Source organism: Musa acuminata, chromosome BXJ1-2 (genome assembly GCF_036884655.1).
Source record: "Musa acuminata AAA Group cultivar baxijiao chromosome BXJ1-2, Cavendish_Baxijiao_AAA, whole genome shotgun sequence".
In the NCBI taxonomy this organism is placed as follows: domain Eukaryota; kingdom Viridiplantae; phylum Streptophyta; class Magnoliopsida; order Zingiberales; family Musaceae; genus Musa; species Musa acuminata.
The window spans coordinates 15,820,785-15,892,873 of NC_088328.1; the positions used below are offsets into that span (position 1 = coordinate 15,820,785).

At 35.6% G+C, this 72,089-nt stretch overlaps 1 protein-coding gene and 1 pseudogene across 1 annotated transcript; both read right to left on the reverse strand.

Annotated features, from left to right (window-relative positions):
* Positions 1-30,887: 30,887 nt before the first annotated feature.
* LOC103968966 (uncharacterized) lies at positions 30,888-31,908 on the reverse strand. The gene is made up of 2 exons (XM_009382349.3): positions 31,682-31,908; positions 30,888-31,594 (listed from the first exon to the last, which is right to left on the reverse strand). The coding sequence occupies exons 1-2, from the start codon at positions 31,829-31,831 to the stop codon at positions 30,959-30,961; spliced, it is 786 nt and encodes a 261-aa protein (XP_009380624.2). The 5' UTR covers positions 31,832-31,908; the 3' UTR covers positions 30,888-30,958.
* Positions 31,909-50,409: 18,501 nt separating this feature from the next.
* LOC103968959 (chalcone isomerase-like protein 1) lies at positions 50,410-51,400 on the reverse strand (annotated as a pseudogene).
* Positions 51,401-72,089: the final 20,689 nt, after the last annotated feature.

Sequence of the window (72,089 nt, forward strand, 5' to 3'; positions counted from 1 at the left end):
TCCGATATGCCCTCGGATTTCTTCCGACGGACTCCCAGCAGGCTCCCGATCTTGTGACGACTTCAACGAGTAGCCGAGCTTTCTCGGTGATCTCCGCAAACCTCCGACGATCTCTTCGGCGAACTTTCGAAAATTCCGACAAGTTCCTGATTTCTTCTCGGTTGGTTCCGGCAGCATCTCCGACGATTCTTCGGACTCTTAAACGTCCATCGAACTTGACTCCGGTATTCTTGCTTTATGTTTTCTGGTTATCATAGTTAATCCCGCACACTTAACTCAATAATATGGATTAGATCAATTAACCCATCAATTGATTTTATCATCAAAATCCGAGATTCAACAATCTCCCCCTTTTTTATGATGACAATCAATTGATGATGGAGTTAAACATAACTCCCCATATCTATATGTCATATTATGAGAAGATAAAAATACTTGAATTTCATCCCATTGAATTCAAGCATAAACCGATAAGTTCTAACCGTTGAACTTATCGTTATTCTCATTAAGCATAAGTAAATACGAAACTTTTATGAAAATCATTTTCAAGTCGAATGATAAGGGACGATTTTTACTATGACAGGAGATAAAGATTTTCAACATGAATTTCATGATATAGATGTAAGGCATGCTTTCAATATGATCAATCAATCTTGCGATATTCTCAAAGATTTTGCAAGGCATATAAGACATTCGTATCACACAAGCTTTTGCAATTCATATAAGTCATCCTATCAAAATGGTACAAGTCATCACTTTTCTCCCCCTTTGTCATCAACAAAAAGGAGATGAGACTTTGAAGCACATAATTTGTGATCATAAAATCATTAGAGAAATAATTCAACATTAAGATTAATCATTCAAATTTGCCAAAAATATTTATCTAGAATTCATCTTAAAAAAAAATCAGCATTCATCCAGAAAAAAAAATCAGCATTCATTAAAAAAAATCAGCATATATCTAGAATTTTAAAAATACATCTAAAAAGAAGGTTCAGTTTTCGTTCAAAAGATGATAAGCTTCGAACTTGATATTAAGAGTAAACAGAACAGAATAAAAAGATACATCAATTAATCCTTAGGAGGTAATCCATAGTGCTGATACATAACATCTATTTTTTGATTCATTTATCGTAGTTCCTTCAAAATTTCAATTTGCTAGAGTTGAATTTGTTCTTGCTGCGATTTGAGTTGGTCTTGTTGGAATTTGATCTGAGATAGTTCTGCCATAATGAGTTCTTCAGAGGATGAAACAGGAGCTGAAGGTGCTGCGTCAAAGGGACTAGGAGGAGGTGATTCATTTCCCCTAAGAATTGGTGTTTCTAGGTATTCTACTGGTGGAGGAATAGGATCAGTCCTTCTAGGTTGCCTTACCCATATTCCATTGTTAAATGTGCACCTAAGTCTTTTCAGTAGATTTTTATTGATGATGTTATATCTATCACTTTGAATTATTTCTTCATCGGGTGGGATACAAATGTCATGGGCAAGAAGAAATCTAGTGATTAACCCCCCATATGGCAACATAGTATCTTTAGCTATAATATCCTGCATGTGTTGCCGGATTGAGTATCCAAAACAGTTATGTTGACCAGTCATAATCCAATACATGGTGCTTATCTCTATTTGACTCATTTCATCAAGATGAAATTGATTAGGGAATAGTATGCTTGTTATGATATGATGAAGAATTTTAGAGTTAAAAGGTAATAAGTGTTCGCAACTCTTGGGCATTATTTCGAGGTCCGAGTTTGCAAAAATAGTTTTGACAGCTTCGGTGTAAGTTGCTCTGATTATATTAACATCTCATTTACCTCTAAAATAGCAGCCCCTATCTTTTTCAGTGATTCCAATTAGTTCATAAATAGTACTATCAAAAATCCTAATTTGTGTTCCTAAAAGGTAAGTATTTAGGCTATCGTTATCTACCCATAAGTTTGCATAAAAGAGCCTAACTAACCTAGGATAAATTGGTTCATCTATTTGTAGGAGAGGTAGGGCCTCTAGATGAGCAAACCACCTAATGGGTTCTAAGTTTCCTAGTTCATCGAGATCAACGTATTTACCCTTATGGATGCATCTTGTTTCGAATTTTGGAAACCTAAGGGCTACTTCTTTGGATTTAAAAAGATCGTAGTCATATGAATCTCCTTCAATCCTTTTCCCTTTTGATCTCTTAGGAGCTATTATCTAGACAAGATGATAGATCAAAAAAAAAAAATGAAATTATAATGAGTAGGTAAAACAATGAGAAGAGGAAGGAAAGATTTTACCTTATGGAGTGTTTCTTGGAGAATGGAGAGCTTGGACCAATAAGAATCTCTCTCCAAGACTTCTAGAGGTTAGAATGAGAGTTAGGAAGTTTTTTGGGAGAGTTTGAGGGAGGCCTTCACGGGTTGGGGGCGGTGTCACCGCCGGCCCTAACCCTTCGGTATTTAAAGGGTGTCTCGGGCGATGGCACCACCAAACCGAGCGGTGCCACCGCCTAGCGCCCGAGCGCTCAGGCACTGCTACCGCCGGTTCTGGCGGTGCCACCGCTGGCATGCTGTGGAAGAAGAAAAAAAATCCTTTCTTCCCCTTTTTGTTTTTCAGAGGTGTTTGACTCAAGATAGGTTAAGATAATGAGTTGTACTTCAATATGTCATTTTGAATCGAAGGAGAATGATGAAGTCAAATCCATAGAAGAACGGAAAAGGATGAGACATTTTTTGAAAAATATATTCAAACAAGCTTATTTTTAGGGACAATTTAACATGCGTAGTTCCCTTCTAATGAATTCAAATTGGTCTTCATTTAAGGCTTTTGTAAAAATACCTGTCAATTGATGCTTTGTGTTAATAAATTTTAAAACAACATTATTGTTAAGGACATGATCGCGTATGAAATGATGCCTAATATCGATATGCTTAGTTCTAGAGTGCTGAATTGGATTTTTGGTAAGACATATGACACTAGTATTATCACATTTTATGGGAATGTTTTTGAAGTGAATTTCATAGTCTTCTAATGTATTTTTCATCCAAACAACTTGTGCACAACATGCACTTGCAGCAATGTATTCGGCTTCCGCCATAGATAGTGCAACTGAATTTTGTTTATTGGAAGTCCAAGAAACAAGTGCATGTCCTAAAAATTGGCATGTTCCGGATGTACTTTTTCTAACTATCCTGTATCCGCCAAAATCGACATCTGTATAAGCTATTAAATCAAATTTTTCAGATTTTGGATACCACAATCCTAAATTTGGAGTTCCTTTAAGATACCTAAATATTCTTTTAACACTCTTAAGATAAGATAATTTAGGATTAGATTGAAACCTAGCGTAAAGTCCTACACTAAACATAATATCCGGTCTAGTCGCGGTGAGGTAGAGTAGACTACCTATCATTCCCCTATATGTTTTTTGATCGAAATTTTCATTATTTTCATCCATATCTAACTTAGTCGAAGTACTCATAGGGGTGTTTATTACTTTTGAATTATCCATGATAAATCGTTTTAACAATTCTAATATATATTTAGATTGGTTAAGAAATATACCATCACTAAGTTATTTGATTTGTAATCCTAAAAAGAAAGTTAATTCACACATTAAACTCATTTCAAATTCATGACTCATACATTTGGTAAATGATTCACATAGTGATTCATCCGAAGAGCCAAAAATAATATCGTCAACATAAATTTGCACAATAAGAAAATTATTTTCAAAATGTTTGATAAACAATGTAGTATCAACCTTGCCTTTGGTAAAATTATTTAAAATAAAAAGGAACTAAGCCTTTCATACCAAGCTCTAGGAGCTTGTTTCAAGCCATAGAGAGCCTTAGTCAATTTGAATACATGATGATTAGGAAGAAGAGAATTTTTAAATCCGGGAGGTTGTTCGACATATACTTCTTCGGAAATAAAACCATTCAAGAAGGCACTTTTGATATCCATTTGAAACAGTTTAAAATTATTACTACTAGCATAGGCAAGGAGCATCTTAATGGCTTCTAATCTTGCCATAGGAGCGAAGGTTTCTTCGTAGTCGATACCTTCTTCTTGGTTGAAACCTTTGGCCACTAATCTAGCCTTGTTTCTAACCACGATACCATTTTCGTCTTGCTTGTTTCTAAAGACTCATTTAGTACCAATGACTAAATGGTCACTGGGTCTAGGAATAAGCTTCCATACCTTATTCCTCTCAAATTGATTTAATTCCTCTTGCATTGCAATAACCCAAAAATCATCTTTTAAGGCCTCGTCAATGCATTTAGGTTCGATTTGAGAAAGGAAGGCGGTGTTAACACAAAAATTCTTGAAAGAGGAACGAGTTTGAACCCCTTTTGATGTATCTCCTATAATTAGCTCCTTTGGATGAGCATCTATATACTTCCATTCCTTTGGTAAGGAAATTTTGGAAGAAGGTGCATCCAAGTTGCTATTTTGAGGAGGGGGTTTATTTAAATTCAAATTATCAAAACCAAAATCATCATCAAAATCATTTTTCTTTAAATAAGAAATTTCATTAAAAACTACATGAATAGACTCTTCTATTACTAAGGTTCTTTTGTTAAAAACCCGAAAAGCCTTAGAAACGGAAGAGTAACCAAGAAAGATGCCTTCATCGGATTTAGCATCAAATTTTTCTAAGTCATCCCTTTCATTCAAAATAAAGCATTTACAACCGAAAACTTTAAAATAGGAAACATTTGGTTTTTTGTTATTCCATAATTCATAGGGAGTTTTTGATAGGGATGATCTTATTAGAACCCTATTCATGATGTAGCAAGTCGTATTCACGGCTTCGGCACAAAAATACTTGGGTAGACTATGTTCATTTAACATCGTTCTTGCCATTTCTTGCAGGTTTCTATTTTTTCTTTCAACTACTCCATTTTGTTGAGGATTTCTCGGAGTGGAGAAGTTGTGATTGTATCCATTAACTTCACAAAAATTTTGAAAGTCACGGTTTTGAAATTCGCCACCGTGATCACTCCGAATTGATGAAATCATGAAGCCTTTTTTGTTTTGAGTGAGTTTACAAAATTTAGAGAAACAATTGAAACAATCACTTTTGTGAGCTAAGAAATAGGTCCAAGTGTATCTAGTTTAGTCATCCACAATTACAAACGCATATTTGCTTCCTCCTAGACTTGTCGTGTCAATTGGTCCAAATAAGTCCAAATGAATCAATTGTAATGGTCTAGTGGTGCTAATTTGAATTTTTGGTTTGAAACTAGTTTTTATTTGTTTACCTAGTTGACATGCATCGCATACTTTGTCCTTAATAAACTTCATATTTGGAATTCCTCGTACTAATTCTCTAAATGAGATCTTAGATATTAGTTTCATGCTTGCATGGCCTAGTCTCCTATGTCAAAACCAAGCATCATCATTTAAAGCGGAGAAGCACATTTCATTACTTAGTTCATCAAGGTTGATGGTGTAGACATTATTTTATTTTAATACAATCATAGTTATGTTATGGTTTGGTTTTTCAATAATACACACATTTGATTCAAATCTAACGATATAACCTTTATCGCATAATTGACTAACACTCAAGAGATTATGTTTCAATCCATCAACTAGTAAGACATCATCAATAGAAAATTTTAATTTGTTACCTATGGTTCCCTTGCCAATGATTTTGCCTTGGTTGTTGTCTCTGAAGGTGACGTACCCTTCTTCTTTGTTAGTGAGCATAGAGAAATGAGATGGATCTCCAGTCATATGTCTTGAGCATCCACTATCGAGATACCATCTCTTGCTCCTAGCTTGTGATGGTGTATATTTCTACAAGAAGGGATTATTTTTAGGTACCCATTTTCTTTTGGGTGCCTTAAAAACTGATCTAACTTGTTCATCATATTGCATAGAATTGATCATAGTTCCTTTAGGAACCCAAATTAGTTTGTTCGGACTAATTTTTTTGAATGGACATTTATAAGTTTTATGTCCATATTTGCAACAAAAGTTGCAATTGCTTTGGTGCCGAACATGTAAGACAGGGCCTTTAATGAAGGTGGTTGGATTTTGGTGAGGACTTCTCATAAATCCGATTCCACTTCTTTTAGGAACGTGACCCTTATTTGTAAGGATCATGTTCAAAGACTTACTACCAACCTCGAATTTCTTCAAGGTGTCCTTAAGTAGCAAGTTCTCCTTTTGGAGAGTTTCTAGATCATGACATTTTATACATGGAGCTAAACTATCATGATATTCAGTCTTTAATTTATCGAAATTACAAGTGAGACTATCATGCTCCTTTTTTAGCAATTTGTATTTTCTACTAATTGTCTTACATTCATCAAATAACTCATGGAAGGCATTTAATAATTTATGATATGGTAAATCTGCATCAATTAAATCCGTTACCTCTTCTCCGATGGCCATTAGGGCGTAATGAGCAACTTGCTCGGTGTTGGACTCCTCTTCTTCGGACGCGCTTGAATCATCCCATGTTGCCTTGAGTGCCTTCTTCTTTGATGTTCTTTTTTTGGCTTGGGGACAATCATTCTTGTAGTGTCCTGATTTTTTGCACTCATAGCAAATAACTTGGTCCTTCTTGTGTTCAAATTTATTTTTTGTATTATTTTTAAATTTGTTTTTTCTTAAAAAAATTTTAAATTTTTGAGTCAAAAGTGCAATGTCATTGTCACTGTCCTCATCACTTGATGTTCCTTTCAAGTGATCTTCTTGTGATGTGAGTGCCATATCCTTCCTGTTCTTTATAAGGGGGTTCTCGAGCTCGTTATGAGCTTGACATGTCATTTCGTAGGTCATTAGAGACCCAATAAGTTCTTCAAGAGGGAATGTTTTAAGGTCTTTGGCCTCTTGAATGGCCGTAACTTTTGGATCCCAACTTTTAGGGAGGGATCTTAAGATTTTAGTTACTAGTTCAAAGTTAGTAAAATCTTTACCAAGAGCTTTGAGTCCATTGATGACATTCGTGAACCGGGTGTACATGTCTCCGATGGACTCACTTGGTTTCCTTCGGAAAAGTTCGTAAGAGTGCACAAGGATGTTGATTTTGGACTCTTTCACTCGGCTAGTGCCTTCATGAGTGACCTCAAGAGTTCTCCAAATATCAAAAGCCGAATCACATATTGAAACACGATTAAATTCATTTTTGTCTAGTGCACAAAACAAGGCATTCATAGCCTTTACGTTTAAAGCAAAAACCTTCTTCTCCGATTCATTCCATTCGCTCATCGGAAGAGAAGATTTTTGAAATCCGTTTTCGACAATAGTACAAAGCTCGAAATCCATGGAAATGAAGAAGATCCTCGTACGAGTCTTCCAATAAGTATAATCTGACCCATTAAACATGGGTGGACGTGTGATAGAATGACCCTCATGTATGCCGGAGTAAGCCATCTCTCTTGGGTATCAAACCAAATATGAGAGTGAGCCTTGCTCTGATACCAATTGTTAGGATCGGAGCGGCACTAAGAAGGGGGAGTGAATTAGTGCAACGGATTAAAATTTTGATTTCGACAAATCTTTTGATATGATAAAAACCGAACTTGAAAAGCTTAACTTAAACACGTGTTCGTAAAGGTGTGCAGCAAAGGTAATGAGGAAATAAAGCACGTAAGAAGGTTTGCAGTAATGTAAATAGCAATAAGAAAATGCAAACCAGAGATCACGCCAATTTTAAAGTGGTTCGGTCAAATGACCTACATCCACTTGTGAGGCCCTCTTCGATGAGGCTCCCACCTTCCACTAGCAAATCTCTTGAAGGAGAAGGGCAAATACCCCTCTTACAACCTTTTACAAGCGGTTCACACTCTTATAAATTTTCAGCAAGAAAGAAGGAGGTGAACACTCTAGCAAATTTAAAAACAAGACTTGCTAAGACTTTTCTAAGACCTTTCTCTCAATCAATTGCTTCTCAAAAAGTTATAATCTCAGCTGAGAATTAAGGGGTATTTATAGGCCTCAAGAGAATTCAAATTTGGGCTCCAAAATTTGAATTCTCTTTGGTTCCCGATGCTGGCGGTGCCACCGCTTGTCAATATCTGACACTGACAGTGTACTGGCAGTGCCACCGCCTAGCCAAGCTGTGCTACCGCCTGGCTCTCGGGTGCTCGGTGGTGCCACTGCCCAGTCTGGCGGTGCCACCGCCAGACCCTTCGGTTCACTGGTTGGGCTTTAAATTCAGCCCAAACCAAGTCTAATTTTGGGCCCAATTGGCCCCTAACCAGGATATAGGATTATCTTTTAATCCTAATCCTAATTACATGTGAACTACATAACTAAAAACATCCCAAGCAAGTTTTCAACTGCGAACGTTGAGTCTTGTTCCGGCGAGCTTTCCGACAAACTTCTGGCGGACTTCCGATATGCCCTCGGATTTCTTCCGACGGACTCCCAACAGGCTCCCGATCTTGTGACGACTTCAACGAGTAGCCGAGCCTTCTCGGTGATCTCCGCGAACCTCCGACGATCTCTTCGGTGAACTTCCGAAAATTTCGACAAGTTCCTAATTTCTTCTCGGTTGGTTCCGGCAGCATCTCCGACGATTCTTCGGACTCTTAAACGTCCATCGAACTTGACTCTGGTATTCTTGCTTTATGTTTTCTGGTTATCGTAGTTAATCCTGCACACTTAACTCAATAATATGGATTAGATCAATTAACCCATCAATTAATTTTATCATCAAAATCCAAGATTCAACAGTTTCAAATGGTCCATTTGACTATATGATAAAAAAGATACTTTTTAAACCCTTTTTTCCCTATCTTTCACTCTCTTAAACTCTTTCTCACTCATATTTCTTTCTTATTTTTACATTTTTCATTCTCTTAAGCTCAATAAAATTATAAATTTTGAATTGGATCAAATTTTCAGGACTAATTTGGAAGGATTAATGCTTAAGTTAGTGAAGAACACTTTATTTTAAGATATGTATGCTCATCTAGATTTTTATTAATTTATGATATGAACAAGCCTATTCTCTATAGTTAATATGTAATATGTTGTTTAACATATTCATGACCGTAGAATATGATTAATTAGAGAGTATTTAAGATTTTTAATATTGTGATTAGTATGTTTAATGCAGATTTAATTGAAATTAAATACATTTGGGTAAAACCTTTGTATTTAATACATATTAATATGATTTACATATTAATATACATATTAGAAGAGATATAATTAGGTTTTAATTAAATCTAATTAGGGAGTAATTAACTTGTTAATGCTATGATTAGTGCATTTAATGATTATTTTTATCATAATTTGACATATATATATATATATATATATATATATATAATATCTCTTAATGCGATTGATATGTTTATAGTCGTAAAAAAGAGCAAATTAGAGATTAATTAAGTTTTTTAATGCTATGATTTATACATTTAATTATGATTATATCATATTTTGACCTATATTGGGTCAATTTTATATATTTAATAATTATTAGGATATTTATGATGTTTATATTAGTACAAAAGGGCTAATTAGGAAGTTATTAGTGTTTTTAATATTATGATTAGTGTATTTAATGGTGAATTTATCATAATTTGACTTATATTAGGTCAATTCTATTTATTTAATACCTATTATGTTGATTGACGTATTTATAGATGCAAAGTAGAGTGCATTACATATAATCTTAGCTTGTTATTTTAAATTAGGGCAAATCAATCATAACTTGTTAATTTGATAATTTTTTAAAGGAATGTGACACCAAAGAAATAAACACATGACAACATTTGGGATCATACTGATAGAAACCATATCATTAACAGTGCATTCATTGTGACTATATTGTAGTGATAGAGGAATCACTTGATGAAGCAACATTTAGCTGACAGTTACCCTGATGTTATAAAATACAAAAAAGTTTTGACGAAGGTTTGTCAATTATTTCAAAAGAAGATATATCAAGTAAAAGATAATATAATTAAAAAGAAGGTGAAGGAACAAGAAAAATACATATGCTCTACATATGAACCAGTTTATGATGAATATGAGGGTATGATGATATTGACATGAATCTCAGAGTTGGTATTCGTATATCACTAGAGCATTAGTACATATATGAGGATGCAACAAGGCCTTTATGGCCTGACTCAAAATGAGAGTTTGAAGATGATAGTGAATCTGCACCATAGGGATTTGAAAGGAGTGCCAACATAAGGCAGTCAATTACCCCTCCTCAATTAAGCAAGATTGGTAATATGAGGTAGGATAAAATCCACTGTTTTATAAGAAGACTTGGTAGGAGGCCAACACTCGATATTGTTAATATTATTCTGCAAGTATATCTCTTCACAATTAGTAAAATAAACAAGAATTGATGATATTTATACAAAAAAGGCAAATATTGACAAGGTAATATCTAAATGGTTCAACTTTTATAAGATTCTAGCAAACATAACCCAAGGTTTATATTATTAAAGTATGATGTCTTCAATCTAAAATGCTAGCATAAGGATCTGACCTCCAATACTAAAAGAGATCCATGACCTATATTTAGATGATGATGTGAAAAAACTAAAGTATTTCATTCAGATTGAGAGAGAAAGAGTTCACTAGAAGAATCCGATTAGAGCGAGACTCGAGGAGAAATCGTATAGGCCTAACAGTACCATACCCAGTATACAGTCTTTAGGATATTAGATGGATGAGGGACTATAGGTATACGGTAATTGAGGACAGATAGGTCTAAAGGATTAGATTCCCTTGTATTGTTTATAGACTACGGAGTAATGACCTAGTACGTCCGTAGTCAATGAGTCGAGTAAATTATTATGGAGATAACAATTCATTGAGCCAAAAGGAGTTCTAATATGTATGACTCACGGCCAACTCGATATTGAGCCTAGAGGGTCACATGCATATGGTAGGTGTTGCGATGAGTAGAGGTTCAAATATGAGATATCCGTCGGAGTCCATATCTTATTGGCTATACATTTAACCCCTAAATTAATGAATCATATAGATGAGATTCAATAAAAGCTAATAAGATATTATTGGGTAGAGACCTACTAATCTAAAAGGCTTGGGTAATTAGATAGAGATCCAATACCCAATAGGGTAGGATTCATTAGGGTTAAGTTGATATGAGGTCTATATAAATATGAGAGAACCAAAGGGTCATAGGCTAGGCTTTTTGGTTGCCATCTCATATTCTCCTCTCTCTTTCTCCTCCTTGAATAATAGGTGTGAAGATTTGGATAGCGATTTGAGGAGCGTCTTTGGAATCCCTACCGTATGAATCACCGCTAGAGAGGATGCTTGACCTCCTTCAACCTCTCTCACAGATCTATAGGAATTCATGGATATACGATCTCCCTAAGTAATATAACTATCTCATATGTGATTTTAAGTTTTACGGGTTTTTGCACACTAATCTTTACATGACGACGAACACCTTTTTGAAAAATATGAGATTTTTGTTTTTTGTTCTTCCGTTGTACATGTGATATCACCTTAGATTTTCTTATAGTCCTTGACATAGTATTCCCACACCCGAGGAAGGGGTAAGTAAGGATGAGATTACGGATGATCCTCTATCGACACTTAATAGCTCTCATAAGTTTGGCTGCCACTCCCGATGATCAGTTGTGCTAGATTTGGAACTTTCAAACCTATAATTCTGGTATCAAAGAGTGGAGTATTTATATAGGACATCCTTAGTGTCTCAAGTCTAAGGACCAGGTACACCATTAGGATGACTGAATTATTGTTTAACAATGAGGTATCATTAACTATCTAGCATTCCGTAAGTAGAGCAATCAGTAAACTCATTCTCTAATGAGCACATCCAGTATAGCTCTAGTGTCCTCATACGAGCAACAATGAGACCAAACGCCTCCATCATATAGATAGGTATATAGCACACTAGTCTATCTAGTTATCTTGATATCCCTCTCGAGTAACATATGACCAGAATTATTTACGGTATATGTTTAAAGGTAAATCAGTTTCATTATCGTGATCTCATCATGATATGATTCTCATTGTACATATCCATGGACATCACAATATATTTATGCATCAAGCAATATAAAATGATAAAATACCAAAATAATAATAAGCAAAAAAAGTGCATGTCATATCATATGTGCCATCACTCATATGATTGGCTTGTAGGGCACCTATGACTAGCAATTTCTCACTTGACCTAAAGCCAATCACTTACGTATTTGATCCCCATCAGACCCCTGTGATGCTCAAAGATAATATGAGATAATGAATTTGTTAGTGGATCTACGATGTTATCTTTGGATGTAACTCTTTCCATTGCTACATTTCTTTGGGCCACGATTTTTCTAATAAGTTAGAACCTCCTTAGAACACTTCTATTGGGACCCGGGTTCCCTTATTTAAGTAATCGCCCCGTAGTTGTCACAATATAAGGGAATTGACTCGTTGCTTGGCATGACTCCTATATCTGTGATGAACTTCTTCATCCAGACTCCCTCCTTTACTGCCTTTGTCGTATCAATGTACTCCACCTCTATGGTCGAGTCAATAGTAATATCTTGTTTGTAACTCTTCCAGCATAATGCTCCTCCATTCAAGGTGAACATATACCTTGAATTAGACTTGTTGTCATCAATATCAGACTAGAAGCTTGAGTCCGTGTAACCCCTCAACCCTTAGCCTACTTCCTTCATATACCAATAAAAGATCCTTAATCATTTTCAAGTACTTAAAGATATACTTTACTACTTTTCAATTCTCTAAGTTTGGATCTGCTTAATACTTGCTCATGACACTCAAAGCATGCATTATATCATGCCTGGTACATAGCATAACATACATGATAGACCCTATTGCTCATGCATAGGGTATCTATTTATGTCTACCGTTTCTTTAGGAGTCTTTGGAGACATACTCCTAGAAAGCGATATCCCATGTCTCATCGGTATGAGACATCTCTTGGAGTTTTTCATGTCAAACCTTTTGACAATGGTATCTATGTACCTGGACTAAGATTATTCAAGCATCCTCTTGGATCTATCTCTATAGATCCTAATCTCCAAGATATATGATGCTTCCCCGAAGTCATTCATGAAGAAATGTCTAGATAACCAAGCCTTCACTATGGAGAGCATTCATATATCATTTTCAATTATCATAATGTCATCCATATATGGCACCAAGAAGGTGATACCGCTCCCACTTACCTTCCTGTACACACAAGGTTCATCTTCATTCTTAACAAAGTCATAAGATTTGATTGTCTCATTAAATTTTATGTTCCAACTTCGGAAAGCTTACTTCAGTTCATAAATGAACCTAAGTTACCTACATGACTTATCTGGATTATCCTTGGACACGAATCCTTCAATTTGTATCATATACACCTCCTCATCGATGTTGTAATTGAGGAACATGATTTTTACATCTATATACTATATCTCATAATCATAGTGTGCTGCAATAGTTAATAGAATTCGAATTGGTTTTAGCATGGCTACAAGTGAGAACGTTTCATCATAGTCAACACCTTGCCTTTGACGATACCCCCTTAGCCACTAGCCTTGTTTTATAGGTCTACCTTTCCATCTACCATGATATTCTTCTTGAAGATTTATTTGAAACCAATGGATATAATATCCTCAAGTGCATCAACTGGGTTCTAAACCTTATTAGAGTACATAGAATCCATCTCAGAATTTATGGCCTCTTGCCACTTTCCGGAGTATATACTCATAATAGCCTCATCGTATGTTTGAGGATTAATATTCTTAATATCCTCTTCTCTAATACGTCTAACATATTTTTCAGGATGATAGGATACTCTTTCAGACCTATGTAAAGTCGGAACTTGTGTGCTAGGTACCTGAATAAACTTGGGCTATATAGTAATGCTTTTGCTATGTTCTCCAATCTCGCTCAACTCTATCACACTCCTACTATCTCTACCAAGAATGTGTTCATTCTCAACGAACACTGCTTTCTTAGCTACAAAGATATTTTAGTCCTCAGGGTGATAGAAATAATACCCACAGGTTTCCTTGGGGTATCCCACGAACTTACACCGCTCTATCCTGGATTCTAACTTATCAGGGTTATATCTCTTAACGTGGGCAGGGCAGCCCAAATCTTAACAATCTTAAGATCAAGCTTCTTCCCTTTCCATATCTCATATGGAGTAGACACTACTGACTCAGTTGGAATTCTGTTCAGAAGGTAAGCTATAGTCTCTAGGGTGTATCCCTAGAATGAGATGGGCAGGTCAACGAAACTCATCATGGACTGCACTATGTCTAATAATGTATGGTTCCACCTCTCAGATATACTATTGAGTTAAGGTATATAATAAGATGTCTATTGGGATAAAATCTCATGATCCTTGAGAAATTGGGTGAACTCTCTACTCAAGTACTTACCTCCTCGATCTAATCAAATAGTCTTAATACTCTTTCCAGTCTAGTTTTTTACTTCATTCTTATACTCCCTGAATTTCTCGAAGGCCTCAAACTTATACTGTATCAAGTACATATGTCCATATCTTGAGAAATTACCGATAAAAGTAATAAAATAGGAGTAACCACCTATGACATGAGTTGACATGGGACTACATACATCACTATGTATGAGTTCCAGCAACTCAGTGGCTCTCTCTCTAGTTCCACTAAATGGACAGTTGATTAAATTTTTATGAAGGCAAGGCTCATAAGTTGCTACTCATAGTCGAATGGATATGGATATTCATCCCTTAGCAATTTTTGAATCTTCATTCATGAATATGACCTAGCCTACAATGTCATAGGTATGCATTGTTCACCTCATCTCGTTTTCTCTTAGACACACTTACATTCATGATATATGAAGTAATGTCTAGCATAAATAAACCATTATACAATGTTCCTTTCGTGATGATTTTATCATCTAATAATATTGAACAACCATTATTCTTAAAAACTAATTTATATCCACTAATTGTCAAACACGAAATGAAAATAATATTTTTGATAATAGAAGAAAAAATAGCATGCATCCAATACAATAATAGCTCCACCAGGCAGATGTAGGGTGACCTCACCAATAGCCACTAGAACAACTTTTACTGCATTGCCCATCTTGAGGTCCATCTTGCCTCTCGCCAATCTCCTAGGTCTTGCTAGAATTTGTAACAAATTACAAATGTGATAAGCACTACTAGTATCCAATACCCATGTATTATCATAAGAGTCTGACAAATTGAGACTGATCATAAATGTACTTGAAACTTCTTCAAGCTTCTATTTCACCCTCTCTACAAGGTACTCTTTGTAGTTCATCTTCCAGTGCCCATCTTTATCATAGTGGAAGTACTAGTCTTTGTCCTTTGTCGGGTCTTTCTTAGCAACCTTTGCTTTACCAGGTTTGCCCTTGCCCTTCTTAAGAGATTTTTCTGCCTTTCTTTTCTTTTTTGTCTCACTAGTATAGAGAATTGGCTTCTTTTTCTTGATAGTGCTCTTTGCCTCCCTCAACATATTAAGGAGCTCAAGGAAAGTCACTTTAAGCTTGTTATATTAAAATTTATTGTGAACTGAGAAAAGAAATCTGGTAAGGACTGAAGTACATGGTCCACACATAGGTTATCATCTAGGACTATTCCTAGACTTGTGAATTTCTCTATCCACTCAATCAATCTTTAGGATATGGTTTTGAATTGATGTCTCCTTAGTCATCCTAGCATGAAAAAGACTCTTAAATATCTCATATTGTTGAGTCCTTTCTGTTCCTCAAACAATTTGCGGAGATGTAGGAGAGTGGATTTGATATCCATCTTTTCACGTTGTCTCTGTAACTCAGAAGTCATGGATCCTAACATGTAATACTGAGTAAGAGTGGAGTCATCTATGTACTTCATGTGGTAAGCTATCTTATCCTCGCTTGCCCCTTCCACGGGCGTAGGCATCACTGTATCAAGGACGTACGTGATTTTCTCCACTGTGAGAACAATTCTCATATTGCGGAGCCAATCTGTATAATTTAGACCAATGAGGTGATTGACATCAAGTATACCACATAAAAGATTTGAAAGCGATATTTTTTCTAAAAATAAAGATATAGTAGAAATAAATAATATGTAGATTTCGTAAAAAATAAATAATTAAGATAATGACTTCTATCTTAATCTACTCCTACTATTTTCTCGTGAAACACACAACTCCCTCTAGTATGTGAATCGGAGATACCCCAACGGATCTCTATTAAGGATCAAGATCCAATCGGCGTCTTAACATAATCTTGAAGGACTCGACCAATCATATTAAGCTTATAAAGGTAGATAAATCTTACCAATCACAACTCTTTGTGATTCCTATCCTATTCGGCCTCCGAACCACCATAGCCTCGAGGGACTCAACTAACCATGATGTTTGGTTGAGTCGTCATCATTGTTACAAGATAAGTCTGATTCGATGATATACCCTCGAAGGACTCGACTAAGCATACCATATCCTCAGGTCACTGGTGACATCTCTATGTCGTAAGCAAGATATCGAATCATAATATAGGTGAGCCTCAAGGGACTTGACCAACTCAACCTACACCGGGAATCAGTTTCTACCTATAACGATGGAAGACCACGTTGGTCAATATAATTGTCTCACGTTTATCGACTTAATATTATCAAGAGAGGAGATTTTGATTTAGTCTCCTAATATGATGTATAACACACATACATATTTAATATATATCTACATCGAAAGCATATATATATATATATATATATATATATATATATATATATATATATATATATATATATATATATATATTATATAGGCAATCACATATCACATGAGTAATCACACCAAATGATTATGGATCATAACCTAATGTGATCAAGCCTGAGCTAGTGGATCTAATCACTCACATCAAGATCTATATGTACAGCGGTGCATCTCCATGCCTTATGATCATCCATCTCATCCTCATCGATTCCGTCGACATCTCAACGTATCTCTATGCGTCGCGATCGTCCGTCTCGACCTCGTGAGTCCCGCTATCGCTTCCACACTCCCGTTGTGCCTCCTCATGTAAATACAACTTAATTACAGGCACGTAAGCCTAATAATAAACAAGAAATAAATTAGAGCCTCGCAAACCCCAATAATAATAATAATCATAATTACATACATACATCATATCACATGGTCTATGATCATTCGTCCACATCATGCATCACATGTATATATCATTATATAGGACTACTAGATAAATAATAATAGTTAATTAAAACTTTTAATTAACTACTATTTTTTGAAATTTGGGAGATGAAGAGAATTTTTTGAATTATGATATTTTGATAATTTGGATAAAAGGATAAAACCTGAAATTTCTTAAATTTTTAGGGGTAAAATTATCCTTTTGCCCCAAAATCCCTAAACCTTCTCCTTAGTTTTATAGCGTTGCGGCCACTACCACCCCATTGGCGACGCCGCTTGTGAGTGGTGTGGGCGGCGCCGCCCGTGCGGTTGCCTGCTGTTGACCACCTGCATGCAGGTGGCCAGGACTTGGTCAAGGCTGCAAGCAGCTATTGGCCAACCTGCGAGGTCAACAACTGTTGCTGCCCTCTCTTGCCTTTTACATTAACAATTTTGACATCAAAAGTCACTTTATAACACAACACACGTAGTTCAAAACTAACCTTTCACATGAAGAACCTAGCTATGATATCACTATAGGAAAATCTAGGGTGACATCACATGCGCAACGAAAGAATATAAAACAAAAATCCTAAATTTTTCAAAATGTTATTCGTCATTGTGCAAAGATTAGTGCGCAAAAATCCATGAAACTGAAAACAACGTGTAAGATAGTTGTGTTACCTAGAGAGATCATATATCCCTGAATTTCCATAGATCTATGGGAGAGGATAATGAAGATCAAGTGTCCTCCTCTTTAGCGGTAATCCATATGACAGGGATTACTAAGATACTCCTTAAATCTCCATATCTACTATTTGAGGAGGAGAAGGGGAGAGAAGAATTGGAGGTGGCAACCAAAAAGCTTAGCCTATGGTCTATTGGTTCTCTCCTATTTATAGAGGTCTCTTATCAATTTAACCATAATAGATCCTACCCTATTAGGTATTGGATCGCTATACAATTACCCAAACCTATTAGATTAGATGGTCTCTATCCAATAATCTCTTATTAGCTCTTATTGAATTTTATCTATAGGATCCAATAATTTAAGAGCTTAATGGATATCCAATAAGGTAGGAGCTCCAATGGATATCTCAGATCCGAACCTCTACTCGTCTCAACACCTACCATATGTGTGTAACCCTCTAGGTCCAATATCGAGCTGGCTATGAGTCATACATATCAAAACTCCTTCTGGTTTAATGAATTATTATCTTCATAATAATTTACTCGACTCATCGATTACGGACGTACTAAGCCACTATGCCGTAGTCCCCAGATGATACAAGGGAATCCAATTCATTGAACCTATCTATCACTAGTTACTATGTACAGATAGTCCATTATCCATCTAATACCCCAGAGACCATATATTGGATATGGTGCTATCAAGCTCATACGGTTTCTACTCAAGTCTCACTTTAATCAAATTCTCACGAAGAACTCTTTCTCTCTCAATCTAAATGACCTTAACCAAGGTTTTGCCTGAGCAAGAACATATAGGATATTCTTCTCATAACACCAAGAACAGATAATCCTCTATCGATACTCAATTGTCCTCGTAAGTTTGGTTGCCACTCCCGATAACCGGTTGTGCTAAATCTATAACTTTTAGTCATATAAGTCCAGTATTAAAGAGTGGAGTACTAATACAAGACATCCTTGATGTCTTAAGTCTAGGGACCCGATATACCATTGGGACAACGAAATCGTTGTTTGACATTGAGGTATCATTAACTATCCAGTATTCCGTGAGTAGATTAATTAGTGAACTCATTCTCCAATGAGCACTTGTACTATAGCCCTAGTGTCCCCACATGAGCAACTATAAGACTAGCCACCTTTATCATATGGATGGGTATATAGCACACCAATCTATCCGGTTATCTCGATGTCCCTCTCGAGTAACCTATGACTAGAATTTTGTAGGGTCTGTGTTTAAAGGTGAATTGGTCTCATTATCATGATCTTATCATGATCTGATTCCTATTCCATTGATCTATGGACATCACATTATATTTATGCATCAAGCAATATAAAGTGATAAAATGTTAGAATAATAATAAGCAAAAAGAGTACATGTCATGTCACGCGTGCTATCACTCACATGATTGTAGGACACCTATGACTAGCAAGGACATACGCGATTTTCTCCACTATAAGAACGATTCTCAAGTTATGGAGCCAATCCATGTAGTTTATACTAGTGAGGCGGTTGACATCAAGTATATCACGTAAGAGATTTGAAAGCGATATATTTTTGATAAACAAAAGATGTAGCAAAAATAAATAATATGCAAATTTTACAGAAAAAGTAAACAAAGATATAGACTTCTATCTTAATTTTCTCATACTATTTTTCTAGTGAATCATGCGACACCCTCGATGCGTGAAACGAATATCTCCAGCAGATTTCTAATGGGGATCAGGATCCAATCAGCATCTTAGTGTAATCTCGAGCGACTCGACCAATCACACTAAGCCCAAAAAGGTAGACAACTCTTGTTAACTATAACTCTTTATGATTCTCATCTTGTTTGGCCTCCAAACCATCATGACCTCAAGGGACTTGACCAACCACGATGTTCGATTAAGTCATTACCATTATTACAAGATGAATCTAATTTGATAATATGCTCTCGAGGAACTTGATCAAGCATACCACGTCCTCAGGGCACCAGTGACATCTCTATATCGTAGGCAAGATCTCGAATCGCAATATAGGTGAGCCTCGAGAGACTCGACTAACTCAACCTACGTCGGGAATCGATTTCTCCCTATAATGATGGAAGGCCACGTGAGTCAATATAATTATCTCACGCTTACCAACTTAATATTATCGTGAGAGAAGATTTTAACTCAGTCTCCTAATATGACATGTCACACATATACATATTATATATATATATATATATATACGTATCTAGTAGGTATATAAGCAATCACACATCACATGAGCAATCACACCAGATGATCATGGACCATAGCCTAATGTGATCAAGCTCGAGCCAATGGGCCCAATTACTCACATCATGATCTATGTGTGCATCAACTCATCTCCATACCCTGTGATCATCCATCTCATCCTCATAGGTTCCGACAGTATTTCACCACCTCTCGGTGCGTCACAATCATTCATCTCAATCTCGTGGGTCCCGTTGTTACCTCCACACTCCCGCCACGTCTCCTAGTGCGATTATAACATAATCACAAACACGCAAGCCCCAATAATAATAATCACATCACATACAAACATATATCACATCATATGATCCATGATCATCCGTCCACATCATACATCACATATACATATCATCACGTAGGACTCCTAGATAATAATAATAATAATAATAATAATAATAATAATAATAATAATAATAATAATAATAATATTATTATTATTATTATTATTATTATTATTATTATTAAATTATTTAATTAATTATTTTATAGAGTTTTAGGGTATCCTACCCTAGGGTGCCCCATGCGACCAAGAAACCTTGGCCGCCAAGATTACCCCTACAACCAAGAATCCTTACCTGTAGGATAGCCTTGGGTAGCTAGGAATCCCTAGCCCCCAAGGTCCCTTTTGCAGTTAGGAAATCCTAGTTGTAGGGCATGCATGGGTGGCCAAGAAACCCTAGCCACTAGCTTGAACCATGTGGCATATGAGTCCCTGCCCGTAGGGACACCTTGGTGGCTAGGAAACCCTAGCTGCCAGGGGTTCCCCATGCTGATAGCAGTATGGTTGCTCTTGGTTTACTACAAGTGGCTAGGCTAAGAGCCTCTTTTAGGGCTCTCGACTAAGGTTGCAAGCAGCCTTTGGTTGATCCATAGGGCAACAACAATTGTTGCCCTTTCTCCCTCTTTTGCGTCAACAATTTTGACGTCGAAAGGCCTCCCTAAAACTCCTCTCAACAGTGAGAAAAAGTGTAGTTTCATATTTGAAAAACTACAACAAAGATCACAACAATCGCGTATAAAATAATTCTATGCGATTCATCACAACACACACAATTTAAAAACTAATCGTCGCACGAATCAACTTTGCTCTAATACCATTGTTGGGAAATCTGATCAGAGTATCATATGCATAGTGGAAGAATAAAAAATAAAAATCATAGATTTTCCAAAAAAAAGTATCTCGTCGTCGTATGAAGATTGATGCGCAAAAATATGAAAATTGAAAACCATTCGTATCAAGTAAGATTTGTTACATAGGGAGATCGTATATCCCTAAAAAAACCCAGATCTATAGGAGTGGATGAAGGAGGTCAACTGTCCTCCTCTCTAGCGGTGATCCACACAGTAGATGCGACGAAGATACTCCTCAAATCACTACATGATCTTCTCCACACACATTACATGATCAAGAATGAGCTAACCCTTCTTGCTATCCACACACTCTCAATTGGGGCTACTGACTAAGGAGGAGAAGAGAGGGAGGAGAATAGGAGGGGTGGCTACGAGGTGACTAGCCTATGCTATCTTTTGGGCCCTCCTATTTATAGAGGTTACTACCACTAAATCATAATGGATCCTATCCTATTAGGTATTGGATCTATATCCAATTAACCAATAGGAGAATATAAGGGGTGGCCAAGAGGTGACTAGCCTCTTGGATTAGTGGATCTTAACCTAATAAGATCTGAAACTTTCAAACCTATAAGTTTGGTATCAAGAAGTGGAGTACTCATACAGAGTATCATTGGTGTCTAAGTCTAAAGACCGGACACACAAGTATGACCATGGAACCATTGTTTAACAATAAAGTATCATTAATTATCTAGTATTCTATGAGCAGATCATGCAGTGAACTCGTTCTCCAATGAGCACCTATACTATATCCCTAGTGTCCCCACACAAGTAACTATAAGATGATTGGAAATATTTATGGTCTGTGTTTATAGACAAATTAGTCTCATTATCATGATCTCATTATGATCCAATTCTCATTGCATAGATCCAAGGACATCATAATATATTCATCATCCAATATAAAGTAAGAAAAATATAATAATAATAATAATAATAACCAAAAAGATTGTGTAGCGTGTCACACATGTCATCATTCACGTGATTGACTTGTAAGGTATCTATAACTAGTAAAATTTAAGATTATTGATATTAATGAGATATCTTATGTTATTTGTATTAAAATATTCATAAATAGATCTTAGGAAGGATATATTGATTGGGTTATTGAGAGATTTAATATATAATTTTGTTTAGAAAATAAAAAAATAAAAATTTCAATGAAGATAAGTATTTTTAAAATAACTTTAAAAAGAATCAAATAAAAAAAATCCTTATGTATACATAGTTGGAAGCCTATTATATGCTCAAGTTTATACTAAATTAGATATCAATTTTATAGTCAGAATACTAGGTATATATTAGAGTTACCTAGGAATAAAATACTAAAAAGCTACGAAGAAAATAATAAGATATCTAGAAGGAACGAGGAATTATATGCTCACATATATAAAATTAGATTAGCTTAAAATAATAGTATTTTCAAATTTTAATTTTATAAATTACCTCGATAATAGAAAGTCAACTTTATGTTTTATATTTATATTAGTTGGGGGAGCAATTTACATGGAAGAATATAAAGTAATATATTATTATATTATTATTAATAAAAACTAATTTTATGGTATGTTTTGAGGCCACTAATCAAGCTTTATAATTGTAAATTAGGACTTGATATGGTTAAACTCAATTGCCAAATGGCTGAAGATATTTTGTGACATACTGTAGCAATTTTCTTATCTAAAAATATCAAGTACTCTAGTAGTTCTATGCATTATAGTATAAAGTACCTGATGGTTAAAAAAAAAGAGTTTAGAATCAATTAATATCAATTAAAAATATAAGCTCAACTATATTAATTGCTGATCTATTCACTTAGGACTTATAGCCTAAAATTTTTGAAAGAACATATTTTTATGATTGGGTTTGTGAGCAACCCATAAAAAAATATGGTATTGCATATTTGAGTAGACATTATAATTGATATTCTTGTTTACGTACTTAAAGTTATTTGTTTTTACTATCTTGCTCATATTTATATATAAACATATTATGATTGAATATGTATAGTAGGATTATCATAACAAGATAAATTACAAAGGTTATTATAGATTACATTAGGAAAGACTAATAATGATATAATATATAGAAAAAAGTATGATATTGATGACATATAACTACTATGACTCGTATTGATAGTTGGACTTAATATAGTATTATTATGCTTATTAGATTTATTAGCTTATTTTAAAATTCATAACCATGTATAAAATAATTTTTAAATTTTTTATAATCCAATTAAGTAAAATTATTCTTAAATAAATTTTTATTTTATTATTTTAATTTTAAATATTTTTATATCTTACCAATTAATGGATCAAGTGGAAAAATATTAAATTATATTATCCTATCTAATTAAGTAAGATATATTATAGATTTAATTAAATTTTAACGATGATTATTAGTCAATAAAAAAGAAGTCTAATTATAATATGATTCCTTAGAAGATGATTTTGATGAGAGGAACTCTCTTCGTTACTTATCCTAGACCTTTTGCTCTTGCTTATAAATAGATAAGACCTCTTCGAGACACAATATGGATACATGACATTATTAAGATATTACAGATCTTCTCTCTATTGAATCTCAGATTTTGATGATGAAACCAATTGATAGTGTTTATGATTTAATCTACATTTTGAGTGACACAGGACTAGCTTTGATCAGGAAAGACAATTAAAGCAGGAAGAATCATATTGGGCCGAAGTGAAACATGTCAGAAGATTGAACGTCGAGCCGGAGGATAGGTCGACATATCGATAGAAGGCCTCGAGCCATAGGATCGGGCATCGGGCCAAGAAGAGCAAAAATTATGCTAAGGAAATCGGAATTACGGAGGTCAACTGGCCGATTGGGCAATAGGCCATAAGAGAGGATGATGCGCTAAAGAATTGGATAAGGTGTCGATGAACCAATGACATGTCGGATAACATTTGATTTGCTTTGTAATAATTATCTAGATCAAATGAGGTTTTAGGCGTAATTGGGTTGGAATTGGGTCAACTCAATTAAGGGCCAATTGGGCCCAAGTCTGAGTTGTGTTGGGTCAAGTTAAAGGCCCAAACAATGACCTAACAGGTAGAACCATCATGGCACAATCTTCGAGACTATGTCAGGCGGTAGTACCGCTTAGACTCAATCTCTAAGAAACTGTCAAGCAGTAGTACCACCCAATGGTAGGGTGTCAGGTGATGGAACTGCCAGACTGGGCAATGGTACTACTAAGTGTCAGTGTCAGTGCTGTAGGTGGTGGTACCACTAGTATCCGGAAGACCCAAGATGAGACACTTTTAGGCTCTAAGTTTGAATCTACTTTAGGCCTATAAATACCCATCTCATCCCTGGTTAATATACAAGCATAGAGAACTTAAAAGTGAAAAAATTCTGTAACAATCACTTGAGAAATCCTCTCCTCTGGCTCTAAGTTTAGAATTCTATTTAGGGAGGAGTGAGTGCTTGTAAAATGTTGTCCCCTAAACTTGTGAAATGGAGAAGAGGGTGTAAAAGGTTAGTTGATCTTCACCCGTTGAAAGAGATCGTTAGTGGATGCAGGTGGCCTCGACGGAAGAGGAATCAGGAGTGGATATAGGTCACGATGACCGAACCACTATAAATTTCGGTGTGCTCATTTCCATTTTACTTTTCATTACTGTCATTTCTTTCTAAGTTAATTGCTAGTTCATTTACTCTAAAGTCAAGCACTTTCCGAGATTAATTTTTAACGAACGAATATTTTTCAAAACCAACATTTTTATCCTGCACTGATTCACCCCCCTTGCCCCCCCTCTTAGTGCATACTCAATCTTAACATTTGGTATCAAAGCCACGTTATTTCTCATTTGGTTTAACACCCAAGAGAAATGGCTCTTTTCGACTTTCAAGAGGATTTTTCGATCGTTCGTCCTCCTATGTTCAATGGGATGGACTACATTTATTGGAAAACTCGGATGAGAGTTTTCTTGCTTTTCTTGAACCATGATTTATGGAATATTATTGAAAACGGTTTTCAAAAATCTTCTAGTCTAATGAACGAATGAAATGATTTGGAGAAGAAAACTTTTTCTTTAAATGCTAGAGCTATGACTGCTCTATTTTGCACTTTAGATAAAATTGAATTCAATCAAATTTCTATTTGCGAAACGACTTTCGATATTTGGCACACTCTTGAAACCACACATGAAGGCACTAGTAGAGTAAAAGATTTGAAGATTAATCTTTTGATACATGATTTTGAGTTATTTCGAATGAAGCCAAGCAAAACTATTGTTGACTTATACACACACTTTACAGATATTATCAATAGTTTAAAAGCTCTTGGCAAATATTTTTCAAAATTTGAACTTGTTAATAAGATATTAAGATCCCTTCCAAAAAGTTGGGATCCTAAAATCACGACAATACAAGAATCAAAGGACTTGAACCATTTTCTCATTAAAGAATTGATTAAGTCGGTGATGACCTATGAAATGAGTTGTATGGCTCATGAAGAGCTTGAGAACAACTTTCCAAAGAATATGAAAGATTTGACACTTAGAATAAATGAAGACCACTCAAGCGAAAGCTCAAGTGATGATGACCTTGAACTCTTGACTATAAAACTTAAAAAATTCTTAAAATAAGAATCTAAGAACAAAAATGAATCTAAAAAGAAGAAGCTACAAAAAAAGAAAAAAAACACTCAAGGTAACTTGGGATAAATCAAGTTCATCCGAAGATGAAGAACAATCCAACAAAGGCGAGGTGGCAAACTATGCCTTAACGGCTTTCGATGACGAGGTAAACAAAATCCCTTTACTTTATTTCAAAATTACATGATGATTTTCATGAGTTATTTTTAAAATAGTTAAAACATATATATAAATTATTAAAAAAAGGATCCTGAAAATTATATATTTTATGATAAAGAAACAAAATGATCTAATGCTTATACACCTAATAAGATTAATTTTATATATGTTTTAAGAAGCAATAATATGTATCTTGATGTTTTCCATATTGCTTTTCGATTATAAAAAATGATGCATAGTTTTTGTATGGAAGACTAAGCATGAAGAGTTATATTCACTTAATCATTTTGATTGAAAATGCATTCCTACAACAAACAAATTGATTTTGATTAAAAATACTTTATGTTTAATGAAATCATGCTTGATGATGTAATAATGCAATGAAAATGTTTTTAATTATGCATGATGATTTGAAGTAATGATGATTTTTATGTGATTTATGATTTATTGATCTTGATGATTTCTATGATTAGATTTGCTCTTTTGATTTTAAAATATGATGTATAGTTTTCATACAAAAAACTTGAAATCAATCACTTAAAATGAAATACATAAAAAGAAAAATGTATTATCATTGGAATCAAAATGATAAATCAAATCGCTTGTTTAAAGAAGCCTTATGTTTAATGTATTATATTTTTTGTCATGATGGATTTGATAATAAAATTTATTTTTCGGTTTTAATCAATGATGTATGGATTTAGCATAAAAGAAAATGGCATGCATATATGAAATAAATCACTTAAATTGAAATAACTAAAAAGAAAAAATATTTTTTTCTTGAAAATTTTTTTTCTCTATCTTATCGATTTTCAAAAAGGATTAATGAATCATTCACAATTGATCATTCTTGATCTTTCATCTTTCATGTCATGATTTTCATATAATACCTTTGTATTTATGTGATGCTTAGAGTGTTGATGTAAGAAGGGAATGAATTATACCATTATAAAATTTTCTCCTTTTCTTTCTTGTTTATAATGAAAAAAATGAAAAAAAAATCGCTAGCATCTCAAGAGATTGATAAATCTATATATATCATTTTGAATCTTTTGAAAGTAATCTTGATGGTTTGATGATTTAAATAAGTTTTATCTATATCATGATCAATCTTGAAGTATCATCATCAAATTTTTTTTTTTATATCTTCCATGTGATGACTTGAATATTTACACCTTTGTGTTATTCCCTTCTTTTTGCCTATGACAAAGGGGGAGAAAATAAATGGTGAATGTTTGGTATCATGATCAAAATGTTGATTTAATACATGAAGTAATAAATACTTAAAAATTTTAGCATCACGAATGTTATGTCCAAAATGATGTATCAAGAATGCTTTAGTATCATGTATGATATGCCCATGGTAATGATTGATTTATTTTTGGTATCATGTATGAAGTAAGGATAAAATATAAGGTTTTAAAATTATGCATATTTTAATTTTAAACTATTATTGTGTACAAATATATTGATATAAGAATGATTATTTATCTTTGTCATAATTTGAAGATTGAAGTAAATAGAAAAAAATTACAACATTATATTTTTCCCTTTTGTTAGACAATGAAAAAAGGGGGAGTAAAATTTGCTAGCTTGTATATTCTAAAATGATGCATTGCTATCTTGCTAGCTTGCTATCTTACATTCTTTTTTAAAAACTTGCTAGCCTTCAAAGAAGTAACACTTATCAAATTGCTAGCTTGCATGTTGTAAAATGATGTAAAATTTTACTCAATTATGCTTTGCAAAGGAAGCAAAAAATTACACTTCTCAAAAGAGAAAAACATACTATCTTGCACATTTAAAGGGAGTTTGCTAGCTTGCTAGCTAGCTTACATATTTCAAGTAGATGCAAAAACTTACCATCTTACATATATCAAAAAGTGTAAAAATTTTGCAAAAAAAAAAAAAACTTGCTAGCTTGCATGATGATAAATGCAATGATTTGAAATTATGTCTATAAACTTACTAATTGCACTTTTCCTTTTTGTTGATGACAAAGGGGGGAGAAGTTATGATGACAATCATGCATGGAATAATGTATTAAAAATTTGATTATGCATGATTTTATGATAACATATTATAAATATTTATGATTAAATTTACTTTAACTTGAATTCAAGTTGAATTCAAGGTTCTATCAATATGACATATTGATAGGGAGAGTTAAGGTTAACTCCATCATCAATTGGTTATCATCATCAAAAGGGGGAGATTGTTGAATTTTAGATTTTGATAATGAAACCAATTGATAGTGTTTATGATTTGATCTGTATTTTGAGTGACATAGGACTAGCTTCGATCAAGAAAGACAATTAAAGCAGGAAGAATCATGTTGGGCCAGAGTAAAATATGTTAAAAGATTGGACGTTGAGTCAGAGGATCGATCAACACATCGATAGAAGGTCTTGGACCAAGAAGAGCGAAAATTACGCCAAGAAAATCAAAGTTGCAGAGGTCAACTAATCGATTGGGTAATAGACCGCAAGAGAGGATGATGCACTAAAGAATTGGATGAGGTGTCGATGAACCAATGACTTGCTGGACAACATTTGATTTACTTTGTAATAATTGTCTAGATCGAATTAGATTTTAGGCATAATTAAGTTGGAATTGAGCCAACTCAATTAGGGGCCAGTTAGGCCCAAGTCTGGATTGTGTTGGGCCAAGTGAAAGGCCCAAACAGTGACCCAATAGGTGGAACCATCATGACATAATGCCAGAGACTATGTCAGGTAATGGTACCACTAGTTTTGGCGGTGGTACCACCTAGACTCAATCTTCGAGAAACTAGCAGGTGATGGTACCGCCCAATGGTAGGGTGTCAAGCGATGGTACCACTAGACTGGGTTGTGGTACTTCCCAATGTTAATGTCAGTATTAGTGTTGTAGGCAATGGTACCACTAGTACCCGAAAGATTCAGGATGAGACATTTATAGGCTCCAAGTTTGAATCCACTAGTACCCAGAAGATTGTAAAATTTTATCATAGGACTTGATGTGGTTAAACTCAATTGTCAAGTGGTTGAAGATATTTTGTGATTTATTATAGCAGTTTTCTTCTCTAAGAATGCTAAATACTCTAGTAGTTCTATACATTATAGTATAAAGTACTTGATGGTTAAAGACAAAGAGTTTAGAATCAATTAATATCAATTAAGAATATAAGTTCAACTATATTGATTGCTGATCTATTCGCTTAGGACTTACAACCTAAAGTTTTTTAAAGAACATATTTTTATGATTGAGTTTGTGAGTAGACATTATAATTGGTATTCTTGTTTACGTATTTAAAGTTATTTATTTTTACTATCTTGTTCACATTTATGTATAAACATATTATGATTGAATATATATAGTAAGATTATCCTGACAAGATAAATTATAAAGGTCATTATAGACTACATTAGGAAAGAGTAATAATATTATAGTACATAAAAAAGAGTATGACATTGATGATATATAACTACTATAACTCGCATTGGTAGTTGGACAGAGTATGAAATTGATAACATATAACTGTTATGACTTGCATTGGTAATTAGACTTAATATAGTATTATTATGCTTATTGGATTTATTGGTTTATTTTAAAATTCATAACCATGTATAAAATACTTTTTTAAAAAATTTTAGAATCTAGTTAGGTAAAATTATTCTTAAATAAAATTTTATTTTATTATTTTAAATTTAAATTTCTTTTAGATCTTACCAATTAATGGATCAAGTGAAAAAAATATTGGATTATGTTATCCTATCTAATTAAGTAAGATATATTATAAATTTAATTAAATCTTGACGACGGTTATTAGTCAATAAAAAGGAAGCCTAATTATAATATGATTTCTCATGAGACTTTAATGGGAGGAACTCTCTTAATTATTTATCCTAGACCCTTTGCTCTTGCTATAAATGGACAAGACTTCCACATGCCTAATTAGCGAACTATGTGTAATCAATATGGTCGAGTCACTTGGTCGACATGTGAGAGACATGTAGACGATCAATCATCACCACATCAGCGTGGCTACCTCCGGTAAGCATAAGCTAGAGAACGATTATGGTCCACCTTCGCTCACCCAATATCGTACGAATGATGTAATCAATGGGTATAGCAATTCTGAATGTGGATGATGGTTATGATAGATTATTACGCTCCATAAGTTGAATAATAGATAATATAACAATTCCAAACCCCCAATATAAAAGGGGGCACATAGTCTAAATTTTCTTAAATAAGTTTGAGTTATTCGACCATCAAAGGAATTTACCGCTTTGGAATAACTAAATCTAACGCTCACACAATTATTTATTAATTTTGCATGAGATAGTAGATTTGACCTGAGTGGTTGGATCAACGTTGAAATCACTAATTTAATCAACAATGACCTAATTGATATAATCAACAATAAGCCATTAGATTAAAGTGATAGTTAATGTGATAAATACATAAAAAAGAAAAATCTAAAATAGGGAGAGGATGGATGGTCCAAGAAGAATACTTGTGTAAAAAAAAAAAATATTAAATCAAAATGAAGAGATTAAGGAAGATTGGATCTTCATATGTTCATTCAATTCAAATGGAGGTAGAAAACTGAATTGGATTGAATTGAAATTAAATCTAATTTAAATATATTAAAAATCGATTCATCAATAATTTGATTTTGAACAATATAAAGTATTCCAATTTAAACAGTTTCATTTTGTTAATCAGTGTGGACTAAACTGAACTAATTTTAATTTAAAAAATATATATATCAATCCGATCGAGTTTATTATCTTTTCAAGTCCTTAATCGATTTAAAAATCCAATATATTGTCCAATTTCAAACTAAAAAAGAATAGAATAAAATAAAATAGGGATTTGGGGAGGGCAGACCGACTGAAAAGTCTTGAAATTTTGAGAAAGGGGATTTTATTATTGCTTATAAAATCTTGAAAGGGGACACCAAATCGAGAGACACAATTTTTAGGTCTTCACTTTCCCAATCCTAAGGAAGATAGGGAAGCGGACCACCTTGACCGCCTTCCCGTCGCCACCCCATGCCTTCTCAAGATCACTCACCATCCCATCCGTCAAAAGCTCCACTCCCCTTTCCTTAGCCGTCTGATACGCCGACCACGACCTAATGTAGGTGAGATACGTCCCCATGTCCATGGCCCGCTCCGCCGCGAACTCAAACGGCCCCGTGCTTTCCTCCCCGTCCACCGGATCGTACGGGAACAGCATGCTCCTGTACTCGTCATCCACCATCTGTCGTGCCGCTGCCCAGAACCGGCCCGATTCGGTGTACAGGCGCCAGAACACCGTGTCCACCGCCGGGTCGACTCGGGGCTCGGTATAGCACCACACGGCGAGGACGCCTCCGGGCTTGGCCAGGACCGAGTTGACCCCGTCGTAGAAGGTGGGGAGGTCGAGCCAGTGGAGCGCCTGGGCCACGCAGACCAGGTCCACGGTCGAAGGCGGCGCCACGTGCTGGTGCAGATCCGTGGGCGACAGGGTGGGCGGCGTGTGGCGGTAGTCGATGTTGGGGAGCCTGGGCGCGAAGCTGAGTTGCTCCTGACTCGTGTCCGTCGCCACCACTCTCTTGTAGAGCCTGGCTAGCTGAAGAAGCAATTTGGGCCTGTGAGAGCGAGCGAACGAGAGAGAGAGAGAGAGAGAGAGAGAGAGAGAGAGAGAGAGAGAACTCACGGAGACGGCGGCCTGACCGCTGCCGGTGCCCACATCCCAAGCCAGGTCGTGCTGGGGAGTCTTGGATGCGATGAACCGGAATAGATCTTCCGGGTAACTCGGCCGAGTCTCCACATAATTCTGCGCTTGCTTGCAGAACAGGTTCGCCATTCCCCTCTCTCTCTCTCTCTCTCTGCACGCAAGCCCTGAGTCAAACTTGCGTGGATGCGTGCGCTGCTGTGGCGGACTCCACCGGCCTTGTATAAGAGGAAGAGGTGTACTGATGGAATCTGACTTCCCTCCATGTATTGCCACGCATGGCCAAACCCTTGAGTCAAACTTGCTTCCCAAGAATGCCACGACAAGGGACGCTTCACGCACGATCCAACTAATTACGGAGTTCGAATTCGAATTGAGTAGCAATGTCTTGTCATCCAATTGCCGCCCAACAAATCAAAAGACTTTCAACACCCATGAAATATGTAGTAACAATTCTAGTGTACTGAGATACAAAATAACAATGATTTCTTATATATATATATATATTTATTTATTTATTTATTTATTGATAGTAGATAAGATTTTTTTAACTAAGATTTTTTTAATTATATGAAGAAATCACTCTATTGAGAAAAATCCTCTGACAAAAATTCTAGAAAAATCTTCTCTTTCTGCATAAATAGAAGAGATCGTTGTTGTACTCGTGTCAAGGATATCAATCTTTGAAGTAGGATAAGACAATAGCAGATTGTTGTTGTAGTGGCCGAGAAGGAAGAGGTGAAAAAGCAAGAGTCTGAAACTTTAATATATTAATATGTCCCTCTTCTATTTATACAAATTAGGAGGGAGGATTTTCCTCAAAGGATTTCTCTCAACAGAATTAGAGAGATTTTCCCTTAACATGTCCCTCTTCTATATATATATATATATATATATATTCATTTCAAGCTAATAATTAGTTTGAGGAAAATTGGATATTTGAGTATTCAAAGCCAACTGATTTCCCACCTTTGCATCGCTTTACAACCACCTAATCTCGTTTGACTAGTATGAGCCTCTCCTTTCCCATCAATTTTATGTAGTATCCATCTTCACGTAAGTATTCGGAGTTTGTTCTCTATCAATAGAAGCCAAATTCCATCTTCCATCGTTACTTTATATCAATAAAAAACACTATATTTTAAGTGTGTAGTGATGTAATAAAAAACACTATACTACTTGGTAATTTATGCTTCAGCAGTTTATTCAATATATGTGATAAATTTACCCTTCTAATATTTATAATATTTATTCAAAAGTAAATACATATTTTTTATTTAAATTAATAAGAAAATAAATAAATTAAATTTTGTATGACCTATATATATATATATATATATATATATATATATATATATATATATATATATAATATTCAAAAATAAATAAAATTTTAACTTATAGAAGATATAAATCATGTTAGTTTTTCACTAAATTATGTTAAAAATATTATGATTTTTTAGATAATGTTACGGGGTGCTTTGAAACTTAAAAAAAATTATATTAGCATCTCGTAAATATCAAATGCTAATGCTATACTAAGGTAGCATCAATATTTGAGTATTTGCAATACAACATCCAAACATAAATTCACATTTAAAATATACATTTAGTCTTTTAGCATTTTGATCAAAGTTATCAAAATTGGATTGGATGGATTAATAGGTCGGTTTGTATGTTTAATAATTTTTTAAAAAATATACTATGTTGAAAACATAAATATATATTGATAATATTATAAAAATAATTTATATAATGTAATGAAAGAGAACCATAGTTTCTCATTAACTCTCAGATGAAATATAAATTTAAAGAATCAGCATTTGATTTGAATTAAGTCTGTCTTTATGTTGGAGTGAGGATTAAATAAGTCTTTTACCTTACAAAGCCAAAGCCAAAGCCAAAGCCAAAGCCTTGTTGTTGATTACTATTCGGAGTTTGCCATTGGTAGGCTTATGGGTGGGACGACCTGTCAGTGAACAGAGAGAAATATTTAGAGAAGAGAGGACCAGCAGTCGAGTGGAAGAAGAGACTTAATCCTATTATATAGAGAAATAAATAGAGAAAAAGTGAAAAAAAAAATCTAAATTGAAGAGAGAGAGAAATCAAGAAGAGGGAAATTATTAGATAGAAATAATCCCAACTATAATTCTAAATTCATCGATTTCTACTTAACAAAAACGGGAACCAAACCAAGGGCCGATTCCTAGAAGATGCTAGACATTTTGATCATCGCTTCGATTGATATATAAAATAGAAGGATGTTTTCTTCGAGGACAATATTATGATTTCATTTTGTCCCCTTTATCTAATCATCGATATGCATGTTGGGCTGATGGCCCATATTCAGCCCATGTGGGCTTTATCAGCCCACAGCCCACACCCTCTCTTAACCTAACCCTAATTAAGATTAGGGGGTGTGGTGGCTGCGTTTTAGAGGCAGATTAAGGCTATAAAAAGGCAGCAACGAGGCAGATCTTTGAGGCCACGGGATTCCAAAGAGAAGAAGGAGATCAAGGCAGAAAAGGAAGAGAAAGAAAGGGAAGAAGACAAGGACAACGCAGAGAGACTGTTCACAATTATCTAGCAGTGTTCTCATCTCAGGTTAGATCAAATCTACAGTAGACTCTTGCTGTGATTACTTGGGGAGGTTTTAGATATTGTGGGCAGTGATGTGATCCTTGTATCCCAGTTATTCTCTTGTGGTTGTTGCTAGGGTTTTGGGCAAGAGATTGAGATTTGTATATTCATTATTCTCATAGTGGATTATCTCTAGTTTGCCCCGTGGTTTTTACCCTTCACATTGAAGGGGTTTTCCACGTATATCTTGGTGTTCTGTTTGATTGTGTTTCCATTTTATTCCGCTGCGTATTTTGGTCTTCTAGTATTTGTTCCTATACAAAGGTTATTCCTCTTTTTATCCCCATCAACTGGTATCAAAGCGGGGTTTTGGTGATTTAATTTTTGTATTTGAACATGGAGGCCAGTAATATTTCTCGCATGATTAGTTTAAATGGAAATAATTGGATGATATGGAAACCAAGAATGGAAGATCTCTTGTATTGCAAAGATTTGTATGGACCATTACAGGGGGATAGTGCAAAACCTACAACTATGACAGATGATGAGTGGAAGAGGTTAGATCGAAAAACAATTGGGTTTATTAGACAGTGGCTTGATGATAGTGTCTTTCACCATGTTTCTACTGAAATTTCTGCATATTCTCTTTGGAAAAAATTGGAAAGTCTCTATGAGAGAAAAACAGCTGGCAACAAAGCTTTTTTGATCAGAAAACTTGTGAACCTAAAATATAGAGAGGGTGCTTCTATTGCTGAGCATTTGAATGAAATGCAGAGTATTACTAACCAGTTATCCTCTATGAAAATGTCTCTTGATGATGAGTTGCAGGCATTGTTACTTCTTAGTTCATTACCAGAAAGTTGGGAGACACTGGTGGTTTCCCTCAGTAATTCTGCGCCAGATGGTATTGTCACTATGAGTCAAGTAACAAGCAGTTTGTTGAATGAGGAGTTGAGAAGAAAGAGTTCGGCAACATCTCAGAATGATTCATAGGCACTTATCTCAGAGAACAGAGGAAGGTCAAAGTCTAGAAGCAGTTCACGTATGGGTAGGAGCAAGTCAAGATCAAGAAAAGATATTGTTTGCTATAACTGTGGTGAGAAAGGACATTACAAGAACCAATGTAAGCAACCTAAGAAGAACAAGAAAAAGGGAAAAGAAGTGGAGTCTACAGAATCAAAGGATAATACTACAGCTACAGTGCAGGGTGGTGATTATTTGATTTTGTCTCCTTCTAATGATATTTTTTCTTGTGTGTGTCAGGATCTTGAGTGGGTGATTGACACAGGTGCTTCTTATCATGCTACACCTCGGAGGGAGTTTTTTGCTACATACAGGTCTGGAAACTTTGGTGTTGTCAAGATGGGCAACTATGGCACAACAGACATCATTGGCATGGGTGATATCCATTTAAAGACCAACCTTGGCTGCAAGTTGGTACTTAAGGATGTGAGACATGTGGTTGACTTGAGGCTGAATTTAATTTCAGTTGGAAGACTAGATGATGAAGACTATGAAAGCAGATTTCACAGAGGGCAATGGAAACTCAGTAAGGGTTCTCTTGTTATAGCTAATGGAAAGAAATGTCATACTTTGTACAGGTTGCAGGCTAAAGCTTATGGTGAGCAGTTAAATGCTACAGAGAAAGACTTCAGTATGGAGTTGTGGCATAGGCGATTGGGACACATGAGCGAGAAGGGGCTGCAAACTCTTTCCAAGAGAGAGGTATTACCAGATCTCAGAGGTATACATCTGAACCCTTGTATTGATTGTTTAGCTGGTAAACAACATAGAGTTTCATTTGCTAGTGCTGCTTTGTCTAGAAAAATGCATGCCTTAGACCGTGTTTATACAGATGTATGTGGTCCTTTGAGGACAAAAACTCCTGGTTGATCTGTTGATGTTCTTGGTATAAGTGGTGCACTTTATTTTGTCACTTTTAGAGATGATTTTTCTAGGAAAGTTTGGGCCTATGCTTTGAAGACCAAAGATCAGGTTATTAATGTCTTTAAAGAGTTTCATGCCAGGGTTGAAAGGGAGACAGAAAGGAAATTGAAATGCATAAGATCAGATAATGGTGGTGAGTATACAGGATTGTTTAATGACTATTGCAGGTCACATGGAATCCAACATGAGATGACAGTTCCTGGTACACCTCAGCATAATGCAATTGCAGAGAGGATGAACCGCACCATCATGGAAAAGATCAGATGTATGCTTTCACAGGCCAAGCTACCCAAAAGGTTTTGGGATGAGGCTTTGAGGACTGCAGTTGATGTGATCAACTTATCACCATGTACAGCCCTAGATGGTGATGTTGCAGAGCATGTATGGTCAAGGAAAGATGTTTCCTACAGGCATTTGAAAGTGTTTGGTTGTCGTGCATTTGCACATGTTCCAGATAATGAGAGGTCCAAGCTGGATGGTAAGTCTAAAGAATGTATTTTTCTTGGTTACTCACATGATCAGTTTGGTTACAGGCTTTGGGATCCAGAAAAGCAGAAGGTGTTCAGCAGAGATGTGATCTTCTTTGAGGATCAAACCTTTGAAGATTTGAAGAAGAAGGCACCCGCCAAGACTTCTGCAGAAGGATTAGCAGATTGTGACCCAGTTACTCCTCCAGTATATCAGGGTGATGGGGGAGATATGCAGGAAGATGGTGTAGAACCTGATATTGATCTACCTGTAGGACATGTTGAGCAAGAAGAAGTAGGAGAGCAAGTTCCCGCAGAACCTCAGTTGAGAAGATCTTCTAGACAACGTCAACCTTCCAGAAGATACTCTACAGATGAGTATATGATGCTTACTGATGCAGGTGAACCAGAGAGTTACCAGGAAGCAGTTGAGAGTGAGCAGAAAGAGAAGTGGTTAGCTGCTATGCAGGAAGAGATGGATGCTCTTCAGAAGAACCACACTTATGATTTGGTGCTGCTACCAAATGGAATGAAGGCCTTGAAGAACAAGTGGGTTTTTAGGTTGAAGACTCAAGAATATTGTTCTCAACCAAAGTACAAAGCTAGATTGGTTGTGAAAGGCTTTGGTCAAAAGAAAGGTATTGACTTTGAAGAGATATTTTCTCCTGTTGTTAAAATATCTTCTATTCGTGTTGCTCTTGGTATTGCTGCTAGCCAGGACTTGGAGGTTGAGCAGTTAAATGTGAAGACAGCTTTCCTTCATGGTGATTTGGAGGAGGAAATTTATATGGAGCAACCAGAAGGCTTCAAAGTCAAAGGTAAAGATAATTTTGTCTGCAAGTTGAAGAAGAGCTTGTATGGGCTAAAGCAAGCTCCAAGACAGTGGTACAGAAAGTTTGATTCATTTATGACAGAAAATGGATACAAAAGAATGGCTTCAGATCATTGTGTGTACATCAAATGGTTTGGTGAGGATTTTATTATTCTCTTACTTTATGTTGATGACATGCTTATTCTTGGGAAAGATATGTCTAAAATTGACAGGTTGAAGAAGGAAATGAGTGAGTCTTTTGCAATGAAGGACATGGGGCCAGCAAAGCAAATACTAGGCATGCAGATTTCTCGTGACAGGAAAAACAAGAAGATTTGGTTGTCACAGGAGAAATACATCGAGAAGGTATTGGAAAGATTCAATATGAGCAATGCTAAGCCAGTTGGTTCTCCTCTTGCAGGTCACTTCAAGTTGTGCTCAGAACAGAGTCCGTCAAGTGATGAGGAGAAGGAGAAAATGCAAAAGGTTCCTTATGCTTCAGCAGTTGGAAGTTGAATGTATGCAATGGTATATACGAGGCCAAACATCGCATATGCAGTGGGTGTTACTAGCAGATTTCTTGCAAATCCAGGCAAAGAGCACTGGGCAGCGGTGAAGTGGATTTTTAGATATCTCAGAGGGAGCTCTAAGGTTTGTTTAAGCTTTGGAGGTGGACCACCTGTGTTGACAGGTTACACAGATGCAGATATGGCCAGAGATATAGATACGAGGAAGTCTACTTCAGGTTATGTACTTACTTTTGCAGGGGGAGCTGTGTCATGGCAATCCAGGTTACAAAGGTGTATTGCTCTCTCCACCACAGAAGCAGAATATATTGCTGCTACAGAGGTATGCAAAGAAATGTTATGGATGAAAGAATTCTTACAAGAATTGGGGCTGAAACAGGAAAATTATGTGGTGCATTGTGACAGCCAGAGTGCCATCCATTTGTGTAAGAACCCAATGTTTCATTCCAAGTCAAAGCATATAGATGTCAGATACCACTGGATTCGAAATGTATTTGAAGAGAAGCAGTTGCAGCTTCAGAAAATTCATACAGATGACAACGGAGCAGACATGTTGACGAAGACCTTACCAAAAGAAAGACAGGAGATATGCCGACAGTTGGTCGGCATGGCTTCACATTGAGGAGTCATGGGACAGCCTCCCTTATGGGCTGAAGGGGGAGGTTGTTGGGCTGATGGCCCATATTCAGCCCATGTGGGCTTTATTAGCCCACAGCCCACAGCCTCTCTTAACCTAACCCTAATTAAGATTAGGGGGGTGTGGTGGCTGCATTTTAGAGGCAGATTAAGGCTATAAAAAGGCAGCAACGAGGCAGATCTTTGAGGCCACGGTATTCCAAAGAGAAGAAGGAGATCAAGGCAGAAAAGGAAGAGAAAGAAAGGGAAGAAGACAAGGACAACGCAGAGAGACTGTTCACAATTATCTAGCAGTGTTCTCATCTCAGGTTAGATCAAATCTACAGTAGACTCTTGCTGTGATTACTTGGGGAGGTTTTAGATATTGTGGGCAGTGACGTGATCCTTGTATCCCAGTTATTCTCTTGTGGTTGTTGCTAGGGTTTTGGGCAAGAAATTGAGATTTGTATATTCATTATTCTCATAGTGGATTATCTCTAGTTTGCCCCGTGGTTTTTACCCTTCACATTGAAGGGGTTTTCCATGTATATCTTGGTGTTCTGTTTGATTATGTTTCCATTTTATTCCGCTGCGTATTTTGGTCTTCTAGTATTTGTTCTTATACAAAGGTTATTCCTCTTTTTATCCCCATCAATGCATGCTTGAGTTTTAATTTTTTGAAGGTCATGTTCGATCTAATTTTATCTGGGATCCATCCTCTTGTGATGACATCTATTGTCAACACTAGAGTTACTAGTATTTGTGTTGGGCATCATATTCACTATTTCATAATAAAAAACTCTATGTAGTGCTATCATCAAACTCGAAAGAAATTAAATATATATGGAGTTCAAACCCGATGATCTCCTTGCTTTTTTTCTTTTTTTTGTCTTTGTAACAATGGTTTTCTCCCTTAAAGATTTTGCTTCCACTACTAACTTGATTCGTACATGTAAAAATTTCGAAAGTACCATGTTCTTTACTATACTTAGCATTATAATGATCACATAAGTTAATGATTAAATTTTCAATATATCAAATTTTATCACCAATATCAATATTTACTCTTTAACTTTAATAACAAGTGGTTAAATAATCACTTAAATTTTTATTTAAATATTTTAAATTTAAATAAGCAACTTTTAAAATTTTAAAATTTTAAATTTTAAATTTTTGAAAATTTTAAAATTCTTTCACATTCCAATATTGTGGATATAAACTAACTTACCTAACATTATTTACAATAGAAATATATAATAATTTTGTATATATTTACAAAATTCTTCATATGTAAAATTTCATTGGATAGGATCCTTATAGAAAATGTTTTAGGTCTTTTATCATTTAATTTGTAAAATCTGACTCATTCTGTCATTACATTACTTGTAGATGACCCCATAAGAATGGCATAGCTTGTTTAACGAAAGAAATACAAATTTCAAAAGATCTAAGACATTCTTGTAAATATAAATTCAAAACATACCAAAAGCAGATTGACAAATTTCTTATAATTCTAGAATAGAAGTGGTATTTGTGGCTTCATTTTCAAAACCATTAAAAAAAATTCTTAAAAGCCAAATATTATTCTTATGACATTATTTTTATCATTTTATAAATATTATTAGTTGTATGTCATTCATCAAAAATTTAAAAATAATAATTTATTTTTTCATTGTTCAATCACCATCAGTCCAATGACAATAGATTTTTACTCAGGAGTGTATTTGCTAGTGATCACTCTATCAACACAAATAGAAAATCGATCATCCGAAACTCAAAATTTTTTTAAATAAAAATTATGTAAAATAGGAGTGAGAGTGTTTTGAGCTTTGGACGAGAATTCAATGGATCAAGAAGACATTGATCTAGATTGTTCCTCATAATAGAGAATGTTCTCGGCTCCTTCTCCAGCAAAGTTGTGGTAAGGAGGATTTGTATTCAGAAAAACAAAGTCACCCTTTTGTCTATAATAGCTCTCTTCAGGAACTCCGGTTCCTTCATGGTTGTAATCCAGCTTAAACTTTTAACAAAATAAACTCATTAATTCAATAACCTGGATCTAATGTTATTATAGGTGAAGTGGGGGAGCAGGACATACCATATCGATCGTATGGGGTTACTCTTTTATTTATCTCCACCAAGGCAGAGACCAACTCTACACCGACTGGAAAATGCTGGAGAGCACCTGCACATATACCATGGGTATAGTGATTAGATATATACCATATTACTTGGATGAAGATTTAATTTATCTCCACAATGGGACAGACTACTTTGAAAGAGATGTGGCTGAAGATTTAATATGGTTACTCATTTATCTCCAACCAAGGGAGAGAATGAAAGAGCCCCATATTGACGGGAAGATGCTGGAGCACACCTGCATATTTACCATCGATAAGGTGAAGATTTGATAAAGTTACTCTTAAATCTACACCAAAGAACAAATTGCATGGAACGAGATGTGACCCTAGATTAAGTGGGATGATGCTGGAGCAAACCTGTATGCTTCTTGTATCTGTCTCGTTCACCTTCTTTCTACTATCTGTTAGGTCCAGCCCAGGTCCAGCCAATACGTGGGCTTGGATAAATTTGGACCATGAGCCCAAATCAAAGAAATCAAGAAAGAAAGGGTAAAATTAGAGAGGCAACGTAAGAGTGAACACGTGCTACGACGGCGTGCAGAGAAATATAGAGAGAAAGATTAGGTTTCTGAGTTTTCTGCTTAACGATCGGTGGCCAAACGTTGTCAGTTTCGGCCCAAATTTTATGTGGAGAATCCTTGCAGCAAACTCTACAATCCTAACAGTGTTGATCTATAGTTTATCCTCTCTAAGGTACTTTCCTGCTATGTTTATTTTATGAGACCTAGAATTTTCTTATGAGGGATTCATCCTACATGATGAAGATATGCTATTCTTGAGCCAAGATCTATGATCTTGATGTTATTCTGATCCTTTAGTTATTCTAGAGAAGACCTACTATAAACCTGTTATCATTACTATTGATAGTGTAAGTTTGAGATGGACTACGGTCCCGTAGTTTTTCCCACATTGGGTTTTTCACGTTAAAAGATTTGGTCTCACTGTGTGATTGAAGTTTTACTCTATTGTTTATGCTGTGCTGATTGATATTTTCATTCAGATATCAAGTTAATATTTTGATGAGGAACCCATTTTGATACACAAAGAGAGAAAATAATATTCCGCTTTAATAGGTTTTTCCCAACAAGTGGTATCAGAGCATCAGGTTGTTTGGTGCTAGTTTTTCTTGTGTGATTGAAATGGAGTCTGATGGTATGATTAAATTGAACTCATCAAATTATTCCACTTGGAGGCGTTTGATGGAAGATTTGCTCTATTGCAAAGATTTGTATAAGCCTATCAAGGTTAAAGATACACCTTCTACTATGGACGATGAAGAATGGGAAGTTCAACATAGAAAAGCTATTGCCTATATTAGAAGATGGATGGATATAAACTTGCATGAGCATATTTCTGATGAAACCAGAGCTGATGTTGTTTGGCAAAGGTTAGAAAACCTCTTTGCGAAAAAGATAGTGGGAAATAAAATTTCTCTCCTCAGAAGGCTTGTAAATTTGAAGTATAAAGATGGTGGTAACATTATTGAGCACATAAGCCTATTTCAGAGTCTTGCAAACAAGTTGGTTGCTATGAAAATGAATATAGATGATGAGATGCAAGGATTATTACTTCTCAGCTCTTTACCAGAAAGTTGAAAAACGTATATGGTGACTATTTGTAACTCCACGCCAGAGGGGACTCTAACTATAGATATGGTTAAAGACAGTTTGCTAAATGAAGATGCCAGAAGGAAAGAACAGGGTGAATCTTCTTCTGGTGCATTTGTTACTGAAAAACAAGAAAGACGTGGAAGAAGTCATGGCAGAAATCCACATGGATATAGAGGAAGATCGAAGTCTAGAAAAGATATCAAATGTTTTCACTATAACAGGCCAGGTCACATGAAGAAAGAGTGTAGGTTTTGGAAGCGAGAACAGAATGAAATGAAGAAAAATGAAAAAGATACCAATACAGTTGCTGCTGATGGTAATATCACTATTGTTTGTGATGAAGGTTGTGTCAGTCTTGTAGCTCAGGACAGTAATTGGGTAATTGACTCTGGTGCTTTATTTCATGTTACTTTTCATGGTGATTTCTTTAGATCTTACACTGCTGGTGAATTTGGTAATGTCAGAATGGGAAACAGTGGTACATTTAAGATTGTGGGTATTAGAGATATTTGCTTAGAGACTAGTATTGGGAGCAAATTGATACTCAAAGATGTAAGGCATGTTCCAGATATTCGTCTTAACTTGATATCTACAGGTAGACTTGATGATGAGGGTTTTGCACACTATTTTGATGAAAACAAATGGAAACTTACTAAAGGTTCTCTGATTGTGGCAAAAGGAAAGAAGATTAACTCTTTTTATGTCATGAAAGCTAAGCTACATAAAGGAGAGATTAATACAATTCAAAAAGGTGAAAGTATAGATCTTTGGCATAAGAGGCTTGGACATATCAGCGAGAAGGGACTTCAAACTCTTACTAGAAAGCAGTTCTTACCAGAGTTGCAAGGTACATCTCTTAAATCTTATGATCATTGCTTAGCTGGAAAAACACATAGAGTTACATTTCAGACATATCCATCATCTAGAAGATCAGATATTATTGATTTAGTTCATACTGATGTTTGTACTATGCAAACTAGAACTCTTGGAGGTGCTCTTTATTTTGTTACTTTTATTGATGACTATTCTAGAAAAGTGTGGGCTTTTGCTTTGAAATCTAATGACCAGGTACTCGATGTTTTCAAGGAGTTTCATGTCAGTGTTGAAAGAGAAACTGGTAGAAAACTAAAGTGTATTCGATCAGATAACGGTGGCGAGTACAGGGGTCCTTTTGAGAATTATTGCAGGTTTCATGGAATCAGGCTTGAGAAAACAGTTCCTAAAACTCCTCAACAGAACGGTGTGGTAGAAAGGATGAACAGAACCATTGAAGAAAGGATTAGGTGTATACTTTCTCACGCCAAGTTACCAAAGTCATTTTAGGGGAGGCTCTGAGAACTATAGTTGACCTGATAAATCTTTCTCCATCAGTTCCTCTGCAAGGTGATGTTCCAGAGAGAGTATGGAGAGGAAAAGATATATCTTATAATCACTTAAGAGTCTTTGGGTGTAAAGCATTTGTTCATATTCCCAAAGATGAAAGGTCCAAGCTTGATAGTAAAGCAAAAGCATGTATCTTCTTGGGATATAGTCATGAAGAGTTTGGGTACAGATTATGGGATCTAGTGAACAAGAAGATTATTAGAAGCAGAGATGTTGTGTTTCTTGAAGACCAATTGTTTGATGATGGTGGTAATGTTGAGAAGCCAGAAACCTCTGTTTATATTCCTTGGAGTTTGGGTCCAATTCCTTCACCTGTAGTTCATGATGATCATGGGGGAGATGAACAAGAAGATTGTGGTGAGAATACTAGTGATGATACACTTACAGTTGATGATGCTGAACCAACTGAACAGGCACCTCCACCACCAGTTGAAATTCCATTGAGAAGATCCACTAGAGAGCGACAACCATCTACCAGATATCCTCTACATAAGTATGTTATGCTTACTGACGGGGGAGAGCCAGAAACTTACCAAGAAGCTATTCTACATGAGAATAAGAATGAGTGGGTTAAAGCCATGCAAGAAGAGATGAGATCCTTACTTGAGAACCACACCTATGACTTGGTAAAATTACCTAAAGAGAAGAAAGCTCTCAAGAATAAGTGAGTTTATAAATTGAAGACCGAAAACAATAGCTCACAACAGAGATACAAGGCACGACTAGTTGTGAAAGGATTCTATTAGAAGAAAGGTATTGACTTTGAATAAATATTTTCTCCAATTGTGAAAATGTCCTCTATCCGAGTTGTTCTTGGTTTGGCTGCCCGCTTGAATTTAGAAGTTGAGCAACTTGATGTGAAAACAACATTTCTTCATGGTGACTTAGAAGAAGAAATTTACATGGAGCAACCAGAAGGTTTCAAAGTCAAGGGAAAAGAAAATATGGTGTGTAAGCTTAGGAAAAGCTTATATGGACTCAAATAGGCACCTAGACAATGGTATAAGAAGTTTAATTCCTTTATGATGAGCCAAGGGTATGATAGAACCACATCTGATCATTGTGTGTTTATGAAGAAATTTTCAGATGATGATTTTATTATTTTACTGCTATATGTTGATGATATGCTGATTGTTGGCCATGATGTTGAAAAAATTGGAAAGCTTAAAAGAGAGCTAAGTAAGTCTTTTGCTATGAAAGACTTGGGATCGGTGAAACAAATACTTGGCATGAAGATTCTTCGTGATAGGAAGAAAAGGAAGATTTGGCTATCTCAGGAGACTTACATTGTAAAAGGTTATTGAAAGATTCAACATGAGTAAAGCTAAAGCAGTTTGTTCTCCACTTACAGGTCATTTCAAGCTTAGTTCGAAACAATGTCCTACAAGTGAGAAAGAAAAAGAAGAAATGTTCAGAGTGCCTTACTCATCTGCAATAGGCAGTTTGATGTATGCTATGGTTTGTACTAGGCCAGATATAGCTCATCTAGTTAGAGTTGTCAGCCGATTTCTCTCTAATCCTGGAAAGAAACATTGGACAGTAGTGAAATGGATATTAAGATATCTAAGAGGTACTTCCAGGTTATGTTTATGTTTTGGCAGTGATGAACCTGTGTTAGAAGGGTAGCAGACATGGCAGGTGATACCGATTCTAGGAAATCTACTTCGGGATTCTTGATGACATTTGCAGGAGGAGCAATCTCTTGGCAGTCTAAGTTATAGAAGTGTGTTGCTCTATCAACCACAGAAGCAGAATACATAGCAATTACTGAAGCCTACAAGGAAGCTTTATGGATGAAAAAGTTTTTACAGGAATTGGGCTTGAAACAAGTAGGATATACTGTTTACTATGATAGTCAAAGCGCCATTCACCTCTCCAAGAATTCAACATACCATTCTAGATACAAGCTTATTGATGTGAGATATCACTGGATTCATGATGTGCTTGAGATGAAATAATTACAGTTGGAAAAAGTGCATACTAATGAGAATAGATCAGATATGTTGACAAAGTCTTTGCCTAAGGAGAAGCTTGAAGCATGTAGGTAAAGAGCAGGCTTGGTACAGCCCACCATATGAGCTGGAGGGGGAGAATTGTTGGGTCCAGCCCATATGTGGGCTTGGACAAATTTGGGCCATGAGCCCAAATCAAAGAAATCAAGAGAGCAAGGGCAAAATTAGAGAGGGCAACGTGAGAGTGAACACGTGCAGCGTGCAGCCGCGTGCAGAGAAAAGAGGAGAGAGAAATAGAGAGAGAAAGATTAGGTTTCTGAGTTTTCTGCTTGACGATCGGTGGCCAAACGTTGTTAGTTTCGGCCCAAATTTTATGTGAAGAATCCTTGCAGCAAACTCTACAATCTTAACGGTGTTGATCTACAGTTTACCCTCTCTATGGTACTTTCCTGCTATGTCTATTTTGTGAGATCTAGAATTCTCTTACGAGGAGATCCATCCTACATGATGAAGATATGCTATTCTTGAGCCAAGATCTATGATCTTGATGTTATTCTGATCCTCTAGTTATTCTAGAGAAGACCTACTGTAAACCTGTTATCATTACTATTGATAGTGGAAGTTTGAGGTGGACTACGGTCCCGTGGTTTTTCCCACATTGGGTTTTCCACGTTAAAAGATTTGGTCTCATTGTGTGATTGAAGTTTTGCTCTATTGTTTATGCTATGCTGATTGATATTTTCATTTGGATATCAAGTTAGTATTTTGATGAGGAACCCATTTTGATACACAAAGAGGGAAAAGAATATTCCGCTTTAATAGGTTTTCCCCAACACTATCCATATTTATCATAGTCGAGATGTTGACCATTGTCGATCGATCTCATTTGAGTTCTATCCCAACCTTAAGGCTTCGACTTTCTAACAGCTGTAAATCTTTCGGTTGTTGCTGGCTATTTCAGTTGCCGATCTATCATAGATAAATTTGTAAACAGAGTATTCGATGTAATGCTTATGTATGTCCGTGTCTTTTAGTTTGTTCATGCTTTGCACAACATGTAGAGGGATGGTTGAAGGCTTATAGCCCCATTTTAGTTGGGTTTGATGATCGTTTTAGGCTTGTAAATAAAGGTTGTGTCATGTGGACCCTTGTGAGTGATTTCGGTCTATAGTTGACCATTTTGGATCCTTTGTTGTGCGACCGTTCAGAGCTTGTGAAGTTTGTTTGTAATTTGCATTGGTTGTGAAGTGTTTTCTAAAATGTTTACTTACGGATCAAGAGTGAGGCGCTTTCTCTAACTCGTTTTATCTTTTGTAGGCTCTAAGGGACCATGGGAGGTTTTGGGGAGGTTGACCTTTGAGGACGAACACGGAAGGGTGCCTCACGACTTAGGCAAAACCAGCTAAGTTCGTGACAAATGGTATCAGAGCGGGACAAGCACTCATATAAATACATGGCATGCAAACGTGGGGGACCTAGTGGGGCTGCGTTGAGGATAGCCAGCACACATGACCGTTTCAGAAAAAGCCGACATAGAGATGTAAGGACAAAGAGTCGCTCAGAGGAGCGGACGTCTGAGATTGATATTCAGAGGAATGACCAACCCTTCACGCAAAAGGCATCACAGGACAAGCAAGTTGGGAAGAATGCGTAGAGCACGAAGGTTGGGATGGCTGAGTTTGAGCTACGTCTCAACATTGGCAATCATACTTGATGGTGCTCAAGGCAAGCGAGGTGCTTGGTAAAGGATGAGATCATGCAAGGTGGAATGGGTTGTTCAGCGACCAAAAGAGTTGTGCAAAACTCATAGAGATGAGGGGAATTACTAACTCGAAGAATTCGGTAATTATGCAAGGACTTGTATGCGAACGGTGGAATGTTCATGGCCATCCCAAGGCGACCGAAGCTTAGCACCATGGAGCATTGAAACTTTCTCTTTGGCATGAGAAGGATATGTCCATCAGAGGCTAAAGTATGCAGCGAGTTCAGTATATTGATAGGCCTTGAGTGGTGTAGTAGGGACTGTATTGACGTAGAGTCGTAATCTAGCAAATGCGTTTGCGGGAGGCAGAACAATGCACAGTTTGTTCAGCAAAGTGGAGTAGTCCAAGGGGATGGTGATCCTCAAAATATTTAAAGAGAAGGAACCGAAGATAAAATTTGCTCCAACGGGATAGATATTCAGGAGGGATAAGTCCCGGCTCTTCAGAGGGAGAACGAAGTGCAACAAACTGCACATATTGAGGATGAGTACATCAAAAATAATTTCACAAAGCTCAACGGATCGAGCGAGCAGTTGCATGATCTCGCTTGAGATAATGCATTAGGGGATACATTGCGAGATCAAGTGGGGGAGCGATCTAAAGTAACACAAATAAAGGCACACTTGGAGTCGATATAGAGATCATACTCAATAGAGGGTTGACCCATGGAATAGTGGGCGCGAGGGCCACAATCAACTATATGCAAAACAAGGAGCGGAACAACTTGGGTGGAACTTGGCGAAGTACCCAAGCCACATAAAAGGAGCCGACATAGAAGATGAAATATGGAACGGAGGCATAGAGCTTTCCTTAGATAGAGGTCAAGTACATGAACTCTTGTAGAGGCAAGAGCGGGATCATGTTATTCCATGGGTCCCTCGTTCTGATGTATCGAGCTCATCCTGCATGGTGCCAAAAACGAATGGAGCTTCGAGGCACATGCACCCTACCTTAGAAAAGCATTTGATAAATGAACCAAGGCGATACAACTTGTGGAGACAAAGTTGAGTTCAGAAGGCCTTGGCACGGGGCAAGAGGACGTGGAGGTAAGTACTCTTGAAGAATATGCTATAGTGCTGCTATTTAAGTTGTCATGAAGGGAGAGGTTCACAGCGGAGATTATGTTGGTAGGGGCAAAAGCCCAAGATCCAAACAATGGTGCACCAATTTTAGTAAAGTCGGTGAACTTCAGGAGCTACTAGGTGATGGACTGTCCTAGAGTGGGGCTTCATCTAAGTGTGACCCGAGAGCGGGTGGACAAAGGTCGATTGCCAAAGGAGCGAAAACAATCAAAAGTGGAAGAGGCCTTGCGATGTATTAGCAAAGGCCACACATTGATAGATTACAATCCGAGTTCATCCCACAAGGATTAGAATGCAATGGAGATATCACTAGGAGGTGACATGGTGCAATAGATCATGGTGAAACAGTTCATGGCAATACGATACACACGAATATAGTCTCGTGAGGGACTACTGTTAGCATAAAATCTGTAATCATGCTATCTTTAATGCGGAAAAACTTTTATGCTAAGATTGAAATCAAATAAAATTAGATCTAACAATATATTATGATACGTACCGTTCTTGTTGTTCAGAAGAATAAACCTTATCTGATCTACAAGCGCTCCATTGTCGGATCTAAGATATCAATTTGCAAGGAGAACTAAATCCTTCTCCTCTCTTCCTGTCTTTTCACAGGACCGGATTAGGGGAGAGGGAGATTGAAAGAAAAAACTTAATTTCTCAACTACATTGAGATGCACTGAGATCACCACTTTTAGCCCCTAGAGGTTCTATCTATTTTTAGGCGAGAGCAGAGGGTTTAGGACAAGTTATTAGGAGAATTCCTCCCATCAAAGTTATCTCCTAAGAAATCCTACTTTAATTGAACTTCTTTTCTATTGGCCAATAACCATTATCAGAATCCAATCATATTTATAATATATCTTACTTAATTAAATAGGATCACATAATCTAACAACTATGTCATACGAAGGTATGATCGAGAGCTATTGGGAGCTCCACTTCGGTGAACAACACGACGACAAGAAGGACTATGGATTCAAGAAGTGAAAGCTATGGAACCGTAGAGACGGGTCTTCCGTGCGTGCATCGAATATTGCATCGGATGAAAGCCTTGGTTATCAGCATATGGGGGCTGTGTACTACCAAGGGAAAAGTTCGAAAATGTAGAAAAGTTATGCATACGGGTATTCCAATATATATATATATATATATATATATATATATATATATATATATATATATATATATATATATATATATATATATATATATATATATATATATATATATATATATATATATATATATATATATATGGTATTCTAACATATATATTATTCGTTATAATATATATTCTAATAATATTATAATATGATTTTTTTTTTAAAAATACTTACCTTTTTTATATTTCATAATCAATAGTTTCATTTTATTTGTTTCAAATAATATCTCTAATTTTAAAAACACTATACTTGAAAATTTTATTTATTTATTATAATATTTTGATCTGTTATAATGTTTTTCACATGTTATATTATTTTTTACTATCACAATAAAAATACTATAAAGTTGATTTGAAGATACTATAAATAATTTAATTTGATTCATAATCTCAATCAAACTAATTATAAGTCTAAATATAATGACCAAAAAGACATGACATAATATCGTTTATAATATTTTTTAATAATATTTATAGTATTTATAGTATTTTTAATAATAATATTTATAGTATTTTCAATAAAATACTATAAATATTTATTATAAATATTAAATATATATATATAAGGTAATTGATGAATTGTGCCTGTAATTACAAGGTAATTATTAAGTCATGTAGCTGACATGATGAACACTGAAAGGAGGTGTGCTTTGTGCTGCCGTGATGGAGCTGAAATGTGTATATAGAAAACCTTCATTGTTGCAGCAAAACGAAATCAGCCTTTATTATTCCCAGTTGTACTCCTTTTATCCTATGGAGCCGAAAGAGAAGAGACCAGTGTTCTTCCAAATCTCTCTTTAGCCTCCTTGTCAAATGGATCATCACCCAGATACATGTGGAAGTAAGCTCTGCACAGCAACTCACTCTCGACCTTGCTCATCAGCTCATCTTTCACTGCACCAAACAATCTCACATTCTAATCACAGCTGTTAATCCATATAAGATGTTGCAATTCTCCAAGGTTCTCACCCTTGGCCTGCAGCACATGTCCAGGAAGCCTAGTTATCTAGATGACCGATCCAGGAGGCAGTTTAGTGCCATCTTTCGCTGCTGCCATGACCCTGCAATGGATCACAAGAAAGGACGTGCTTAGGGTTAGGTTATATACGCGAGGAGGAAAGAGAGGGTATGTATTCTACTTCTTGATGAGTTCCTCGTTCTTCTGACCACCGGTGAGCTTCTTCAGTGATCCACCGAGGCCTTCATCAAAGTTCTTCCTCACCATGCTCATGGTGAGGCCTTTGAACACTATCACCAGCCTGACAACGATGCCCACGTCGCCGTCGATCACTGCCTCGTACAGTTCCTTACAGGGTCTCTCTGCAGCCTCGCCAAACTTCGCCTTGAGAAGCTCCTTCAACCGAGCATCAATGTCGACATACATTCCTGCACACAGAAACAGGGTTCATGTCAGCATGCGCTTGCAGCATCTCCACCACAGCTCCACCGACCGAAGGCGTAGATGTTGATGCCGAGCGCCAGAAGTTTCCTTCTTCTTAACCCGGTGGCACACAGCTGCTTCCCATCAGATAGCTTCGCAGGAAACGAGACTCCAGTCTTGGGCTCCACTTCCATCTTCTCCTCCTCCTCCTTCCTGCCTACTTCCGCTTCCATCGTGTGAGATCAGGTGGGGTGCCGAGCGAGAACTCGAGCGCATGTATAAGAAGGCAACGAGGGCATCGGAGCTTAAAGAGAGGTGGGTGGCGGTTGAGGGCATTCATCAACCTACGGATCGAAACGACAAGGGAAGGGTTTATATGTAGCCATCGGGGGCGTTGACTCATTCATTCAGATTTTAATGCCTCTTAAACTGCCTTGAATTGGACAGTAAACAGCACCGTTGACTAGATTTAATGCTCTTTCTTCCCCATCCCTTATCGACCTCCGATGATCTTTCATCATTTGGTGGTCTTTTATATGAGATACAGACTTCAGACAAATTCTACCGTCGGATCGTAATCTCATTCACTCTGTGTGAACTTTCAGAAGATCAACTCGATCTCATCAGGTTGAGTTGATGATCAAAAGATATCAATCACATATACTTAATTCATATTCGTATATGGATATTGCTATCTTTAATATTTCGGACAATGGTTTCGTTGGCATCCATTCCAAATATCTAAATACATGACAAAAGCATTACGTGGACGGCGGTGTGCAAATTCGGTGTGCTTACCGCACGCAAAGCGATTAAAGTAGCCCCGGTGGTGTTAGTCGGTGTCTGGTCCTGTCGCCGGTGAGCAGAACACGATAACAAAATAATATTACAGCAGTGGCAACATTTCTTTGGAATATGTGTTGGTCAGATTACTAATTCGTTTTGGGGAATATTTGGCCAAGCATGAACTTTTAAATATTTCTAATAAAATTTTAAGTACCTAAAAATAATAATATATTAACTACAATGATATGTTTTGTAAGATTATAAGTATTGTAGAATCAAATTCAGATGCATGTATGCAAATCACCAACTTTAGAGGGATATCTTTTTCAAGTTTTGAAATGATATATTTACCTATCTAATTTTAATATTGCATATATCTCTCTCTCTTTAAAATATATACTCTTTCTAAATATTTAATTCTTTCATACATATGAATTCCATTATCACATGTTCAAAATTAACTATTACTAGTTATTGCTATCCTTGATTTTTTTTTAAAAATAGTAAGTATTTAAATGCTTGAAATACTCTAAAGTTACTTTCACCAATTATCTAATCCTTTGCATTTATTAATAATTTCGAAGGACTTTTAATTCTGATTTAAAATTTAATATCATTATTCTAATGATCATTTGAGAAAGATTAATCAGACTAACATATTTGTATTTTTTTGAGTTTTATAAGGATATTATGTCAAACTTAAATTTAGAGGATAAACACATAAAATTATTATATATAACAAAGGATGATTTGCCAAAAAAAAAAAAAAAAGTTATCTTTTTTTTCCCTCAAAAATGCCTCCAATTTTAAATTATTTTTACTTTTTTTTCCCTCTAATATGTTAAATACCCTTTGTTGTCGTCACATGCTCCTTCCGGTGGGTATTGTTGACTACCACATCTGTCATGCCTCCATCGTTTGGCTCTCCCGCATAATTACCTAACAATTATGATACATTCAAGACATCAAGAGGTTTTAGAGTCAAAAATTGACAATGATAGTAACGAATGAGGAGAAGTGGATGTTGGCCCTCCATTAAAGTAGCCCGTTTTAGAGGATTTACTCATTATTGTTGCCATCACCAATATGGCCTTTGTTGATTGTATTCTAAAAGTTCGATGGCATTGAGAAGGTGAATCACAATAACTAACTCAACGCAAGGAGTACAAATACTTTAAGTGCTTCAAAAGTGTAAGCAAATAGTAGGCGAAGACCAGTAACCAGCTCGATACATGAAGTACAACTCTCGAGGTGGCAGGCGAAGTTAAGTAACCTTTGTCTTCTCAACTCTTAAGAGAATGGGCAAAATCGAGTACCCCAATTCTCCTATCTATCTAGTAGAGGAGCTCTGCATATGTTCAAAGACCCTTTGAAAAAATCAAATGGAAAACAATAGTTGTTAAATCCTCACCAATAGTGATCAGTGCTATTGAGAGTAGATTATCCTCTTTATTTCCCAACAGAATGTAAATCAAAAGCGAAAGTGATGCGAAACTAGTTGGAAATAACAATTAAGTAAAAGAAGAGTCGATGGATAAATTTTGTAGAGGAAGGACCCAAAAACTTTAAAAGTTTACAAGGCGATGCTCGTTAAAGCTTCAACATGCATTTACCTAATTCAAGTAGCATAAGACATTTGAGAGACTATCGTATATTAAGGATGATCTTTTCTTTCAATTAAAAGATCCGTAGGAACCAATAGGGATCAACACAACTCAGCTAACCTCACACTAGAGTTAGAGTCATTGGCGAGTTAAAACAGCATGGTGGATCAAAAGTTCAAATACTCAACAACAACAGCGGAGAGCAATTGGGAGCCAACAGACGCATTGTAGCTGGAGCAGAAGATTGAAGACATGTAGTGTCGGCAAAGGCTTTGACGAGGACATCGAAGGATTAAGTGGGAGAGAATGTCATGGACAAAATTGTAAACAGAGTGTTCGATGTAATGCTTATGTATGTCCGTGTCTTTTGGTTTGTTCATGCTTTGCACAGCATGCAGAGGGATGGTGGAAGGCTTATAACCTCATTTTACTTGGGTTTGACGATCATTTTAGGCTTGTAAATAAATGTTGTATCATGTGAACACTTGTGAGTGATTTCGATCTGTAGTGGACCATTTTGGATCCTTTGTTGTGCGACCGTTTAGAGCTTGTGAAGTTTGTTTGTAATTTGCATTGATTATGAAGTGTTTTCTGAAATATTTGCTTGCGGAACTCGAGTGAGGTGCTTTCTCTAACCCATTTTCTCTTTCTGTAGGCTCTAAGGGATCATGGAAAGTTTCGGGGAGACTGACCTTTAGGCAAAACCACCTAAGTCCATACAGATCGCTATAATAACCATTTGTGATGCCAAAACATGGTTTTCTACATTATAGAGGTTAATAATTACTAGACCAAAAAGTTTTTAAATTATTTTGTAACAGTAAGAATATTAGCGCCTTCAATTTTTTTTCTATTTTCTCTTCAACTTATATGTTTGCTAATATTTTGACCATCATATTCTTAATGCATAAAATATAATTTGTCTACCACATGACCACAACAATTGCAAAATAATGGATAAGATAACAAATTTAATATGTAAGACAAACTCAACTGTAGACTAATAATTAGAGGACTAATTTCTCCTATAAGCTTGCAAGTCTCATGTTATTCAAAATAGTAAGGAAACTTGGACTCCGTGATGGATACTAAATATTTAATGCATAAAATATAATTTTATTGACTCTATAACAACCCCAATTGCAAAATAGTGAGAGCTTTTTGGAGAACTACTAGGTTCGGATCGATATGGAATATTCAATAATAAATATCATGATGAAATACTTGTCGGTAGGGTTTACTGTCCTGATAAGGCCTTCAATATGTCTCGGATATCAACTAAATTATGCAGTGAACAGTTATGTGTTATTAATTTGAAGCAAAGTAGACTTTCTATGCTTTAACAAATCATACATAGTCAACAATTTGTTACTCTTCCAGCTAATTGAACTCATTAAATTAAAAAAGATAAAAATTTATCAAAGAAATACTTTCACTATATTCTTCTGAGCAACTTCAAGGAATAGATCTTGGGGTCTGAAGTCCTTCCCTCTAAATAAGTATAAAACATCTGATTCAAAACAAGAGAATAGGACGTTTGGTGGCTGCTTGATTTTAGGGGGGAGGGAAGGAATGACTACAAAAAAAAAGAAAAAAGGGAAAAAACAATATTGATGCTGGTGCTTCACTACAATGTATTTCTAATAAAAAGATGTTTACCTTTCACTTCACACAAAGCAGGCAATTTACCTCCATGAAATTTGAGACTGATGATGGCCTTCATTAAAGCTTTGTCCAAGGCAGATTAGGATTTTCCATGAGATCATCAAGATACAATTTGCACTTGTTTTAAATGAGGTCAATACAACTTGCAGATTTCTAGAAGGAAACATAGCATGAATATCAAATAACATAGCATGAAAAGAATGTTGAGAAAAACAAAAGAGACCCGACCTGTGATGCTGTCAAATCCAGAATTAGATACGTGTAATGCAGTTTCCAAACCTGAAAATGAGATGAAAAAGAATCAAATTTACCAAGAAAAATCTTGATTTTTGGCACTAGATGTGAATAAAGTATTACATATGTAAATAGTCCGAGAAACTGCTGTCAGATGCTCCTGGATAATGGCAAAACCAGAAGGAATAGTTAATAATAATTAATAAGTATCTATAATATAATATTTTTTTTAGTCAACAATAATATTTCATAATCTTTAACTCAGTCCACTATGATAGCTTATCAGCATATTCCTTGCACAAAGTTAAAGATGTTTCAAGGTATGACAAAGGAATGCAGTTGGTTAGCAGCTGTGAACATTTCTTCATGACAAAGGAACACATTAAAGGAGTTGGTTAGCAGTTGTAAATACTTAATTTCGAAATTCCCTATGCATGAAGGGTTGTTTCATGCACTAGTATTTATTTTGGTGTTTAGGACTTAGAAAGAACTTTAGAAACTGAGGAAATTGGCAGAAGATCTCTTGGAGTGCTCTCTTGAACTCTGTATATCTTGGATGCGTCCTAGAGTGGTGAGTCTTTTGTTTTTAGTTTTGTATCCGTGTTTATTATCCTTAGGGTGGTGATCTTTTTATATCCCTTTTGATTTTAAACTTGGTGACGAGCTATTTTTATTTTTACTAAAGTTACTTCGTGAGTTCGCTCCTTTTTTTATTTGGAAAACTCATTCCAATAAATACGATTGTACTATTGACTTTTCGTGTGAGTTCGTTCATTTTCTATCCGAAAAAACCGTGCCATCAGTTTTCTTTCGAAATCTATTCTATACCCTCCCATTCTACATCACTCTCGGTATCAGTTTTGTATCAAAGCTAAAGGCTAGAGATCATAGCAAAGTGGAATGGAAAAGATATAGCTAGTAAAGGTAGCGACCATGAAGATGATGCTGAGTCGTTGAGACTACAGCTACGAAGATTACTGCATAGTCTACAAGAAAAGAATGAAATAATCGAAGAACTTCAAAGTAGACAAAACCAACATGAAAATAATGTCCATGAATATACTTCTGATGAAGATACACCTCCTCTCCCAAGGGAGTCGAAAAGATGTCGGATAAGAAATGGAATCCAAAACAAGTGGTAGAATAAATATAACCCAAGATTTGAGATTTCAGAGTTTGAAGGTAAAATAAATATTGATGACTTTATCAATTGACTTAATACAGTAGAAAGAATTTAAGAATTTTTAATTTAAGAACAAAAGAAGGTCAAACTTGTGGCACTCAAACTAAGACGGAATGTATCTTTTTGGTGAGAAAATCTAAAAAAACAAAGAGAACGTGAGGGGAAGAGTAAAATTATGGAAAAAATAAAAAGAGAGCTGAAGAGAAAATATTTACCTTACAATTATAGGCAAGAGATATTTCTTAAAATCTATGATTTTAAGTAAAAAGATCTTAGTGTGGAGGAGTACACTGCAGAATTCGATTATCTGATGTTAAAAGGAGAGTTTGTGGAACCGAAAGAGCAAACCATTGCAAGATACCTAGGAGGTATAAAGTATGAGATTACTAAAGTTGTTCAACTACAGCCATATTGGTCTTTAAATGATATGAACAAACTGACATTAAAAGTTGAAAAGCAACAAAAGTTTAAAAAGAGTTCTCGGTACGACTCAAAAGAAGACTATACAAAAGGAGAAAGTTCCAAGCCTACTATCCAAAGTAAGGTGATATTGAAGGTGCAAGAAAAGGGTGAAGAATCTATTGGTAGCAAAAAAAGGCCTAATTCTTCTACCTAAAGTGGTCGAAAATGCTTCAAATGTCATGGTTTTGGGCATATTGTTTCAAATCATAGTGATGGAGGAGAAGACGAAGTTGACGACAAACCAAAATATGATGAAGATGAGGAAGAGGTTACTTATGTAGATCATGGTTTGTCTATTGTATTGCAACATAGCTGCGTACAGAATGAGTCCCAAGGAATATGAAGAACTTCAAAGGTAAGTTGATGAATTAGTGAAAAAGGGGTTAATTCGGGAGAGCATGAGTCCTTGTGCAGTTCCTGCCTTGTTGGTGGTTAAGAAGGATGGTTCTTAGAGAATGTGTATGGACAACCATATCATCAACAAAATCACATTGGACTATCATTTTCCTATTCCAAGGTTAGATGATTTACTTGATCAATTATGTGGTGCTTCTATTTTCTCTAAAATTGATTTGAGGAGTGGCTATCACCAAATAAGAATGGGGCCTGAAGATGAGTGGAAAACAACATTTAAAACTAGAGAAGGCTTATATGAATGGTTGGTTATGCCATTTGGGCTATCTAATGATCCTAGCATTTTCATGAGATTTATGAATCATATACTTAAGTCATGCATTGGAATATTTGTTGTAGTTTACTTTGATGATATATTGGTATACAACAAGAGTGAAGAGGAGCATATGAATCATTTGAAAGAAATCTTTCTTATTTTGAGGCAGCAAAAGCTTTATGCTAATCTAACAAAGTGTGATTTCTTTACATCTAGTGTTGTATTTTTGAGGTATGTTGTTTCAAAAGATGGAATCATGATGGATCAAAGTAAGGTAGAAGTTATTCTCAGTTGGACAACACCTGCTTCATTGTATGATGTGAGGAGTTTCCATAGCTTAACTTCTTTTTACAGAAGATTCGTCAAGAATTTCAGCTCTATTGTCACTCCAATCATCGAATGTCTGAAATGTGATAAATTCAGATGGACTAATGAGGCTAATGATGCTTTTGAGCTTTTAAAAAGAAAGGTGACCGAAGCTTCTATTTTAGTTCTACCAAATTTTGACAATGTGTTTGAGATTGAATGTGATGCATTTAATATGAGAATTGGTGCTGTTTTGAGTCAAGACAGAAAGTCGATTACATTTTTTAGTGAGAAGCTGAATTATACAAGAAGGAAATATTCTACCTATGATGAGGAGTTCTATGCCATATATCGAGCTTTATCTCATTGGAGTCAGTACCTTCTTGCCAAGCCATTTGTGCTATATTCAGATCATGAAGCATTAAAGTTCATAAATCACCAACACAAGCTAAACAAAAGGCATGTAGCTTGGGTGGAGTTTTTACAATCTTATAACTTTATAATTAAGCACAAATCTAGTGTTCAAAATGTGGTTGCTGATGCATTGAGCAGAAAGCATTCTTTATTATCAGCAATGGAAGTCAAAGTTGGATTTGAGACATTCAAAGATCTTTATAATAATGATGTAGATTTCGGCTCAATATGACAGAATTGCAAATCAGGTTCCTTTCAACAATTTTCTATCCTTGATGGTTTTCTTTTTCAAGCTAATGCTTTATGTGTTTCATCTTGTTCTTTGAGACAAGTAATTCTAGCTAAAGCTCATAATGGTGTTTTGGGTGGATATTTCGATAGAGATAAGACTTTAGCTCTTATTCAATTAAACTTTTATTGGCCTAAGATATTTAGAGATGTGGAAAGATATGTAAAACAATATCGAGTGTGTCATTTGGCAAAAATAAGAAGTCAAAACTCTGGATTATATACTCTATTGCTTGTGCCAAATATTCCATGGGAGGAAGTGAGTCTTGATTACGTTTTGGGATTGCCAAGAACTCAAAGGAACAAGGATTCTATCATGGTTATTGTTGATAGATTTTAAAAAATGTCTCACTTTGTTCCTTGCAATAAATCGAATGATGCATCTCATATTGCTGATTTGTATTTTAAGGAGATTGTTAAATTGCATGGTATTCCAAAAACTATAGTATCGAGATTTAAAATTTGTTAGTCATTTTTAGAGAACTTTTTGGAGGAAGCTAGGTAATTTTTTGAATTTCAGCAGCTCACATCATTCACAAACTAATGGGCAAATTAAGGTAACGAACAGAAGCTTGAGAAATTTACTTTGAAGCTATGTTGGCAAGAATATTAAGCAGTGAGATGTCATTCTTCAACAAATTAAGTTTGTCTACAATCGTTCTATCCATCATAGTATCGGTAATAGTCCTTTTGAGGTTGTTTATGGTGCTAATCCTACTAGTCCTTTGGACTTAATCCCTCATTATATAACAAAGTAATTTAGTAGAGATGCTGATGAAAGAGCTAAGTAGATAAAAAAGCTGCATGAGGGTGTGAAAGCAACTATTAAGAAGCAAAATGAGAGGTACATGCATGCTACCAACAAATACAGAAAACATATGGGTTTAATGCAGGTGATTTGGTCTGGATTCATCTAAGGAAGGAAAGGTTTCCACCAGCAAATTTGGAAAACTAAAACCAAAGGCTGATGGTCCATTCAAGGTGCTTAAGAGAATTGGCTAAAATGCTTATGAGATTGAGCTACCTGAAGATTACGGAGTATCCCTAACATTTAATGTGGCTGATTTAAGTCCTTTTTATAATCATGTTGATGAATCAAACAAGGACTTGAGGACAAGTCTTTTTCAACCAGGGGAGATTGACACGGGAGTATCTAATTTACTACAATATGATAATTTGAACCTTGTATATGATATGATATTTTTTTTAGCCAACACTGATGCCTCATAATCTTTAACTCAGCTCACTCAAATATAATAGCTCATCAGCATATTCTCTGCACAAAGTTAAAACTGTTTCAAGGTGCTTTTCTTCGTGACAAATGAATGCATTAAAGAAGTTGGTTAACAGCTATGAACATTTCTTTATAACCAAGGAATGCATTAAAGGAGTTGGTTAGCAGCTGTAAACACTTAATTTCGAAATTCCCTATGTATGAAAGGTTGTTTCATACATTAGTATTTATTTTGGTGTTTATGACTTATAAAGAACTTTAGAAACTAAGGATATTGGCAGAAGCTCTCTTGGAGTGCTTTCTTAAACTCTGTATCTCTAAGATACGTCTTAGAGTGGTAAGTCTTTTGTTTTCAGTTCTGTATCCGTATTTATTATCCATAGGGTGGTGATCTTTCTGTATCCCTTTTGATTTTAAACTTGGTGGTGAGCTATTTTTCGTTTTTACTAAAGTTGCTTCTTGAGTTCGCTCCTTTTTCTATTTGGAAAACTCCTTCCAGCAAATACGATTGTATTGTTGACTTTTTGTGTGAGTTCGTTCATTTTCTATCAAAAAAACTATGTCGTCAGTTTTCTTTCAAAATCTATTCTACACCTTCCCATTCTGCATCACTCCCGATATCAATAATATTGTTTGCATGTCAAATAAATAAATAAATGGGCATGACAACAAAGGTAAAACAAGAAAACATGAGTAAATGCAAACACGACAATTCGATTAAACTACTTAGCAAAAGTTTCACTGTCCTTGAACTCAAGATGGCAACATTGAATCGGTCAAATACATGCTATATTAAAATAGTGCTAATGAAGCTGCTGGCTGCAACATACTCAAAGAGTAACATGATGACACAAACTTCCAACACATGGAATCTACCTAGATTTAGATGCTCAGAACAAGGTCAGATATAGATTCAAACAAGTCATGTAGTCTCAAATTTACTGCACCAGGTAAACTCTTTCATTGTAAACACCCATCATCTTACAAATAAGTAACACAAACGTAAAGACCAAGTGGGATTATCCAAAAGTGTCAGGAAGAAGATGTGCAAACTTTTAGGGCGTTTAGTTATTAACAGAAACACAAGTAAGAAAACAAAGCTACTCGCTTGTCTATGCCAAAGACTTGAGAAAAGGTTCACCAGTAAGCACAGGTAACACTGAAGACCACAGTAAACACTTAAAAATCTAGATAGAGCACTTGGTTGAAGGTTTGTTATACCATATAAAAAGAAAAGCCGTATTTATAAAATAACAATCTCAAAGGCAAGTGAATTACTATATAATGGAAATCTGGTTGTCATTTTCTAAGGATACAGAAGAAAACATTTAAATCTTTTAAAGGAAAGATAGAAAGAATACTTATTAGCATAAGCACATTTCTAGATAATTTATTTCTTAAAAATAATGTTAAATAATCCAAAAATATTTTTTTCTGAAAAAAAACCTTCATTCACGTAAAGGTAAATTTAATATTTAAGTATAAATCCCAAAGAATCTTTAACTACCATAGGTGAACCATTGGCGGTATTAATGAATTCTAAGAAATTTATAATTAATTTAACTAAAAAAATAGAGTTCCACAAATACGATCAACATTTAGCTGACTGACAATGGAAAGTGATGCATTCTTAGTCTGAATTTGCATTATTTGGAACAAATAAGACCATTTTATCCTGACGAATGCTTCAAATTGGCACACAAAAAGAAGTTCCTGCATTTTATATGCAAAAGGAAAAAGAAGTTTGATTAAACTATACGATGCCCCATAGACATGTCCATTGAAGTTAAAACGCATACTTCTCGATGCTAATAAAGCCCTTCTTTAGTAAAAGCCCACGGTAGCAACGGCTTTCACTGCTTTGTCATTTCTGACCACATTTTAGGAGAGGCAACAAGTTATAAAAAAGGAGGTAACTAGAGAGCCTAATTTTCTAATCTCTTATTTAGATATGACTTATTAGGTTACATTGACAACTCTCTTAGTTGTCCACCAATAATGATCAATATCCCCGGTGAACCTATTGAATTTCAGATTTTGATGATAAAATCAAATATAAATTATTTGATCTAATCCATATATTGAAAAAAAGTGTGGTGGATTAACTATGATAGCAGTAAGACATAAAACAAGTGTTGTGCCAGAGTCAAGATCGAGATCTCGTTGGAAGCTCAAGAGTTCGTCAAAAGTCTGGACGTTCGTTTGGAAGTTCTACCGAAACCAACTGAGAAGTCCAAGAGCTTGCCAAAGAAGCTCGTCGGAACTTGCCAAAAAGATCGTCGTAAAGTCCGAGAGCTTACCGGGAGTCCGCCGGAACATTGCCGAGAGTTCGTTGGAAGATCACCGAAAGATCGCCAGAAGAGCAATTGATGTACCGGAACAAGAGTGCTTTAATTATGTCTTAGTTATTATAGTTTTACAGTAGATTGAGTTAGAATTGAGAGGTAATCTCACTAACTTAATTAGGGGCCAACTGGGCCCTTAACAGGGCTAAATTGTGCTGGATTGAACAGCCCATTCAGCCCCTAAAATCATGGTTGGCGGTGGCACCACCAGGGCCAACGGTGGTATCGCTTGGAAGACCTAGTCTCCCAGGTGGTCTGGGCGATAGTATCGCTGGCAGTTAATGATGCCAGCGGTGGTACTACCCCTGTCATGCGGTGGTACCGTTAGAGCTCGATCTCCGAGCTCTGTCAAGCAGTGGTACCACCCGTCAGTACCCCAAAAATCCGGGATGAGACACTTTTTGGCTTCATTTTTGAAGTCATTAAGGTCTATAAATACCCCACCCTTTTCTGTATGAAAGGGTAACAAAGTGCTATTATATGTGTGAAAAATTCTAAGTGTTTAGGGTGTGAAAAGTATTGTAAAAGTGAGAATAGTTCTCCTCCTCCCTCTCTTAGCCTTGTAACTATCCAAGAAAGAGGAGTGAGACTTGTAAGGGTTGTTTCTTAAACCCGACAAAAGGAGAAAGAGCTATAAAAGGTGGTTGGTCTTTGCCTATTGAAGGAAGGCCTTTAGTGGACGCTAGTGACCTCGACGGAGGAGGAATCCGAAGTGGATATAAGTCTCATTGACTGAACTATTCTAAATTCTAGTTTGCTTTTCCTTTTATGTAATTTACTTTATTGCAAACCTCCTTGAGCTTCTCCTTACATTCTTACGAAAGTTTTAAGTTCAACATCTTTCTAAAACGATTTGAATCGAGATGAACATTTTTTCGAAATCAATGAATTTTCTACTACACTAATTCACCCCCCCCCCTCCCCCTCCTCTTAGTGCTGTTCTTGATCTTAACAATTGGTATCAGAGCAAGGTTCACTCTCATTTGGTTTACTAGATGACATTTGCCGGCATACAAGAGGGTTATTCAATCGCACGTCCGCCCATATTTAATGGGATGGATCACACATATTGGAAGACTAGAATGAGGATTTTCCTAATTTCAATAGATTTCGAATTATGAAATATTATAGAAAATGGGTTTCAAAAGTCTTCTCTTCCAATAAATGATTGGAATAAGTTGGAGAAGAAGACTTTCGCTTTAAACGCCAAGGCTATGAATGCCTTATTTTGTATCTTAGATAAAAACGAGTTCAATCGTGTGTCTATTTATGAAATGACTTTTGATATTTGACACATACTCAAAGTGACTCATGAAGGCACTAGTAGAATAAAGGAGTCAAAAATTGATCTTTTAATACACACTTTTGAGTTGTTTCGAATGAAGCCGAGTGAGACCATTGGAGACCTATACACCCGATTTACGGATGTCGTCAATAGTTTAAAAGAACTTGGTAAAGGTTTCTCAGATTTTGAACTTATTAATAAAATTTTAAGATCCCTTCCAAAGAGTTGGGACCCTAAAGTCACGACCATTCAAGAGGTCAAAGATTTAAATAAACTTCCTCTCGAAGAACTAATCAGGTCACTAATGACCTATGAGATGACTTGTAATGCTCATGAAGAGCTCGAAAATAACCTTCCAAAAAACAGAAAGGATATGACATTAAGAATTCAAGAAGAACAGTTGAAAGAAAATACAAGTGATGATGACCTTGATGATGACTTGGCACTCTTAACTAGAAAGTTCAAAAAAATTATAAAAAGAAATAAATTTAGAAATGATACAAAAAATAAATTTAAACCTAAGAAAGAATAAGTGATATACTATGAATGCAAGAAGTCAGGACACTACAAGAGTAAACGTCCCCAAGCAAAGAGGAAGCAATCGAAGAAGAAGAAGGCTCTTAAAGTAACTTGGGATGACTCAAGTGCATCCGAAGAAGAGGAGCTAACCAATACCGAGCAAGTTGCTCACTATGCGCTAATGGCTATTGGAGATGAGGTGAGTAGTTCATTTGATGCAAATTTATCCTTTGATGAACTATTAAATGCTTTTCATGATTTATTTGATGAATATAAATTAATTAATAAAAAAATATAAATTATTAAAAAAAGAGCATTCTTCTTTTGTTAGTGATTTCGATAGATTAAAAGTTGAGCATAATGATAGTTTAGCTCCATGTATGGAATGTGATGAACTAGAAATACTTCAAAAGGAAAACTAGCTACCCAAAGAAACCTTAGAAAAATTTGAAGTTAGTAGCAAGTCCTTGAACATGATTCTTGCCAATAAGGGTCACGTTCATAGGAGAGGTGGAATCGGATTTATGAGTAGCTCTCATTAAAATCTGACCACATTTGTTAAAGGCCCTACTTTACGTGTTTCACCCCGAAACAAATGCAACTTTTGTTATAAATTTGGGCATGTGGCTATCATTATCCATTTAAGAAATATAGTCCACATAAATCTATTTAGGTTCCTAAAAGAACCTCAAATAACTCAATGCAATATGATAAGCTAGGCAGATCAATTTTTGAGGCACCCAAGGTCAAATGGGTGCCTAAAAATCATCTTTTCTTGTAGAAAAATATACCATCACAAGTTAGGAGCAAAAGATGGTACCTTGATAGTGGATGCTTAAGGCATATGATCGGAGATCCATCTAAATTCTCTAAACTCACTAGCCTAGACGAAGGATATGTCACCTTCGGAAACAACAATAAGAGTACAATCATTGGCAAAGGAACTATAGGTAACAAATCCAACCTTTTTATTGAAGATGTGTTGTTGGTGGATAGCCTAAAGCATAACCTTTTGAGTATTAGTCAATTGTGTGATAAAGAATATATTGTTAGATTCGAAACTAATGCTTGTATTATAGAAAAATCACACAAAAATACATCTATGATTGCCCTAAAACAAAATAATGTATACACTATCAACATTAATGATATTTGTAATGAAATATATTTTTCGGTTTTAAATGACGATGCTTGGCTTTGGCATAGGAGATTAGATTATACTAGCATGAAACTAATCTCTCAAATTTAATTTAAAGAACTTATAAGAGGAATTTCTCATATTAAGTTCATCAAAGATAATATGTGTGATGCATGTCAACTAGGAAAACAAAAAAAGGTAGCTTCAAACTAAAGAACCAAATAAGCACATCTAAACAATTGCAATTGATTCATATGGACTTGTTCGGACCAATTACTATATCAAGCCTAGGAGGTAGCAAATATACATTTGTCATCGTAGATGATTATAGTATATACACATGGACTTACTTTTTGACACATAAAAGTGATTGCCTTAGGTATTTCTCTAAGTTTTGTAAACATGTTCAAAATTAAAAGGGTTTTATGATTTCGTCAATTCGAAGTGATCATGGTGGTGAATTTCAAAACCATGATTTTCAAGAATTTTGTGAATCTAATGGATATAACTATAATTTCTCTACTCCAAGAAATCGTCAACAAAATGGAGTAGTAGAAAGAAAGAATATAAACTTACAAGAAATGACAAGAATCATGTGAAATGAACATAGCCTATCAAAATATTTTTGGGCCGAAGCCGTAAATATAATATGCTATGTCATGAATAGGGTTCTAGTAAGACCATTACTTTTCAAAACTCTTTATGAGTTGTGGAACAAAAATAAACCCAACGTTTCATATTTTAAAATTTTTGGATGTAAATGCTTTATATTAAATGAAAAAGATGCCATAGGTAAATTTGATGTAAAATCCGATAAAGGAATTTTTCTTAGCTATGCCTCTGTTTCTAAGGCCTTTCGTATTTTTAACAAAAGAACTTTAGTTATAGAACAATCTATTCATATTATTTTTAATGAAGTTTCGAAGTTAAGAAAAATGATATTGATGATGATGTTGATTTTGATACTTTGAATTTAAATGAAACCCTTTCTCCAAATAGCAACTTGGATGCATCTTCTTCCGAAATATCCTTACCCAAGGAATGAAAGTACGTAGATGCACATTCTAAGGAGCTAATCATAGGAGACACATCAAAAGGGGTTCAAACTCGTTCTTCTCTTAAGCATTTTTGTGCCAACGTCGCTTTTCTCTCTCAAATTGAATCTAAATGTATTGACGAGGCCTTGAAAGATGATTCATGGGTCATTGTAATGCAAGAAAAGTTGAATCGATTTGAGAGAAATGAGGTATAGAAGCTTGTTCTAAGTCCAATTGATCATTTAGTTATTGGTACTAAATGGGTCTTTAGAAACAAACAAGATGAATATGATATCATGGTTAGAAACAAGACTAGATTAATGGTTAAAGGTTTCAACCAAGAAGAAGGTATCAATTATGAAGAAACCTTCGCTCCTGTGGTATGATTAGAAGTCATAAGGATATTATTTGCCTATGCTAGTAGTAATAATTTTAAGTTGTTTCAAATGAATATTAAAAGTGCTTTTCTTAATGGTTTTATTTCCGAAGAAGTTTATGTTGAACAATCTCCTGGATTTGAGAATAATAATCTCCCTAATCATGTGTTTAAATTGACTAAAGCTCTCTATGGATTGAAACATGCCCCAAGGGCATCGAATGAGAAACTTAGCTCCTTTCTTATTCAAAGTAATTTCTCTAAAGGCAAGGTCGATACTACATTGTTTATTAAAAATTTTAAAAATAATTTTTTTATTATTCAAATTTATGTTGATCACATTATTTTTGGTTCTACAAATGAATCATTATGTGAATCGTTTGCTAAAAGCATGAGTTAAGAGTTTGAAATGAGTCTAATGGGTGAACTAACCTTCTTTTTAGGCTTACAAATCAAACAACTTAGTAATGATATTTTTCTTAGCCAAATAAAATATGCATTATACTTGCTAAAACGGTTTAACATGGATAGTTCAAAGTCTATCAACACTCTTATGAGTACCTCCACTAAGTTAGACATTGACGAAAGTGGAGAAAGCTTTGATCAAAAAGCTTATAGGGGTATGATAAGTAGTTTACTATACCTCATCGCAACTAGACCGAATATCATGTTTAGCCTAGGACTCTGTGCTAGATTTTAATCTAATCTTAAACTATCTCATCGTAAAGTAGTTAAAAAAATACTTAGATATCTTAAAGAAACCATAAATCTAGGATTATGGTACCCAAAATCTGAAAACTTTGAATTGATTGCTTATGCTGATGCGGATTTTGCTGGATGTAGATTAGATAGAAAAATCACATCCTGAACGTGTCAATTTTTAGGACGCACACTTGTCTCTTGGTCTTCTAAGAAACAAAACTCGGTTGCACTATCTACAACCGAAACCGAATACATAGCTGCGAGTGCATATTGTGCACAAGTTGTGTGGATGAAAAACACTTTAGAGGATTATAAGATTTACTTTAAGAACATTCCCACAAAATGTGATAACATAAGTACAATATGTTTAACAAAAAATATCATTCAACATTCTAGAACTAAACATATTGACATTAGGCATCATTTTATATGAGATTATGTTAATAATCATGATGTAATTTTAGAATTCATTGATACAAAACATTAATTAGCCGATATCTTTATAAAACCTTAAAATGAAGAACAATTTGATTTTATTAGAAGGAAAATAGGAATGTTAAATTGTCCGAATGCATGAAATTGATGTATATTTTTTTCAGACTTTCTTGATTCTTTAAAGCTTTCATAAAATTATTTCATAAATAAGGCTTTTATGAAATCTAAAATATGAATCTACTAAGTATCAAATTTATAAAAACTTAATGATGTTTGATACATGAAATTCATTGACAAATTCATCTCTCACGGATTTTACACTTATAAATTTTTAATGAGAAATGAATTTGATGTGATGTTCCTCTCATTATGAAGATTTATTCATAAAATTTCTTTTATCCTTCATATGATGACTGTTTCACATAAATTCTTCCTTACTCTTCTCGTAAAAGGAAGATTTTTTTTAATGAATTTTTATATAAGATGATCACTTGCAAAAATGAGGATTTGATGTTACATAAATATCATGATCTTTTTCAATAAATCCTTTCTCTTTATTAAATTTGAAGATTGATTGAATGAAACTCATTATTTTTGACTTGATTCAAATCATTTCACAAATGTGGTTCTTAATGGATTCCTTACTTACTTTCCTTCTTTATGTAAAGTTTTGATGACAAAAGCGAAAAGTAGATGAAATCTCTCTTTAATGTTAATAATTTTTGATGTTGAGAACTTTTGAATGTTACCATGCAATGATGCAATATTGATTGAAAAAACTAGTGTGAAACTTGCATGAATTTTTACCACACTTGCATTATTGAATTATTCTCCTTTCTGTTGATGACAAAAAGGGAGAAATAATACCAAAATATGATAAATTGATGACAAATTGGCATTATAGATGTATGCAATGTATCTTATCGTAAATGCTTATCATAAACACTTGTATGCTTTATGGTATACTTAAAATATAATTGGAATCGTCATATACATTGCAACACATCGCAAATGCTTGAAACATATCTTCATATGCATTATAGATAAATGTATTTCATTATGATAAGATATCTTGCCATGGAATTATAGATTGCTATCTTTGTCATCTCGATATGTTTCATATTTGAAATATGTATCATACTTGAAAATGGATGTTATGCCTTAACATCATTTTCACAAATACGAAGCATCATATTTTAAATTGATAAATCATGATAAGTATCATGATATGCATGTTAATAAGTTTAAATGAACTTAACTTGTCAATTTGATACTTGAATTCAAAGGACTTGAATTCAAGAATGTATTTTCTCAAGTATGGCATATAGATAGGGGGAGTTAAGGTTAACTCCGTCATTAATTGATTGTCATCATAAAAAAGGGGGAGATTGTTGAATCTTAGATTTTGATGAGGAAATCAATTATAAATTATTTGATCTAATCTATATATTGAGAAAAATGTATAGGATTAGATAGCAGTAAGACATAAAGTAGGTGTTGCGCCGGAGTCAAGATCGAGATCTCGTTGTAAGTTCAAGAGTTTGTTGGAAGTCCAGATGTTCATCGAAAGTTCTGTCGGAACCAACCAAGAAGTCTAGGAGCTTACCAAAGAAGCTCATCGAAACACGCCAAGAAGATCGTTGTAAAGTTTGGAAGCTTGCCGGGAGTCCGCCAGAATATTGCCGAGAGTTCGTCGGAATATCGCCAGAAGATCGCCAGAAGCTCGCCGGAAGAGCAATTGACGTACCGGAACAAGAGTACTTTGATTATGTCTTAGTTATTGTAGTTAGACAATAGATTGAGTTAGAATTGGGAGGTAATCCTACTAAATTAATTAGGGGCCAACTGGGCCCTTAACAGGGCTGAATTGGGCCAGATTGAACAGCCCATTTAGCCCCTAAAATTATGGCCAACGGTGGCACCGCCTGGAAGACCCAATCTCCCAGGTGGTCTGGGTGGTGGTACTGCTAGCAGTTAATACTGCCAATGGTGGTACCGTCCTTGTTAGGTAGTGATACCGCCAAAGCTCGGTCTCCAAACATAGTTAGGCGATGGTACTACTCAGACTGGGTGGTGGTACCGCCCAGTGTTAGGTGTCAGGTGGTAGTACTACTCAGTAATGGTGGTGGTACTGCCAGTACCCTAAAAATCCAGGATGAGATACTTTTTGGCTCCATTTTTAAAGTCATTGGGGCCTATAAATACCCCACCCTTTTCTGCATGAAAGAATAACAAAATGCTATTATATATGTGAAAAATTCTAAGTATTTGGGGTGTAAAAAGTATTGTAAAAGTGAGAAGAGTTCTCCTCCTCCCTCTCTTAGCCTTGTAACCATCCAAGAAAGAGGAGTAAGACTTATAAGAGTTATCTCCTAAAAGGTAGTTGGTCTTCACCTATTGAAGGAAAGCCTTTAGTAGACGTCGATGACCTCGACAAAGGAGGAATTCGAAGTGGATATAGGTCTCATTGACCGAACCACTTTAAATTATGGTTTGCTTTTCTTTTTATGCAATTTACTTTACTACAAACCTTCTTGAGCTTCTCCTTACATTTATATTCTTATGAAAGTTTTAAGTTTAACATCTTTTCGAAATGATTTAAATCGAGACAAATAATTTTTTGAAATCGAAGAATTTTTCATTGTACTAATTCACCCCCCTCCCCCCCCCCCCCTCTCTTAGTGCCGCTCTATCCTAATAGAACCCAATCCGGTACCAAATTCAGCTCACAAACTAAGATTATGTCAAAATTGTCTTAGTCACTGGATTCATCGCTCCACTGATATCTTCATGTGCGATTGCTGCAAAAGCATGGTACTAGCTGCAAACAACCTTGGCAAATCGTGTTGAATCTTGGATTTTGATGATAAAATCAATTTATAAATTAATGATATAATCCATGTGTTGAGATAAGTGTTGTAGGATTAACTACGATAATGGATAAGGCATAAAGCAGATATTGGGCTGGAGTTAAAGATCGGACAATATGATGAAGAATTGGATTATGTGTTGGAAGCTCGCCGAGAGTTCATCAGAAGCTCACCGAGAGTTCGTCGGGAACTCATCGAGAGTTCATCGGGAGCTAGCCAAGAGTTCGTCAGGAGCTCAACGAGAGTTCATCGGGAGACCCAAGCCAGGGCTGGGTCAGATTGCTTAGTTAATATCTTAATTATTATAGTTAGAACTTAGATTGAGTTAGGATTAGGAGATAATCCCACTAACTCAATCATGGGTCAACTGGGCCCAAATTAAGACTGAATTAGGCTAAGAGAAAGAGGCCTATTCAGTAATCCAAGCCAGGGCTTGTGGTGCCAACAGTGGCATCGCTTGAGACTTAGTCTCCCAAGTTGACTGGGCGGTGGTACCATTGGTAGTTAATGCTACCAAGTCAGGCAGTGGTATCGCTAGAGCTCAATCTCTTAGGCTTTATCAAGTGATAGTACCACCAGACTAGGCAGTGGTATCGCCCAATAATGACGGTGTGTTAGGACCCTTTGTCTAAGCTTTTGAATAATATTTATCGAGTATATTTAGTTCAGTTGTTTATTGAGTCAATTTGGTTCAGTTAGAGTCAAGTAGAGATTTATTTAATATTTATTTATTAGAATTCAAGTCCTGATGGACTCTGGGTGGAACTCTATAAATAGTGATGTAACCCTTTCTTCAAGGAATGAATCAATCAATCAATGAAATGTTATTCCACTCTGTGGACAAACCCTAGGAGACTGATCCCCTCAAAGTGATCAAGGAGAGTCGATCCCCTCGAAGTGATCAAGGAGGGCCGATTCCCTCGAAGTGATCAAGGAGGGCCGATCCCCTCGAAGCGATCAAGGAGGCCGATCCCCTCGAAGTGATCAAGGAGGGCCGATCCCCTCGAAGCGATCATAATCATCCCTATTTCTCTCCTTTCTTCCATGATAAGACCCTAAAGTCTTATCAATTGGTATCAGAGCAACAATAAGACTTTAGAGTCTTATTATTTGGTATCAGAGTGATGATAAGACTTTAGGGTCTTACCATTTGGTATCAGAGCAATAATCCTTGGTGCAGTCCACCGCAGCCTTGCTTCCCTTCTTCCTCACCACCACTACAAGGCAACTCTTTCTTCACCGCTGCCGCTGTTTCCCCAACTGCTCGACCACCGTCACTGCTTCTCCTTGGCTAGTGAGCTTCGACCACCGCTCGACCTCCTCGCTACCCCATCTCGTTCAGAAAAAAAGAAAAGAAGAAGAAATAAGAGAGGAAGAAGAAGCCGCAGCCACCCCTACGTCCCCTGCTTC

Coding starts and splice junctions, on each gene's coding strand:
- LOC103968966 (XM_009382349.3), bottom strand. CDS start 31,831: ATGGCGAACCTGTTCTGCAAGCAAGCGCAGAATTATGTGGAGACTCGG. Junction 31,595..31,681: donor GCGGTCAGGCCGCCGTCTCC/GTGAGTTCTCTC, acceptor TTGCTTCTTCAG/CTAGCCAGGCTCTACAAGAG.